Raw genomic sequence first — 69,991 nt, 5'->3', positions numbered from 1 at the left:
TACATTGCTGGACTCCTGATTTGAGACCCTTTCTCTAAAATGCGTGTTATGCTTCCGCACCTTTGTAAGCAGTGTTCACTAGGGTGGTTACACAATCTTGATAACTGTGAATCATTGTTAAGCAGGCTTACTGTTAATGATGCTGGTGCCCCTGCTCTGCTTGGTCCCAGATTGAGAAACAGTGATTTCTGGTATCTCTTGTTCACGATTATTCCATCTCCTTCTTGGCTGTCAGCTGACATTTCTTAGGCCTGCCCGTGTGCCCACCTCCAGGGTGCTTCCTTCTGATTTGCTGGTTTAATTTGAAGAGGTCTGATGAGCCAAATCCCTGGACTAGATAAGAATGTGTGGAAGTGGAAATCACTGCGTTAGTATTGGTTCAGCCCATACCACACCGGTTTCTCTGTCTGCAGCTGGGACCTGGACAGGCAGGAGGCCCTCAGGTCTGTGGGCCAGTGCCAGCCCCCCAACTTAGGGAGAGGCCAGGTGTTCCCTGCTCTGGGTGCCCAGGGTCTCCCCATCACGGCAGCCCAGCCTGTGGGCCAGACCCCAGGCCCTCTCCCCACCCCTCCTCTTCTTTTTTTTTTTTAAATTAATTAATTAATTTGTTTTTGGTTGCGTCGGGTCTTAGTTGCAGCATGTGGGATCTCTGTTGCGGCGCACAGGCTTCTCTCTAGCTGTGGCACGCGGGTTTTCTCTTCTCTAGTTGCGACGTGCAGGTTTTCTCTCTCTAGCTGTAGCGCATGGGCTCCAGGTTGTGTGGGCTCTATAGTTTGCGGACGCAGGCTCTCTTGTTGAGGCGTGTGAGCTCAGTCGTTGTGGCGCGTGGGGCTTAGTTACCCCATGACATGTGGGATCTGAGTTCCCTGACCAGGGATCGAACCCGCGTCCTCTGCCTTGGAAGGCAGATTCTTTACCACTGGACCACCAGGGAAGTCCTCCACCCCTTCTGTTCTTGATCCTCAACCATTTGGGGCTTTCTGCTGGACTCTCATCTTTTCTCCAGGTTTCTTTCCCTTTTCACTAGCTTTGTCACCTGTATTCTAAGCCTGATTCTGTCACTGATTTCCTGGACCTCAGTTTTCTCATCTGGAAAATAGGGGTGAGGGTTGAATGTGGCGGGTCCTAAGGCGCCTCCAGGCTCTGCCCTCTCCTCCCCCCGTCTCTGGCACACTCCCTTTTATTTGCAACCTCTCTTTGCTCCTTTTCTATTTATCATACACTATTTCCCTGTCTGCCTCTGATTCTCTTGGAGTTTCTCTCTTTCCTCTTACTATGATTTTATTTCCCTCTCTGAACATCTACTTCCTATCTTAATTTTTCTTCCTTGCATCTCTTTCTCCCTCTCTCCCTTCCTCTGTTTCTATTGCTTCTGATTCTATGGACTCTTTTCCCTCTCTGCCCTTCTCCCTGGCTTTCTACCTCTTCCCCATCTGTGACAACTGTGAACTGTTTCTCCTACCTACCCCATCACTACCTGATCACTGCTCCATTTAACTCCCTGACCAACATTGCTTTCTCAACCTATTCCTGGACCAGTGTTTCTGGGTCCACACCCCCTCTCTATCCCTGCCCAGAGTCCCCTTTCTCAGTCATGCCCTGGCCTTGGGCAGGGATCTGGGAGCTGATGCCACGCGGCCCCTACCAGAGCCAGGTTCCTCCCTGTGATGGAGACAGCAGCTGTGAGGCTGGCTCCAGCAGGCACATTGGGTCCAGTTGGCTGCCTCTGTCTTAAAGAAGGCTCCAAAAGTCAGACACAGCACTCAGATGGAGTGTCACGTCCTGCCACAGCCCAAACCTGGAGAGCAGGCGTCAGCTGTACAAGCAATCGCATTCCATGTTTGCATGTGTGTGTGTACGTGTGCGTGCACACACACACACACACACACACAGCTGGGGCACGAGCATTGACAGTCATCTCTCATTGAGCCGGCATTCAGGTTTGCTTAAAGAGTGTTCCTCTCATTGGAATCTACTATGGCCTTAATTGCAAGCTTTCAGCCCTTGCAATGTTCCCCATGTAGACACAGATCAAGGCTCAGTAAGGAGAGAGAATTCTGACCCATCCATGGGTTAGGATCTGATTTCCATCCTATAAAACCCACAGGTTCTGCACTTTGCTGTCTGGCCCCATGCTTTCCAGAACCCCATTTGCTGCGCACCTCCCAACCCGTGTCAGGCGCACGTGTCACCCCACACAAACCTCACAGCAACCCCAGGAGGCAGACACAATTGTCCCCCATTAGACAGGTGAGGAGACAGGCTCCCAAGATCACAGGCCAGTTCAGAGGCATTTTCAGCCCAGCACAAGTGTGACCTGCCTCTGGTGTCCTCTACCCACTGTGACAATCCAACGATGAAAATTTGACAGTGGGAGGAGAAGCTGAGAGAGCCTTCCCAAGCAGACCATTGGCAGCTGGTTCTAGTCTTAGAAAAGGCACAACAGCAAAAAAAGCTGTCAGATCTGATATCCCAGTAGCTGCCATGTTATAGCCAGATATCTGACCAGAGGCTCTGCATTTTGGAGGTGAGGGAACACGGCAGTGAGCTTGGGGGGCACATCACAAGTAGCACAATCTTTTTCTTTTTTTGGGGGGTGGGCACACTACCGTGAAGCACGCGGGATCTTAGTTCCCCAACCAGGGATCAAACCCACAGCCCCTGCAGTGGAAGCTCGGAGTCTTAGCCACCAGACCTCCAGGGAAGTCCCGCAAGTAGTGTAATCTTAAAGGAAACAAGATGGCCCCAAAGGGTGGCCTCAGATGTCAGAGTGGGAAGTGGCAGGCTGCCTGTTTGGAGGTGCCAGCCGGTGGTCTGGCAGCACAGGGAGCAGCTGCCTCCCGCCCCGACTCACTGCCAGGGCCCTCGACATGGAGGCAGCATGGGTGCCCCAGGTCTCCACGCCCCGGTGTCACCTCACGCATTCAGCCCTGCTCCCAGAACGTGGCTAGCTCTGCAGAACCGTGCTGGGCCAGAGCTGTCTGGGGTCCTGGGGCCACGGAGAAGAATTGGACAGCACTTGAGGCTGCAAACTCTCAGCCTCACGCCCTCCAGGGCGCTGCCACGGGCCCCCCTGACAAGTGCGGCTCCCTTTCTCGTCAGGCTGCTTCTCACAGTTTTCTGGATTCTCCCATCTACTTCTTACTATTTGCCGCTGGCTCCTTGTCAGTTGACATGCCTCTGTCGCCTCTGTCCTGCTCAATCATTTTGCTGGAGATTGGGGTCCAGCACACGCATGAGGAGGGGAGGGGCTGAGATTCACCAGACCACAGGATCCACGCCAGAGAGGGTTGCTTCCACCTCCTTTTGTGCCTCCACTTGTTACTGAACAAACGCAAGTTTATGTACCCGAAGCGTGGCGAGGCCAAACGAACCTAAACGTCAGAGTTTGGAGCAGGGAAAGGTTTATTGCAGGGCATGCAAGGAGAACGGGTCAGTCATGCCCCCCAAATCCTGAACTCCCTGAAGGGTTTCAGCAAAGCATTTTTAAAGGCAAGGTGAGGGAGGGGCGTGGTTGGTTCTCAAAAACTTCTTGATGTCAGAATCCTTTGTTCTTGCAGCTGTCCATGCAGGTCAGGTCACGATGTTCCTGTAAACCTCCAACAAGACAAATGTTATTTTTAATCTCTGTATGAATGGGAACGAGTTATACCTTTAAAGGTCAGAGCCTTGAGAATGGGTTATCCTGTACATTTCAGGCTGTTGGCAACACTCTTAACTTGAAGCAAAAGCAGTAGAATACAAAGGTTACAGTAAAAGAAACAGATCTAATATGGAGTCAGATTTGCTCTTCCCTATAACACACCCTCCACTAGGTGGCAATCCTCTGCCTCTCCCACTAGGTTACAGCAGGGGCCTTGGGTTAGTCATCCAGTCTCCTTGGTACCAAGGACAGAGCTGGCGTAGAGTAAGGGCTCAGAAAAGGTTGAAGTCACAGACTTGTGAATCTCAACAAGCTGGACTCATGGATGGGAGGAGCTTTATGAAGAATGAAGGCAAAGATCCTGCTTAAGCCAGGACGGGGGTGGGGTCACGTGCTGCAGGTGGCAGAGCCTGTCACTCACCGTGGTGAGCAGCTCTGGGGGCTGCAGAAGCAGGTTTAGACCGGGGTGGGTACGGTCCCACTCAAGTCTACACTGGCCTGCAGCACCTTGGCAGGTTTTAGACGCTGACTTATGAGGAGGAAAAGGGCAAATAGAGCACCGCCACTTTTCCTCTGGGTCCTCTCCCAGTCTCAGGGGAGGCCTGCTTTCTACAAGCCACTTGCTAAGACAGGAGCGCTACAGTGTGGACCATATTCCTCCTCAGGGCCAGGGGACCAGCTCATGATCAAAGCCGGCTCGCTCTGCTGCGTTCCAGGCAGGACTCTCCACTTGCTCCAGGGAGACACGACGTGGGTTTTCTGTTCATTTTTTGCAAGTCTTGGCTTTCTGCAGGTTGCTGCGAGCTGACAAGCTCATTCCAAGGCGATTCAAGCCAGGCCTGGTCCTTGCGATAAATCCCTGGCAGGGATCACGAGTGACAACAACACATGAAATAAATGCCTAGGGGAAAACTCAGCCTTCTGAAACAGATGGCAAATTTACACCCAGCCGCCCGAGGAGACGCAAGTCGAGTTCCACATTAAAATGTTAATTTCCCACATTACAGAAGTGTACCTGGAGCTCCTGTGCGGGCTGTTAAGTGGTTATTTGGTATCCACCCCAGGTGGCAGGATGAGTTCACTGAACTCAGCCCTTGTCTCCAACAACCTTCCTTAGCCTCAGAGCAGTTTCCACCCCTAAAATTTCCACATTCACCTGGAACTGTCTCCATTGCCCCAAACCACTTAGAAATCTCATCAGGACCCTTGGAGACCATCTTTACTTCCCATCTTGTATTTGCTCTGTGGCCTCTGGTAAGTCAAACAACCACTCTGAACCGTGAATACCTCACTTGTGAGTGTTGAGGGCGTCCAGCATACTGAGTGCTCTCTAGTGTATCTCATTTAATCCTCACGACAAACCTAAAAGGTACACTTATTTCCCCATTTTACAAAGGGAAGCAGGGCTCTGGTGTGTGAAGTGTTCTCCCTGAAGCCCCTGTTACTGGAGGCAGGCGAGAGGGTCTGTCTCTAAGCTTGTGCTCTTTACGCCTGACCCTGTGCCCCGTGGTCTCTGACCCGGTTTTCTGTGTATCTATCCTTTCACCTGCCAGAGTTGCCAACAAGCTACAGACCGGGACCAGGACTTGGCTACAGTGCCCTCCTGCAGGAGGCTTTTTCCTGCCAGGAAACTCTAGTCTAGGCTAATTATTGGAGCCTTGGTGCCCTCTGCTGGACAAAGGCTAAAAGACCAGCCAGCGTCCACCCTGGTACAGTAACATCTTTTTCAAAAGGGCATTATTTTTGGTCCATCCATCCACCCGTCTTCCATCCATCTCAGTTTCACCGTTGTCTGGAGGCATCACCCTCATTCTCTGGGGCTCCTGTTCTGCACCAGGGCTCAGCGACACAGAGAGGGAAAGAAGGTAGCACTGCCTCTGTGTCCCCCTTTCCTGTTTGCAGAGTGCCTCCACCTCATTGTACCCTTTGTCCCCACAGCAACCCGAAGGGCCGTTAAAATCCCCATTTAACTGGAGAGGAAAGTGAGACCCAGAGAGGCCAGGCAGCACAGTGCAGTAGAAACAGTCTTGGGGACAAAGACAGGTTACAAATCAGGGCTCTGTCATTTACTAATTCTGCCACCTCGGGAAAGTTTATTAAGCTTTATGAACCTCAATCCCTCATCTGTAAAGTTAACTCACCCAATTGATATTTAATGTGCATATGCTCTGTGCCAGGCTTGGCTTTGGGGCTACAGCAATGAATAGGACTGAACAGGTCCTTGCCCCTTCAAGCCTTGCACGGTGAAGGTTATAATGAGGCTTAAATGAGGTGAGAATATACCACAGTGCCACCTGAGTGCCCTTTATGTCATGTCATGTTATTAAATATGTGAGAAACGTGAAAGGATTTGGAGATGCTTTTCTGGGAAAAGAAAAGATGAGGGAAAGCTGGGCATTATGTTAAAATGATGAAAGCAGCACATATTGGGATTGAGGTCATGGGCTCTGGAGCTCGACCGCCTGGTTCTAAATCCCAGCTCTGCCCCTCAAGAGCTTTGTGATCTGCAGTAGCAAAATGGAGACAGTAAATTCAACACAGACTTATTGTATATCTAATAAGGGCCAGAAATGAACAAGACAGGGAAGGCCTGTCCTGTCTCATAGGAGTGTGACGATGAAATGAATCATTACATGGGAAACACCTATAATGGTCCTAAACATAACGTGTTTGCTCTTATGACTATCTTGGCTGTTGCAAAGGCTCTGTGGATGGTATTTACTGGTATTCTGTGTTTGATGATGCCTCTTGACCGTCTGGGGCTGATGACAGCCAGAAGGTACAGGCTTGCCCTGCTGGCAGAGAGTATAGAACAAGGACCAGGATGTGGAGGTCAGAGGACACAGGTTTCTCAACGCAACAGGACAGAAGCATTAACAGCTGACTGGCTCACAGCAGGGCAGTGGCCCAAGGAATAGTGAGTGGCCAGTAACCAGTGGATATGTGCAAGTGTGGGTGGAGATACACAGAGTTCTTGTCCTGTCTGAGTGGTGTCTCAGAGACCACTTAAGGCTCCTTCATCAGCTAAGGACTTCCATTTTTCTGGGGGACAGATGAAGTGGACTCTAGAAGCCCTGGAGAGATCCTGGATTCTGGTTAGTTTTGGCCAATGAGAAGCCTAGCAGCAAGGGTAAGAGACATGGGATTGGGTTTCTACTTCCCTTGATTCTTCCCTGTGGGGACATCATAGTCTGGGTGTGTCCTTTCCCCTTTCGAGGCAGCCAACTGTCTTCCGGGCTCCAGAAAACTCCTTCCCCTTGTCCCTTTGGACCTGGAGAGGCAATAGTTCTGCTACCATTAGTCTCAAGTTACTGCAATATTCTTTAGAAACCCCTGCTCCCACCTTTATAATAGGCCTTTGTAAACAAGCCCTTCTAGAATTACCCTAATTTGAGTCTGCCCTCAGTTTCCTGCTAGGACTCTGTCTAGCGGCAAGAGTGGCCTTAGGAACTAGATTCTCCAAATAGGATTCTGGAAGTGGGTTTGTCCTGTATTTGAGCACCATGGGGATAATCTCCTGCTGGGGGAAACAGGATGCAAGTAATTCATGACACCTGGTAGTAACACAGTTACTCAAATGATCATGGGTAGTAGCATGGGATGCAGTGCAGGTGGGAAGGCCAGACTTTGGCATATCAAGTGGCTGTGGCACTTTGCCCTGTGGCAACAATACTGGTTATAAAGACAGTGGAGGGACTTCCCTGGTGGCTCAGTGGTTAAGAATCCACCTGCCAATGCAGGGGACACGGGTTCGAGCCCAGGTCCGGGAAGATTCCCACATGCTGCAGAGCAACTAAGCCCACACGCCGCAACTACTGAGCCCACGCTCTAGAGCCCAAGAGCCACAACGACTGAGCCCGCATGCCACAACTACAGAAGCCCATGCACCTAGAGCCCGTGCTCCGCAACAAGAGAAGCCACCGCAATGAGAAGCCTGTGCACCGCAAGGAAGAGTCGCCCCTGCTCTTCTCCGCAACTAGAGAAAGCCCATGTGCAGCAATGAAGACCCAACACAGCCAAAAATAAATTTATTAAAAATAAAACCATCTTCCAAGATCATGGGCATTTATGAAATTAAAAAAAAAACAGACAGTAGAGGCACATGGCTTCTTCCTACAGCCCAAGAGATCATATATATATATATATATATATATATATATAGAGAGAGAGAGAGAGAGAGAGAGAGAGAGAGAGAGAGAGAGAGAGAGAGAGAGAGAAAATAAATAGAAAATTATGACCATAAAATTGAGAACGTGTGTGAACAACAGAAGGTTTCCATGAGAGCTTGAAGGAGTCCCTCATGTCTGTGGGTGCAAGGAGGGTATAACCGAGGACCAAACCCAGGGTCTGATAGTAAAGGTTGCAGAGTTGCAACACCTCCACCCCAGGTCTCTTGTATTGAAGGAGGAGTGCTAATAGGAAAGGACTGGGACCCCAGGACATGGGGTGGAGACATCTGGGGAGAAATGGATGGGACTGAGAATTCTGATCTGCAAATTCCCCTAAATCCCCTTCACCAGCAGAAACAGCCGCTCCCTACCTAAGTGCACTTCCTTACCTGCATAAAAGCCTCTCAGTTGTCGCCCGGGAAGCAGTAATTCTATAAGCTGATACCTGTGCTCCTCAGAACACCCTCATCATTCCTCATCGCCTCCAAGCCCATGACCAGCACTCAGCCCCAGCATAGCCTGGAGGAGAAGTGCAAACTAGTAACCTCAGATACTCAGAAGTTGACCAAGGAACTGATATTGTAATCGAAAAGGTAAACTTGGCAGTTTAGTAAGTTTATTACTCCCATGTGGTCTTGCTACAGCTAATAAATCTTAAATTTGCTGAAAACAAAAACAAAGACAAAAACAAAAAAAACCCTGCACTCTGAGAAGATAGTCTAGACGGTCTAGTGTAATACTTATAAGACTCTGTCAATCTATATAAGCAGGAGCCTGTGGGAGTGGATTCTGAGGGTGTTAGACCAAGGGGAAGAATTATACGAATTGATTGGCCAAATTCACTGACATGGGTGCCCTAGCCTAGGATGTGGAATTTAATATTTTGACTTGATCACCCAGGAGTGGTTTTTTTTAATTTATTTTTTACTGGAGTATAATTGCTTTACAATGTTGTGTTAGTTTCTGCCGTACAATGAAGTGAATCAGCTATATGTATACCTATATCCACTCCCTCTTGGACCTCCCTCCCACTCCCCCCCCATCCCCTCATCTAGGTCGTCACAGAGCACGGAGCTGAGCTCCCTGTGCTTTATAGCATGTTCCCGCTAGCTATCTATTTTATGCATGGTAGTGTATATATGTCAATCCTAATCTCCCAGTTCGTCCCACCCTCCTCTTCCCCCACTGTGTCCACATGCCCATTCTCTACTTCTGCGTCCTATTCCTGCCCTGGAAATAGGTTCACCTGTACCATTTTTCTAGATTCCACATATATGTGTTAATATATGCTATTTGTTTTTCTCTTTCTGGCTTACTTCACTCTGTATGACAGACTCTAGGTCCATCCACATCTCTCCAAATGACCCAATTTCATTCCTTTTTATGGTTGAGTAATATTCCATTGTATATATGTACCACATCTTCTTTATCCATTCATCTGTCATTGGACATTTAGGTTGTTAGCATGTCTTGGCTATAATAATCTGATTAATTGAAGCTTGGACACAGTGATGGCCTTACTGAACAATGTTGAAATTCCAGAACTTCCTTGGAACACTGTGTAGGAAGGTCTGAAGCCTCAGGAGAGTGGGCACGTTGGAGTGGATCTATAATAGGCAACCTGCTCACAACCCTAGGAGAAGCTGGAGGACACTCCCTTCACCCAAGCATTAAGGAATGCATTCATGGGGGTGGGAGACCTCCCTATCCTTGAAGAACTCTATGGTAGTTGTCCTTTGTAGGCCAGAGATGGCCATGGGGGGTGTTGTAATGGAAGCTCCTTGATCTCAGTGTGAATAACGGGAAGCCAGGTAGATGGCAGCACTTAACCATCAGAAACAGTGGTTTCTGGGACTCCGGGAGGAAAAAAGAATGGGCAAGTACTAAAGAAACCAGCATTATTGAGCATTCACTGTGTACAGCCCAGAGAGGTTGTATAGGGTATGTACAATCCCTAGCACATAGTAGAAATTTCGTGCACTTAGTAAAGGTTAATTTCACCTTAGTAGGAGAGAGCAGGTGGCAGAGGAAGGGCTGAAAATCCACTGGATTCTGGCATCTGTCTCCACATAAGGGTTCACATCAAAAGAGAAGATAGAAAAACCGCTGTTCTAATTCCCAAAGAATCAATGTGGTGTGATGAGCAGAAGCCTGGACCTATAGTCAGCCCCACCACTTTACTAGCTCTGTGCCCTTTGTCAAATTACCTAACCTCTTTGAGCTGTACTTTCCTCATATATAAAGTGGAAATAATAAGGACAGTACCTGTCTCAGTGGGTTGTATAAGTAGTGCCCAGCACAGGGCTTGGCACGTAGTGGAAGCTCAGTAATGCTGGTTTCTTCAGTGCTCGCCCATCCCTGTTTCCTCCTGGGAGTCCCAGCCAGGTGTGGAGCTGTCCGTAGTGCTGAAGACATCCTCCTTCCCTCCCTGCCTCCTTCCCTCCTTTCCTCTCTCCTTCATTCCCTCCTTGTCTTCTGTGCTTGACTCCCCGGAGCTCTAGGGTCTGAAAAGATGGAATTTTCCAAACGGTTTCTTCAGGCCCCTATGGAAGACAGGAGGGAATGAGCCATATATGAGTCCCTCCCTCAGCAGGAGTCTCTGGAAGCTGGCAGGCAGCTGGAGTGGTGACTGTGGGACTGTGCGGGCTGTGGTGGGAACGGGGGCTCCCCGGGACAGAGCCCACTTGGAGAGTCTGACATCCGAGGACGCTCATGCAGGAACCTCAGGATCTTCCGAGAGGTGGTCAATCAGTTCCAACAGCACAGCGTGGCAGGTGGGTCTTTGGGGAGCTTGCCCTGAAGGAGGCAAGAAGGACAATGTTGGGGCGCAGGAGAGTGACCCTTGGATACAGGGCTTGAAGAGCCCCTGGCTCTGACTGGAATCCCCCATCCTCCTTCCCTGGAATATTTTGGTCAGTTGTGTGTTAGTGTAACTAAAGGCATCTTCATCTTTTTGCGTTATGTAGCATGCAATTGACTAGCTTCATGAACTTGGCTCCATGAGCCAATATCTGTGGCTAATTCTCAGTGTTTCTCCCCTTGAGTCTAAAACTACAAACGGTACCTCCCTAGGAGGGTGGCGCCTGAACCCCTTGTGCCAGAGGTGGGAGCACTTGCAGCTCACACACTCCTGGGGGAAGGGTTAGGAGAGGGGACGTGGCCAGCTGCAGAGACAAAAATCACCTGTTTCCTAATTTTTGTTGACAGCTAGAATATTGGAGATGAAGGATCTTTGGAGACCCTAAACATATAAACGAAGCCCTCCCTGTACAGGTGGCACTGAAAAGGGTGTGAGCACTGTCTCACGAGTCAGAGGTGGAGGTGGGGCTAAAGGTGGCTCCTCCTCTAGCCTGGCCAGAGGCTGCCCTCGCTAAGGGCCTGAGCCTTCTGTGACCCCTTGCAGGCCATCAGCTGCAGAATTCCTGGGACACTGAGCATGGCCAGCAGGACTGAGGGACCAGGGGAGCCTCCTGCTGCTTTGTGGGATGGAGGGAAGTCCACACCACTTTCTGTACCCGTTTCCCCATCGGTACACAGAGGAGTTGGTTCAGATGCTTAGATCTCCAGGATCCTTCAGCTCTGATGTTCTAGGTGTTCAATAAAAGAGGTGATTTTTGTCTTTGGCTGGGAGGTGGGAAGCCAGGCTCATGACCAACTCAGCCCTAACTTTTGGTGAGACCCTGGACAAGTCACTGCCCTGCCCAGAGTCAGTTTCTTCCTCTGGAAAAGAGGATAAGAGGTCTCTCATCAGGTTCTCTAGGAGCACCAGGCAAAGGAGTGGATCACGGGTGCTTTGGGAAGTACAGATTGAGGGGAGAGGTGTCTGTCATTAATATCAGCCGTATATGCCTATGTTCCCAACAAGAAATGATTAGCTCTTTGTGAGCCCAGAACAAACCCAGCTGCTCTGAGGGGTTCATCCCTTGGAGTGGGATGTTAGGAGACCACTTAGAGCATCACAGTGGAAGAGGAGGGAGTGTACAGAGGGCCCCTCAGAGACTGGTAGAAAAGCAGTACTCCCCAAGACCCTGGCCTCTGAGCTGGGAGAAACATAGCACCACAGGCCAGGAGGGCTCAGGTCTGGCCAGCCCTGCAAACCGGCTTCTTCTACAGATGGGGAGGCTGAGGCCTTTTTTTTTTTTTTTTTTTCCCGGTACACGGGCCTCTCACTGTTGTGGCCTCTCCGATTGCGGAGCACAGGCTCGGACGTGCAGGCTCAGCGGCCATGGCTCACGGGCTCAGCCGCTCCGCGGCATGTGGGATCTTCCCGGACCGGGGCACGAACCCGTGTCCCCTGCATCGGCAGGCAGACTCTCAACCACTGCGCCACCAGGGAAGCCCGAGGCTGAGGCCTTGAATGGGGCAGGGGCAGGACTGGGGCTGAAGCTCAGGCCTCCACCTCCTGGTCCAGCTTTCTTTACACCCCAGTACACCTGCCTCTCCTCAAAGATCCAAAGATGGTGCTGATGGTGATGGTGATGATGGCTATTCTGTTTAATAAGCGCCTAGCTAATTACCTACTCACCACAATGACTATCCTCATTGTAAATACGCTACACGTTTTAGTCTTCACCACAGCTCTGCCAGGTATAGCTATTGTCATCTCCATTTTACAGATGAGGAAACTGAGGTTCAGAGAAGTTAAATGTCTTGCCCAAGGTCAGGGGCTAGTAAATGATAAAATCAGGATTTATTCCTCTGTGTGATGCCAAGGCCCTTCTGACTCCTCTGCACTGAACATAATTTCTAGGAGCTACTCTGCACAGACCATTGCAGTTGGCATTGGGAGGGCATCCTCTTACCCTCCTGATCTACACTCCAAGTGTAGGTGGTTCAGCGGCCTCTCTTACTTGGATGACTAATTGGCATCTCCAACTTGACTTTGAAATTGAACTCCCGATCTGCCCCCTGGCCTCCTCCCATCGTCTTCCCCACTGCAGGTAATGGCAACCCCATCCTCCCCCAGGCTCAGGCACCCTCGTCTCCTCACACCCCACACCCAGCCTGTCAGCAGCACCCTGGGGTTCCATCTTTAGAATTCGCCCAGAAGCAGAGCCCTGCTCACCACTCCCTTGTCTCCTCCCTGTTCCAGGCCCCCGTCGTCTCTCGCTAGGTTACTGCAGCGGCCTCCCTGCAGGCCTCCCTGCTTCTGCTCTTGTCCTGGACCTCACCGTGGCAGGTAGGAGGATCCTCGGAAAACAGTCAGATCTGGCTGTCCCCTGCTCAGAGCCTGCAGAAGCTTCCCTTGCCCGGAGTCCAGCCAGAGCCCTCTCTGCCCTCAGCTCCCTGCCCTCCGTCTTCCTCACATGTGGTTCTGCCCTCCCGTTGAATACACCAGGTACACGGCTGCTTCAGAACCCTTGTGCTTACGGCTCCCTAGGCCTGGACCGCTTTCCTGTCTATGCTTCTTCCCTCACCTCCTCCAGATGGCAAGTCAAGCTTCCTTTCTAGGAGCCTGGGTGAGGGGCAGCGTGGGCGGTGGTTGGGAGCCCAGATGCCTGAGCAAGGCTGCTTGGGTTTGAACCGAGGCTCTGCCACTCACAGACAGTTGCCTATCTCTCTGCTTTCTCTTCCACAAAATCATGGTCATGACTGTACCTACTTCTAGAGGTCGTTGTGCAGAATAACTGAATTGAAATACGTGACATCCTTAGAATAGGTGTTCATTGCAATACAATGTGCGATAGTATAGTGAGTACTACAAGCTATTCAGTGCTGTTATTATCATCTGGACTTAACTCAAATTGGAGGAGATTCATCGGCGGGCAGACAGACAGTGCTTATCCTTCAGCAAAAGACAGGAAGGGAGGGAGGCAAAGGAAGAAGGTGTGCCTCCCCCCAACTTCTGTGGCAGTGGAGGTCAATGTCCTCTCTCCAGAATAGGGCCTGGCATTTCACCACCTTGCCAGCCCAGGCGGAAGCTGGGGTTGCCTAAGCGAAGTAGCCCTCTCCACCTTGCCCAGCAGTCCTGAGCAGCCTTTTCACACCCAATCCTGATATGAGGGCTGGAGAGGTTTAGATTCAGTGTAAGGAGGGCCCTTCTAACAGTCAAAGTGAATGACACTGAAATTGGCTGCCAAAAGAGGTAGTGAGTGGCCCATCGTGGGGAGTGTGCAAGAAGTAGGATAATCATTGACAGGGATCCACAGTACTTATTCAGCATCTTGCCTGTCCAGTCCCTCTGTAAGGTGCCTGGGGACCCCGAGATGAATAAGAAACAGGCTCTGCTGTCCAGCTGCTCTCAGTCTAGTGCAAAGAGCCTGACATGCTGGCAGACAAGGACCAGAGTGTGGTCAGGACAGTCATGGGGTCTGAGCAGGGTCTGTGGGGCCCCTGGAGGCCAGGAGCCTGAGGTGAGAACCCTAATAGCTGTGCTGGGAATCAACATCTGTGCGTGATGACCAGTCCACAGGTAGGACTTTCCCGGTCTGGGGCCATCCTGAGCCTTGCCCTGGAGAGGTTGCTGGGCAGGGGTTTGTGTCCTCACATCCCGGAGGAGGACCCAGGAGTAGGTAGCAGGAGCTGAGAGAAGGGGCTGAGCTCCATGTGCAGTTGTTACTGTTGGGACTCATGTCCAACCCTGCTTTCCCCACAGGTAAGCAGCCCCCAGGCGGCCTCCTCGCTCTGGCCCTGACCTGTGTCTTGGTGCTGGCCGGCAGGCCCTCACTTGCCTCATCAGGTGAGATCCTGTGCACCTGAGCCTCGTTCTGTCCCTCTGTGCCCCCCACCCCACAGGCCCTTTCCTCTGTACACAGCCCTGGCATCTGCAGGGAGCTTTCCCATCCTCTGTCCCAGACCTCAGGACTTCCCCACCCTCCTGTCCATCCTAGAGCTTCAGTCAGGACCCTATCAAGGCTGGCAGAGGACCTCCTGGGAGGTCCTTTGAGACTTGGGGAAGAAGCCTGGGCCCTCAGACAAGACTCCATCCTTCCTGAGCTTCAGGCTACACATCTGTACAGTGAGGGCTTGGTCAGGATGACCCCCAGGGCTCTTCAGCTTGGAAAACAATTCTTCCTGGGTTTGAAGTCCTCTGTGCTCTGAGCCTCGGCCCCATCCAGGAGGGGGCAGTCTTCTGTCCCCAGCTCTCACCCCGAGACATCTCCAGGTGAGTTGGAAACACCGAGGCTAGGGACCCAAAGGCACATCAGGCCTAGGGTCCTGCCCTGAGCTGGGCCGAGGGGCTCTTGGGGGACAGTGCTCAGTGGTGCCCTTCAGCCCAGCTGGGACTGATGGGGAGACAGGAAGGGAAACAGGGAGAGGACGGGGGAGGGCTCTGGGTCAGAGGCAGATCCGAGGAGCCGGATGGGGGGAGTGATATTTGCACCATCCTCTCTGTCCTGCACTTTTCTCACCTCCAGATTGAACATCCAGCAGCTGCAGCTCGTGCGGGGCCCCTACTGGATCCTGCTGACAGCCCAGGAGCTCACCTTCATCCACCGGCCCCGAGCAGATGGGTGGGTGGGGCAGGCACCGGGCTGGGTGGGCAGCGGCAGACAGAGCCGGTCTAGGGTCTTGACCACGCCCTCTGGAGGCTGCGCGTGGACAGTGCAAGTGAATCAAGAAGTGTCGCAGATGGCGGGAGCCTGAGGTCAGCGGCCCAGGGGTCAGCAAGGAGCCTGCCAGCCCCTCAGGAGCCCACCAGTGTGGCTCTGTACCAGGTGAGGGCCTCTGCCACCTCCCTGCTCAGGTCTCAAGAGCTGTCATCAGTTTGGGAGAGCCCAAGGGAATCCACGAGCCTCGGGGCTCTGTATGCCCCACTCCCGCTATAGCATGGGAAACTGAGGCGGGGAGAGGGACAGCGACTCTCCTGGGTCCCACAGCAAGTCGGTGGTGGGGCTAGAAGTGGGAAGCAGGACTCCCAGCTCCCAGTCACACGTGTTTTGTGACCTGACCTTGGGAAACAACCGGTCCCTGGCCACTTGGGCCTGGGCACTGCCTGTGTGTCTACCCCGGGGCTTCTCTCAGCAATGGGCCAACCTAGGTCACCCTCCTGCTTGCTTCGGCAAGGGACAGTGAGCTCCTGGGTCCCTGAGGCCCTGAGTGTGGGGCAGCGCCCAGCCCAGGATAGCCTCCGGACAGAGCCTGGGCCACCCGCTGATAGGGAAGCCGGAAGGTCAGAGGTGAGACCAGCAAGGTTTTAAAGTTGCTGAGGACACTGTGATTTCTCGGGGGCTGGGCTCTCAAATTCAACAACTGACTGCTGCTCTGACTCTCCTGTTCCGTGCCCCCCGGTCGATGAACCGGGCTAATTATTTCTAGGGGAAGCCACATGAGGCTCTTTCTTCTTCTGTTCCACCTTCTCCCTTGGGGAATCCCATCATTTTTCTCTTCTGCTGAAAGGAGGCTTTAATGATGTACAAAGCATGTTTTGTCTGCTCCTCCGAATGAGCTGCAGGCGAGGCTGAGGCAGAAATCCATCAGTGACGGGGGCGGGTGGGGAGAGAAAGCTAAGGTTACAGAAAGCCCTGGGTGAGGACAGAGCCCCTGCCCAAGGCCCCTGCCTCTCTCACCCTCCCCTAGGGTTCCTGGGTCACAGAGAGCCCCTCACTTCGCTGGGTTTGGGGTGTCCTAGGTGCCCGAGGCCTGCGGAGTAAAGCCAACCTCGGCGCTGGGAGCTAACACACTTTCTATCCGCTGTCTCGTTCGCTCTCTCAACGTGGGTGTGGGTGTCATCCTGGCTTTACAGAATTGGGACACGAAGTTCAGAAAACGGAAGTCCCTTGTCTGAGGCCGCAGAGCTAGAAAGTGGTGGAGTGAGGACTAGAACTGAGGTCTGTCAACCAAAGGAGACAAAGTCTGACTAGTTTCCGCTGGCCGGGCCCTTCCTGGCTTGAAGCGCACAGAAAGAGCACATTTATGGGGAAGAAGCTGAGGCTGAGAGAGGCGGAGGGTTTGCCCAAGTTGGGGACCAGCAGGGGGTGAACTCTTGTTGTCTCTTCTTGAACAGGGAGAGTGGGTGTGGCTGAAGACGTCTGAAGCTGGTGCAGCCTCCTGAGAAAGGTAGAGCTGCAGAGGGCGTGGAGGGTGGGCTGCGGACGGGGTGCTGTCAGGAGACCCTTACCGGTCTGGATTGGTCTTTACTCAATGCAGAAGATTCTAGCCTCGAAAAAGGAAGTGCTTCCTATCATCATGATCACTGCCCCATTGTCATCGCAGATATACACCATCCCTGTCACCATCCCACACCAGCTCCCCAACGGCACATCACCACCCCAATATGATCATCCCCATGGCTACCAGGGGCAAACTCCTCTTCATCACTATCCTCACATGGTACCGTCAGCACCACTGAAGGACCTCAACTGTATCCTCCATCCCTCTACACATGCATTCATTTGTCCACTATTTTTTGAGCACTGCCTATGCTCTGGGCTTTGGGGACAGAGCTGTGGAGAAAAGAGACAGGATTCCTTTCTTCGGGGAGCTTCCAGTCACCTATCGTCACTACTCACATAAGTCCCTTCACCCCCGAGTTGGTCACCATCCCGAGAAGCACTGGCGCTGTGGGATGGAGGACAGAGCATAAGATTTGAGTCAGGAAGACCTGAGATGGAATCCTGCCTCCATAGGACACTTAGCTTTCCTGTAAAATGGAGCTAATGAAATCTACCCCAGGGGAATTATGAGGATTGGAGAGAATTGATGAAATAACCTAGAACTGTCTCTGGCAAGTAGAGTGCCTTTGGAAAATTGCGGATTTTATTATTATTTCCAACATCACCACCATCTGGAATCAGCTTCGGAGAGATTCAGTGTCTGGAGGTTAGGTGAGGCATTTCCCAGTGGGAATCTTGCAATCAACACGTGCAGATGTTTCTTAAAAGAAAAGGTTCTATCTGTGGGCAGATGAGTTTGGAAGTTTCTTGGCTCAGACACAGGACTTATCAGAACCTTTAATATGCTGTTCCGGTTATCAATGACTGTGTAACAACTTATCCCAAAATGTAGTGGCTTTAAGCATCGGCCATTTTATGATATCTTACAATTTTGTGGGTAGGAAATTTGAGCAGGGCTCGGCCAAGCAGCTCTTCGGTTCCACTTGACCTGTATTGGGGGTCACTCAGTGGCTTTTCGGCTTGTAAATGGGCTGTCAGTGCTTGGCTCTCAGGTCAAATCAAGTCTACTGCCTGTTTCTGTAGGAAAAAATGTGATTGGAACACAGCCATGCTCATTCGTTTATGGAACTCTCTGTGGCTGCTTTCACACTGCAATGGCAGAAGTATTTGTGACAGAGATTGCAAGGTCTGCAAAACCGAAAATATTTACCATCTGGACTTTAACAGGAAAGTTTGCTGACCCCCTGTCTAGAAGGCCTCAGATGTCTTCACTTGCATGCGTGGGGCCTTGGCTGGGTGCTTGGAAGAGAGGACTCATCAGGACATGCCTTCCCACTGTGGATGGTCTCAGGGCCTCTCCCGGTGATCTCGCCAGTGTGGTGACTCAGGGTAGAGGGACTTCTTACGAGCATTCAGGCCTCCAGGAAATGGAAGCTGTCGGTCTCCTAAGACCTGGACCCAAAACACACAAGATCATTTCCACCGTGTTCTATTGGTCACAGTGTCACAGAGCCTGCTCAGGTTCAAGGGGAGGGGACAGAGGCCCAAGCTCTTGACAGCAGGGGTGTCTAAGGATTTGAGGCCATTCTTACCTCACTGCGTATGCTAATAAGCGTGCAGATCTCTAAGGAGGGGGAAGAGTATTCAGGTTTCCTCCACTTAGTTGACCCCGGAACTGTTTTTGTGAGGAAGGCCATGCTAGACGATGGTTTCATCTTTCCTGCTTGGGCGAATGCTAGCCTTGCTGGCTGGATTCGAGCTTTCTGACCTGCTGGACTGCTTTCATCTTGTGCCTGATCTCTTCTGCTCTTCTGCTCATCAGTCTCTGACTCTTGGGGAGAGAATTTGCACAGTTTCTAGGTCCATGATGTCACTTAGGTTGAGAAAAGGCCGAGATCCCTATTCTGTGGAGTTGGCTTACTCATCCATGACGCTTCCACACACTCATTTCGCTGGCTCATTCATTCAACCAGCCACCCATCTACTTACCCAACCACCCATTTCATCTACCCACCCATTCATCATTCATCCATCCATCATCCACTCCTCCTTTATCCATCCATCCATCCATCCATCCACCCATCACATCCATCCAACATTTCTGATGCCTCTCTGCGTTCAGCTGTATGTTGGGTGCTAAGTACTGGGGGTCAGATGTCCACACTCTGAGAGTCCCCTGCGGGCTGCTAAGGTGACCATTGCCCTGGCAGATGCGGGAGCTGCGGCATGAGAACATTGCCACCTTCCTGGGCTTCTTTGTGGCCCCTGGGGTCAGTGCTCTTTTGTTGGAGCACTGTGCCCGGGGCAGCCTGGAGGACCTGCTGCGGAATGAGGCTCTGCGGCTGGACTGGACTTTCAAGGCCTCCCTGGTGCTGGATATGATCCGTGTGAGAACCCTTCTCAAACCTGGAGCTGTGGAGGCAATGGGGAGGGAAGGGAGACAAGAGATGCTCAGATTTCCTAGGCCTGGGCTCTTTCTACTTTGTCTAACTGAGAAAAATCTGACAGTGTGGCAAAGGGTGAGGGGGAGGCAGGAAGGTTTCCTGGGGTCCGTGGGAATTCTGAGAGAAGCAGGGGTCCTTTCATTCACCACAGGCCTAAGGGACCCCCATTATTCCACTCCAGGGTGTGTGGTATCTGCACCATCGGCATTTCCCTCATGGCTGCCTCAAGTCCCGAAACTGTGTGGTGGCTGGATGCTTTGTGCTGAAGGTCACTGACCACGGTTATGCAGAGCTCCTGGACGCTCAGTGGGCTCCCCGCCCCCGGCCAGCCCCGGAAGGTCAGCTCAGGGGTGGGCAGGAGGCTGCCAGTAGGTTCTGATGCCTCTGTTTAAACTGGGTGCTTGTGAGGCAAGGGGAGGGGGGAGATGTCCGTGCTCCGGTACTTCCTGTGGTGTGACCTTGAGTAGATGGCTTTTCCTCTCTGAGCCTCGGGGCCCTTACCTGTGAATGGGGGAGGACAGAAGCAACTCCCTCCTCCGGGGCTGTAGGGAGAGAACGATGACACCACATGTGTGAAGTACCGCCCAGCTTGGGTGGTCAGTGGGTGACGGCTGTGTGGCCTCATCCTGTGATTGCAGAGCTGCTGTGGACAGCTCCGGAGCTGCTGCGGGGGCCCGGGGAACCCGGGTGGGGCCCCCTCAAAGGAGACACCTTCAGCGTCGGCATCATCCCGCAGGAGGTGCTGACTTGGGGCCCGCACTATGGTTCCCCAGGGCTCTCAGCGGAAGGTACAGCATCGTCCTCCTCCTTCCTTGGCCTGTCTCTGGCGGAGACCCCATGTAGTTGAGGAGCTCTGTGAGCATCAGGAAATTGGGGCCTGAAAATAACCACACAGACACACATGCCTGGTTTGACAGCAAGAATTGCGTTTCTTTGACTTAAACCAGGCAGCCTTCAGCAGCTCTGCCAAAATGGCAGCTGACCAGCTCCAGGGCTAAAGACCTTGGTTCCTGGGTGTAAGCCCAACCCCTTCCTTCCTCTCCCAGTGTCATTGCCGTGTCCGGAGGTGCTCATGCCCTTACCACCGGGCTGCCCAGCACAGACTTTGAGTCTGCGTAGACCTCAGTACTCCCCCTGGATCATTTACTTACTACATGACCTTACACAAATCACTTACCCTCTCTGAGCCTCAGTTTTCCCATCTTTATAGTGGGGATCAGATTTTAAAATGTGTCAGACATCCGGTCCATGCCTGATGTCACCAGTCTGCTCAGTATTTGGGGGCTTGGTCCTCTGCCTGAGTGGGGCTCCTTGAAGAGCATCTTTGGCCCCCTGCTTTTGGGTGTAATCACTCACACCTTCCTCATCATCACCTGATCTTAGGCATTTTCTCTTCTGACCCCAGTGCCAGGGCCCAACTTCAGAAATATTTCCTCCCCTTCTGTGTTCTCTGTCGGGGCTCCCTGGACTCTAGGCTGCTCTTCTTATTGTCCCCCTGCTGCCTCTGTCCAGTTCCAGGGACCTGTCTCACAGATACCCTGCATCTCGGCCTGCAGTACAGGCAGGGATGGAGCAGAACCCACCACCCCTCCCACCCCAGATGGACAATCTTGAACTCACGGGGAGGCCTGGCCTCGCTTCTTTTCTGCACAAAGCATTGCTCCATGAATAATGAGCATTCCAGGCCCCAGATTTATGGGGTGGAAGAGTGGGAAGGGAAGGGGCTCGGTCGTGCCATTTGTTCAACTCTCCTCAACTGCTCCGCCGCCCCTGGCAACATCTGCCTGCTGAGAGAGGGGGGACCAGCCGGATGGGTCTGTCAGCCATGCCACCGTGCAGGGCTTCTCATGCTTTAGGGACGAGGTCTGGAACCCCAGGGTCACCCCTGGATTGGGCTGTCAGTCCCGGACCTGCTACTCCCTGGCTGTAGTTTTCCTGGTCTCAGGAGGTAAAATGTCAAGAGCATAGTCTTTGGGGGACACGGACTTGAGACCAGCTCCACACCAGTTCACCTTGTGACTCTGAATAAATCTCTTTCAGGCTCTGAGCCTCAGTTTTCTCATCTGTAAAATGGGGACCATGATGCCTGCCTCTCAGAGTATTTGTGAGGATCCGGTGAAATGCCTTAGACAAAGTGCCTGGCATACTGGGTGGTTTTAGGGGTGTGCTAGTGGGGAATCCCATGTTCTCTCCTGACTCTCCCAGTTGGAAGCAGACCTCCTTGCTCTTAGAAATAGCATCTTTTTAAGATCCTGTGGTGGCTGGGGGGGGATACTTGTGGTTTCCAAAGCACTTTCATATGCGTTATTCCATTGGACAACCCTGTGAGGTGGGCTAGTGCACTCTTTTCAGAGATGGATGAAGTGAGGCTCAGAGAGGGGAAGGGACTCCCTAGCGGGAAGCCATGGGTCTAGGATTTGGGTGAGCTCAGTGCTCTTGCCCTAAAATGTCCTGGAGTCATCCACGGAGCAAGCTGGTCCATCACAGTGATGCATTGGGTGTGGACAGCAGGCTCGGCATGGGGAGGGAACCCGAGACCCGGCCTGGCCTGGGCCAGGGTTTCCCAACATGCTTGCCTGTGAGGACTCCACTTTAATGACAAAAAAGTTTTGAGCTTCACACGCTACTATTTGACTTTTAATATCCGCCAACTGAGGAAATGCCCAAAGACAAAAATCTGCTCTGAAATCAGCAACACTTTGAAATGGATCTGTATTTTACTCATCACAACACCATCCAAATGCTTTTGAAAAAGAGCTGGACATGTGTGTGTGTGTGATCTATTATTGGTTCCATCTGCACACACTCCTTTGCAAGCACATACAGCTTCCCAGACCCTTTACTCAGAGGCCCTCAGGGTCTGATGCCTGCAGACTGGGAACCTCTGAGCAGAGAAAATCGTGCAGGCTGGGAGGCGATCAGGCTCAGTTCCAGCATCTGCTTGTTACTGACCCTGTGGCTGTGGGTGACCTAGTTCACCACCCCAGAACCTCAGTTTCCCTGTCTGTAAAATGGGACAGTGAATCATGGGCTGCCCCCAACAAGGAGGCCAGCCAAGGGAAATCCAGAAAGAACCTTCTCCTCCCTGGTTCCAAGGGACCCACCTCCTCACCGTCTCTGAGGAGGATCTCAGCCCTCCTCAGAGATTAACCTGCTATACCTCTAACAGCCCTGTGCGGTCTGTACTATTATTATGCCCTTCTGATAGGTGAGGAAACTGAGGCTCAGAGAGATGGCATAACGTGTACAGAATATAAGTGGATCATCTCGAAGTCCTCTCCTGTGCCGCTGAGAGCCTGAGCCTGGTACCCAGCCTCACCTCCTCCCGGTGCTCCTGTGAATCTCTCAGCTCCCCCAGGCCCCACTCCAGCTTCTCGAGGTGGGGTTACTTCCATTGGTTGTTAGGTGGGGAAGCCGAGGCACAGAGTGATGGCGAGTGGCAGAGACGGAGCTGGATCGTCGATCTGTCTGATCTGGACTTAGTCTGTGGTCTTCATCACGTGGAGCGGGGACAAGAAGGTCCACAGCAGGGTTGGTCCTGGGAGAAGAGTCATTGTGATGGTGATAATGATAAGCAGAGTCTTGCTTCACACTTGTGGAGAGTTGGTACCAGACAGCCTCCGGGTGGCAGGGCTGGTAGAAAGAGCTGCACTGCGCAGGTCTCGAGCACATTCGTGGCCATTGCTGGTAACAGAGCAGTAACAAGTTGTGCAGGGTTCAGGGGGTGGAGTGAATCTAGTACCCCGAGATCTAGCTTCTGTCATCTCCTCCCTCAGTACCCCTCTTAAGAAGGCAGTTTATTAAGCTCATTTCACAGATGGGGAGACTGAGGCTCAGGGAGATTGCTGTCTTGTTCACCATCTCATAGAGAGGTGGTGGCGGATCCAGAATTCAAACCCTGTTCACCTGTCTCCCAGGCTGAGACCCCTTCCCCAGCCACACTGGGGCAGACCCAGGAAAACAGCGATCCTGGCCCACTGGCCAGCACGTCCCGGGGCACAGATCAAGGGGCTGAGGAATACCCTCGGGGCCTGATGTCTGCACCCCACAGGCCCACCCTGCCCTCCGTCTCAGGATCCCAGGCCCACCCCTTCCCACCAGCCCTCCTGAGGACCTCAGCCCCACTGCCCGGCCCGTGCTTGTTGCAGAAATCATCAGGAAGGTGGTGTCTCCCCCTCGCCTGTGCCGGCCACTGGTGTCTCCTGACCATGGGCCACCTGAGTGCATCCAGCTGATGGAGCAGTGCTGGGAGGAGGCTCCGGAGGACAGACCCAACCTGGACCAGATCTATACCCAGGTCAGCGTCCCCAGAGGAGCTGGCTGCTCGCAAGAAACGGCTGATCGGTTCACCTCACTTTCCCCAGCGGGGGCCCCACACTCTCCCCGGGGCCTGGAACCATTGTGCAGAAAGGGGGCAATGGGCCAGCATCGTCATCGCTGAGGGTGAAGCCTGAGGTCCACCATCTGAGGAAAGCTTTCTCAGAACTCTGGGTTCAGGGACATTTGCCTTCCTGAGCACCAAGACCCGTGCTAAGTGCTGTGTCTCAAGGTCAGCAGCTGTCACACTCATGGCAAATGACCTCTAAAGCTTATGCCTCTGCTTTTGATGAGCAACACAAAATAGGTGCTCTTCAGGGGCTGCTGCTACTACCTGCCTTACAGACGTTTGTCCGAGAGAAGCAGTATTAATGAAGGTCGGATATGCACACCTATACACACACAAAGGTCGAGATGCTGGATTTAGACAGGAATGAACCCCGTCACTTTGATCATCATTAATTTGCTTCTCCTACTGACTGCACTTTGGGAAGGTGCAAACCATACTGGGGAAGGTTCTAGGAAGTCTCCCTAGGAGACTGGGTGCCATATTTCCTATAAGGTTGTTGAAGGTACAATTTATAACAACATGTGAATGTCCTCTTATGAAGACCTGAGAGGTACTTCTCTCTGCTCAGCACCAGCAGTAGTTGTGTTCCTTTTGAGCAACTAGTTTAATACTCCATTGTCTTATGGACTCCATAGATTATGTAATCTCTATTTCCCTCTTTGCTTTGTTGCTAGGAAGCTCATATCCAAAATCGTGACCAAATTCTAGCATGCATTTTGCATATAGACCTCACTCCTGGATTAACAATTTTTTTTTTAACCTTTACTCTCCTTTGGTCCCAGCGCCCTTACATATTTATTATTTTATTTTGTAAACAATTTTTTGAAAAGGGAGAGAAATAAAGAGGTAGAAATAGATTATAAACGTAAATAATCTACATACATTGCTTTTATCTATTTACCCATCTCTTCATCCATCCAGCCACTTATCTTTGAGAACAAAGAATGCCTATTCCACAGTGTTTTTGTGAGAACCAATGTGTTTGTTAATGGTGATGCAATGCTGGGCAAACTTTCCTTTGCAAAGTCCTCTCCCCGCCTGTTCACCTCATAGAGAACCAACCCATTTTTCCTCCCAGCCATCTGTGCTTTCACTTGTCAGAGTTGCCATCCCTTGTCTATTACATATCTGCTCCCCACCATCTGGCTCTTCCAGGCAGGGACTATGTCTGGTTCATTCCTGTGGTCCAGATTCTCAACCTGAGGGCCAAGTGTGCTGACCTTCATGGACAAATTGGGATTTTCATTCCATTTTCAGTTCAAAAGCATCAACCAAGGCAAGAAGACCAGTATTGCTGACTCTATGCTGCAGATGCTGGAGAAGTATTCCCAGAACCTGGAGGACCTGATCCAGGAATGGACTGAGGAGCTGGGGTTGGAGAGACAGAAGATGGAAAGGTTGCTCTCTCAGATGCTCCTGCCGTGAGTGGACTTGGTTGTGGCTCTAGCCTCAGTGGCTCTGAGCATGGGACCTGGGACATAGTAGGTGCTCAGTAAATCTGGGTTCCATTAATTCATTCATTGTTTATTTATCCAACATATTTTAATAGAATGCTTACATGTATTAGGCACTGTTGGGGCACATGAGTGTTGAATTTCTACTGCCTCTTTCCCTAGGGAACAAGGACAAGGCACAGGGTCCCCCATCTGACCTCAGAGGAAATAATGTCCAGAGAGGGGCAGGTATTTGCTGGAGGGGAGCCAGCACACCAACAGAGCTATCCCAGATCCCCTGACACTCAACCCAGGATTTTCCCCCAAATATCCCTCTCTCACTTCCAACTGTGGAAAGATGGTCCTCCCACCTTGCGACTCTGGCCCTTCCCATCCCTTCAGGTCTGTGGCTGAAGCTCTGAAAATGGGGGCGACTGTGGAGCCAGAGTACTTTGACCAGGTTACCATATACTTCAGTGACACTGTAGGCTTTACCACCATCTCAGCCCTGAGTGAGCCCATTGAGGTGGTGGGCTTGCTCAATGACCTCTACACACTGTTTGATGCTGTTCTGGGCAACCATGACATGTATACGGTGAGAGGACCAAGAGGCAGGCATTCCATCTCTCCGTCCTCTATGTTGTGTTTGCATCATACATTTACTTCTTGTCATTTATTTATGCATTTTTTATTAGTAAGCTATTGCTGTGTAACAAATAGCTCCCCAAACCCAGTGTTGTAAAATGATAAGCATTTATTATTGCTCACAAGCCTATAGTCCAGCTGGAAATGTCTCTGGACTCAGCTGGTCTCACTCATACATCTGTGGTCAGTTGTGGGTGAGAGGAAACTGCTGATCTTGGCTGGACTCTGGAGCCTTTGTTGAGATAACTCATTTCTGGTCCACGTGGCATCTCACCCTCTAGCAGGTGCATTGGTATTATTTACATGGTGTGGCAAAGTTCTGAGAGAGAAGGCAGAAGCCCAGAAGCCTCTTGAGATCTAAGCTGGGATCAGGCACATTGCCGTTTCTGACATATTCTATTGGTCAAAGCAAGTCAAAAGGCCAGCCCAGATTTAAGAGGTGGGGAAAAGAAATTCAACCTGTGCCAGGCAAGGGCTGACAGGTGAGTCAGCTTCTGTGCCTGCCCTTGGCGAGCTCTCAGTCCTGGAGGCTGAGAGGGCCCCAAATCCAGCTAGGAGTAAATGCGTAAAGAGCAAGGAAGGCTTCCTGGAGGAGGTGTCTTCCTAGCATTGTCCAGCCTGGGTGTGATTGCTCCAGGCAAGCAATGGGGAAATAAAGTGCTAAAGCTTGAGGCTTGAGAGGGTGGACCTAGTAATTGGGAGGGATGCTGAATGGGTTGTGATGGCTAGACATGAAGTGGGCCAGTGGTGGGAGTGGGTGGTGGGTGGGACACGATGGAGTGGGCAGCAGGGGCCTTGGCAGAGCTGTCAAGATCCCCCACAATCTAGTCCCTGTGCACCTCTCGATTCTGGGTTTGAGTCCCACCCTGAACACCAGCTTGTGTGTCATTTTGTCTTCCCCTCTCTGGACCTTATCTATAAAACAGGAATAATGACTCCAGTCCCAGGGGTTCACAGATGATGGGCAGATCCTCTCCCCCTGGTAGAAGTGCTGTGTAAACTGTGAGCCTGTGAAAGTGAATAGCTTTCTAGCCTCTACGCCTGCTTTGGGGGCCTTCCCACCCTGCCCCTATTCTGATCCAATTGTTGGGGGGTCCTAGGTCAGCCTCAGACACAGTGGATGAGGTGGGGAGGAAGCTCCAGGAAACAGCCATACTCTGGCTCCCCTGGCCTTAGCCTTCGTTTGTGACATGCCAGCCCCCTTCCTGCCACCACCCTCCAGGAGAGCCGGGACTGGGGAGGGCCAGGCCCTGGGCTGAAGCCAGGATGGAAAGGATGCATAGGCAGGAAGTTTCAGAGGAGAGAACTAACTCTTTGAGGTGCGAGGAAGTCTGCTGGTAGCATTACGCACAGTGTCCCGACAACAGGAATCTCCAGTACTTATTGAGTGCTTACTGTATACCAGACACTGGTACACAGTCTAGATGCCTTATATGTACTAACCCATTTGATCGTCATAACAATGTATGAGGTAGATAATAGCACCCCTAATTTACAGATGAAGAAACAGGTGGTTAAGCAGCTTGTCTAATTACATAGTCCCAGCAGAATGTGAAGCTGAGACTTGAACTTGGGCATTCTGGTCCTGTAACCCCACTTCATCAGGGCTCACCATCCCGGGACACGGACAGCCTCAGGATAAAGTCACAGGTTCGTAGCGGCCCCTAAGGCCCTCCAGGAGCTGGCCCCCCCTCCCTCCCCACTGCATCTCCGCACTCTGCCCCTGCAGTCCTCTGTATTCCTCACGCAAGCTTTGCTCTCTCTAACCACGAGGCCTTTGCACACGCTGTTCCTCCTGGAACCCTGCTCTCTCTCCCCTTCTGCTCCCGCCTGGTCTCAAGTTAGCTTCCCTGCCCTCCCAGACATGGTTAGGAGCTCCTGTGTGATGCTCTCATAACTACCCTTGGACCTGTCGGTTCCAACCTAAACCGCTCTGTCCCCAGTGCTTGGCAATGTCCAGTACACGGTAGGTCCTCAGGAAACACGTGCTGACTAAATGAGGAGCTCACTGAGGCCCAGAGAGGGAAGTGCCTTGCCTGAGGTCACAGAGCTGGTAGGTGACAGAGCCAGGACAGGAAAGTGCCCTGTCCACTACCACCGCCCAGCTCTGTCCACTGCCCCACACTGACCCGCGGAAACCTGAGCCACTGGAATTCCTAGCACACATCTTCCTTCCCATTCCCCGTTCCTGCCCCAGCCCATGGTCTGAGGCATTCTCTGTCATGCTGGCTGAGTTTCCCTCTTGCCTCCAGAGCTACCGTGGGCCCCAGGAAAAGATTCCTCATCTCGTCTTGCTGAGCCCTGCAGCTTTGATGTGCCCTGAGTCACCCCTGACCTTGTCTCTTCCTCCCCTGCTAATCTTTTCTCACACATGTGTCCCTCCCAGCTCTGAATCACGCTTTCTGATCTGCTCTGAACTCTGGCCAAGAGGTCTGCATCTTTCTGGCAGAGTGAAATGAAATAAAACAAGGCCTGCACACCCATCCAGATGTGGGGAAACAGGAGGCCGGGTCCTCCCCATGTGCAAGCGCGTCTCTCATCGCTCATGCGGCAGCCTTGGTTTCCCCTCCGTCCCAGCAGGATCTGGTTACTGCTCTTCAATCCGGTCTGGGCTGGGAGGCAGCCAGGCGATCATTTCCTGGTTCCACAGGGGTCTGTGGTTCCCTCCCAGCACGCGCTGAGTGAGCACTTTCATGGACGTAACTCTGGAGCAGGGCGCGAGTGGGCTGCGGGGGAGGAGAGGGTTCACCTCAGCCACTCCGCCCGGCGGATGGGCATGGCCCCGGCCGTACTGCTGAGCCACCCTGGGCACATCACTTCACCTCTCTGAGCCTCAAGTTCCCATTTGTAAAACAGAGGTGAACGTGCCTATGGCTCAGGGTGGTTCTGTAGATTAAGCAGTGTGAGAGGAAGTGCTGTCGTTGATACCAACACGACGATGAACACCAGCACGTGCAGGCGCTGAGCCCTCCCCCTGAAAGCCCAGAATTGCAGGGGGTATAGATGTACCACTTAAATGTCTACAGAGGACTGGCCTGGCCTATGGATTGTCACAGGATATCTCATTTAACCCTCGAAATGCCCCTCAGAGGGATGCATTACTATCCCTACTGTACAGATGAGGATACAGGCTCAGAGAGGTGGGTGACTCGCCCAAGGTCACACAGCAAGCCAGTGGTGGAGTTAGAACAGAGAGAGAGAAAGAGCCCAAGCCATGTGCATCAGGAGGCAGCATAGCATATGGGCTCTGGAGCTAGACCGAACCAGTTCAAGTCTGTGCTGTGTGACGTTGGTGAGTGACTTAACCTCTCTGGCCCAGTTTCTGTCTGCAAAATGGCAAGAGTAATAGTACCTACCTCACAGAATTCTTGTGAAGACCTAATTCTTGTAAAGGGTTTGGAATAGTGTCTGGTTATATGAGTAATAAGGGAGCACTTACTTAGTCCTTCTTCCAATCTTGCCAATCAGATAATGCGTTCGTCCTCCTGCGGGGAAGAAGGGTGTGGGCAGAGGGAAAGCCAGGGCTTGCTCATATTTCTCCCAGGGGCGTGGGGTGGGAGGTCTCTCTCCTCTGTGGAAATGTACACAGTGGGGGGCAGCCCTTCCCCTGACCCAGCCGCATTCAGGCCAGCCCACAGTAAGTGCAGATGATGGGGAGGGAGGGAGATGGAGGTCACAGCACTGAGGAAGGAAACATCTTTTCCCCAGCTGGTGACCGGGGAGATTTAATGGACTCGATGCAGTGAAAACTGGGCTGATGGACGGCTTGGATCTCAACAGATAGGGACTGGGGGAGACCATCTTAGGCAGAGGGACTAGACCATCAGGGCCTGGAGGTGAGCAAGCGCTGAGTGTCTCTGCGGGAAGCAGGAGGTTTCCCGTTTGGCTGAAACGTGGGGAACCAGGAGCAAGTGTTAGGAATAAGTCAGGAAATTCTGCAAATCATGGGAGTCCCTGATTGCTAGCTCCATGGGGAGTAAATTTTAAGCCTTTTGCTGTAGGGAGCAAATTTAAGTATATGAGCAGAATGTGGCATGATTAGGGCAGATCACTTCCCGGTATCGGGGCAGGGATATTCTGGGTGAGGGAAAGAGCTGGGGGACATAGGTAGTAGGGCACAGTCCACAGATAATGGTGTGTGAAAGAAATTTATTGAATTATAGCACCCCCTGTGGGCACGAGAAGCGTCGTCATTATTATTACTGTCTACCAGGTGCTGAGGGAGAGCGGCTATGCCTGGCCAGAGGGAAAGCTCTGACCCACAGCTCTGAGGGATGCCGGCATGTGCCCGCTGTAGGAGTGGCAGTGCGGGGCTCTTTAACCTGCAGATGGGAAGACTTGGGGTGTAGAGTTGCCATCTTCAACCTTGGCTGGCCTGGCCTGTGGCAGGGGAGAAGGCCACAGTATACATCTGTGTTCCCAGCACCTGGAACAGGGCCTTCAGAATAGATAATGAGCTTCAGAATAGGAAAGAACTGTGGCTTGAGTTCAGGGGGTAGAGCTGGAACCAGCAGGTGAAAGGCAGGTTACCATTCAACTCAACTTTTGTAAATCAGAGTTGCCCCGAGGGAGAAGAAGCCACCTGAGGAAGGAGACGTGAGCAGGACCGACAGCCACGGGGAGGCAAGTGGGTGGCTTTAAAGTCCCTCCTAATTCTGAGACTCTGGGATTCTATCGTCTCCAAAAGCATTAGCCCAGGAGAAGATGATGATGATGATGGTGATGGTGATGATGGTGATGGTGATGGTGATGGTGATGGTGATGATGGTGATGGTGATGGTGATGGTGATGATGGTAACGAGAGAAGTCTGTTTATTGAGCATCTGTGACAAAACCGGCTCTTACCTCTTCATCTTTAATATGCATTTCATATAAGAGGAACTGAGGCTTGCACAGGCGAAGTGGCCTGACCAAGGTAAATGGCAGAGCCGGGGTTTGTATCCACATCTCTTGGATTTCAAACGCTCCCTTCCTTTTAGTACACCCTGGAAGGCCAAGCGTTTGGGAAATAGGTTATATATCCAACATACATGTACTCCTCTCCAGAGGAAGCCCTGACCTGCTGCTGCGGTGCTGTGCAGATGGGGCGCCCAGGGCTGCTGCCAAGGAGCTCATGGTCTGGGGTCAGAGGTAAGACCTGCAATTCAGACAAAGGTGATCTGAAATGTGCAGGTCCAATCATTGCCAGAGCGGCTGGGATGGGAGTCCTGGGAAAGATGGCACTGTTCGCCAGAGACTCGAGGGCTGGGTCAGGGGCTCCAGAGAGGTGGCCTTGTGTGGGATGTGGGTCAGTCGAAGGAGGGGGGTTCTTATCCTGGAGCATGAAGGCTGTGACTTCTAGGTGGAGACCATCGGGGATGCCTAAATGGTGGCAACAGGGCTGCCCCAGCGCAACAGGAGCCAGCATGCAGCTGAGATCACCAACATGGCCTTGGACATCCTCAGCTCTGTGGGCGACTTCCGGATGAGGCATGTGCCCACTGTGCCCATTCGCATCAGGGCTGGACTGCACTTAGCTATGGACTTGGGGCTGCGGGAGTCTCCCAACCCTGCCTGGGACGCTGGCTGGGGCAACCCCAATGGCGTGCTTCTGGAATCCTGAGATTCTAAAAATCCGTAATAGAAAATTTTTACAATTCTTTTTTTCTTCTATTATTTTAAGGTTCTAAGATGTCATAAATCAAAGAATCTGTGATGCTCAGATTCACACATATATATTTTTTTATCTCAGCATCTGTCAAGGTCATCTAAGTCCATGCTGAGGAGCTGACAGTCTGATGGAAGAGGCAGAACAGAGACCTGTGGTCATGCAGACAACTCAATATTTGCTGGGAGGGGACTAGGAGAGACCTCAGGGTCTCTACTATAGAATAGCCTTCTCGTGCCCTCATCCCTTCCTCCCTCCATAACTTCACCTGTGGGATAAAGTCCAAACTCCCCACCCACCTCATAGCCTCCAAGGCCCTTGCTATTCTCTCCAGCCACATCTCCCACCACTTTCCACTTTGTATTCTGTCTATACCCAGCCACTTGCAGTTTCCCACAGGCATGTGGGCTCTGTGCCTCTGGGCCTTTGCACCTGCTGTTCCCTGCCGACTCATTCTCTCATCCTTCAAGACACAGTTTAGGTACTGCCTCCTCCAGGAAGTCCTCTGGGCTGGGTCAGAGTCTTCTTTCTGGGCTGGCACAGCCCTGGTGCTTCCCTCTTCACAACACTGATCAGTGTTTATACATATCTCCCCACCAGGCTGGGAGCACCTTAAGAGCAGAGCCTGGTTCCAATTTATCTGTGCCCCCCTACCCCCAGCCCAGAGCCTGGCATAGATGTCATCTCCTCTCTGGGTGTTCTTGGAGATTCCATACAGCTTCATCCTCACCCCCCAGCTGGAGCCCAAGATGTGGGGTGGGGACAGCAGTTTGGGGAGAACTGGGGGGACAAGAGTGTTGTAGAGACTTCTCTTCGGTCCAGGACCTGCTGGAGCTCACTGGGCACATCTGAGTTTCAGAGCCCTGCATGGCGGGGGTTGTGGGTCTCACCATGTCTCAGTACTGCCTCTCTGGGGACACAGTTAACACCGCATCCCGGATGGAGTCTACAGGGATACATGAGTGTCTCATATTTCTATCCTAGGGAAGCCCAGGGAAGGACTCTCTCAATGACCCCTGCAGCCTGGCTGTTTGAAACAGTGCTTAGTAACCAAATCACCGCCTGGTGGCAGCGTACCCTAGTTATCAGTAAAACAACCAGAAGGAGATGATGTATGTCACTGGTTCTTTTAACTTTGCACAGGGCTTTTGTGATGATGTCATGAGAGAATTTGCAGGGAAAACAACGACTCCAGAGGCAGGAAACCTGGGTCCTCACCCTGACTGGGTCCAGTGTGCTTAGTGTCCTTGAGCAAAATGCTCTTCCTCTAGGTCTTGGTTTCCCCATCTTTCCAATGAGGACACCCCTTTCAATTAAAAAAAGTATGCCATTTTAGACCCTTGCTGGCAGCAGGAGCCTCTCTGATGGTCTGGCTAGAGCAGCTGAAAAAACTGAGCCTTTGCTCCTGGCTGCACAGATCGTGTGCTCCCTAATGTCGCTCAGTACGTATCCTGCTTAATCAGATGTATGGCCCTAGAGGGGAGCCCTGCCCTTAAAAGAAAAATAACTGCTTATCTGCACTGGCTCAGCCTTCAAAGACTTCCCTACAAGTAGAGATTATGTTCCTAGAGTTCTGACTTCATCTTGAGTTCTCCTTAACAATCAATCCATGTAGTTTCCTTTCCCTTGAGACCTCCACTTTAGTGCCCAGCAATCTACTAGGGGGACAAGAGGGCCAGGCAAAAGGCATTGCATGAATCAGAGTTGTGTGTATGACTGGCTGGAACTGGGGCTGTTACAGGCTCTTAATGATTTTACCGAACACTGGGTATGCTGTCACCAGGTGGTAACTTGACTACCACCTTTCTTCTCAGCATACAGAATTCATGTCTGCATAAGCACCGCCCAGACACTGCTCAGCCTGGATGAAGGCTACAAAATTGATATCAGAGGCCAGACGGAGCTAAAGGTGAGAGACTTTCTTTCCTGGGATTGATGGGAAATGTCTCCAGAGGTCCAGTTTCTGCGGGCAGCAGGAGAGATTCTCGTCTGACTGACATAGCTAAAGGAAATGCCGGCCTGGGAGCTGATCACCTTTAATATCCTCCTCGCTCCCCAAATTCTAAGGAAACATTTCTTCCGGGGAGCCCCTCCCTCATTTGGCTCCTCATAAGGAGAAGGGCCGGGGCAGAGAAGTTACTTCCCTTGATGACCTGCCTGGGCAACACGCTGGTGCACCACAGATAGTAACATATTTATTACCACAGAAATTACCACAGAAATAATGAAAGGAGGATCCATGTCCCCATTTTACATTTGAGGAAATTAACTTAGAGAGGCAAAGAGACTTACCCAAGGTCACACAGCTGAATCCTAGGTCTGGTGGCTCCAAAGCCTGTGCCTTCTCCATAGCACTGTTGGGCTCCTACTCATCCTTCAGAACCCTAGCACAGAACTTAGCTCTCACTGAAGCCTGCCCTGACCCAGGAATCTCTACTTTTCTTCTTTCTTTCCCCCAGAAATAACTGTCATGCCTTCTCTGTGCACCCACCAGTCCCACAGCTGGCCCTCTGATGTTGTCAGTGTGATGTTGGGTTTTACCTGCCCATCTGCCCTCAAAGACAGAAATTGGTCTGTCACGTCTGCATTCTTTTTTTTTTAATGTTAACGTTCAGTAAGGTAATGGTACCATCCTATGAATGACTTTTCTTCCTACCCCACCCCCTTTCATTTCCCCAATTCCTCAGCTAGAGCCAGGCCTACTGGAGTGACTGGAGCAGCTGGGGCATTTAAAGGCCCAGGGTTGCGACTGGGCCCCAGAAATTGGGGGACTCCCGTGGGGGGCTCCACGGGTCTCACTTCATTAAACGGTGAAATGTCAGAGCAGCAGCTCAGAGAGGAGCAGTAACTTGTCCAAAGTCACACAGCCTGTGAGGGCCAGTGTAAGCGGAATCCTTTGCTTTGGAGGCTGAAGTTATGGGCGAGTGGAGTAAGGGCAGGCGTGTCTTGTTTGGGGGAGTAGGCACTAGATGTCCTAAGCAACAGAGGATTCTGATGACAGAAGGGGATGCAGAGTGGGAGTCGGGAGGGCAGTATGCCAACCTCAGGTTCTTTGGGCTGACCTGAGGGATCCAAGGGGCAATACCCATCCCTGGTCCAGGTGGCATGTGAAACTTCTAGGGCAGCCCATCCTGACCCCCCAGGTAGCTGCACCCCCATCCCAGGGGAGACCACTGTATCCTTCAACAGTTTGGGAAAATCACAAATCACAGAACCTGGGATCTTAGCATTCCATGACTGCTGGTTATAGAACTCATGATTCATTATTTATTTATTTCTCTAACGGATAAATATTAATTCATTTAATCCTCACAACTCTATGAGGTATTCAGGAAACTGAGGCACAGAGAGGTGAAGTATGTTGACCAAAGTCACACAGCTAGAAGTGACAGAGCCAGGATTTGGACCCAGACAATCTGCCTCCAGGCTCTAGGCTGCCTTCCTCCCAGTTGTGGGAATCGTGTCTCTGCCCTGGCTCTCTGCTTGAGAAGGTACGTTCAACTCTTTTCCTCTCTCTTCCAGGGGAGGGGCTTCAAGGAGACCTACTGGCTGGTGGGGAAGGCGGGCTTCCCCAGACGCCTCCCCACACCTCTGGACATCAAACCCCGGGTGAGTAAGTGGAATTTCCCCCAAAGCTTGGCCTCTGTTGTTTGAAAGTTGATACTTGTTATTTTTCTGATTATAAAGGTATTACCTGCCTCGCGGGGATAACTTGGAAAATACAGAATTCTTTAATGATTAAATAATCTCCACCTTTCCACTCCTGAGAGACAGCCACTGTTAGCACTTCAGCATGGTTCCTGCCAGCCTGTTTCTGATGTCCAGGTCATGGATGAGATCGTGCTGCTCCATAACTTCTCATTCTGGTCTGTGCTCTCCGCTCAACGTCCTGAGCGCCCTGGGTATCATTTACTCACTTGTAGTTACAGCATCAGGATTGCAACATGTGGCGGCCGTGATTAGCTCAACCTCCCTCTTGTCACTCAGCATGTAGGGTCTTCCCATTCTGAGCCCGTTACAGGTGATATGTTGATAAATATCACTGGGCGTTTGTCACCATTCAGACTATTTCCGCGGGGGGGTATAGCTCAGGGGTAGAGCATTTGACTGCAGACAATTTCCGAAGACGAGGAATTTACAGATCAAAGGCCCTCATGTTTTAGGGGCCAAAAGAAGCAGATTCTCAGAGCTGGTGCCTGCCCTGCAGTTGGGCTCTTTCCTTTGTCCTCTGTCCTTTGTGACCCCATGTCCCTCGCTGAGGGCAACCCAGGTGAGATGGGGGAGCGGGGGAAGTAAGAACATTTTACTGCAACGTGCTGTTCCTCACTCTCTTCCGCTCGAGCACCGGGCGGTCCACAGGGGGCCACAGGGCGCAGGTGCTGCCCATAGCTGAGAATTAGTTTCCTAGAAATGAGGCAGCCCAGGGGCCCACAAGGCCCCACGGGCTCATTCCACCAGTGGGTGGCTGGCCTGGGGATGGACAGAGCCCCATCAGGGGCCCACAGCATGACCACATCAGAGCTTCCTGCCCAGGGTCTTTCCTTCATTAGAACTTCCAACTGACTCCTCGCAGCAATTCCAGGATGGGCCCCTCCCATATCTCAAAGACCAGAAACGTGTGGGGCACACATGGGCTTCCTGGGAAAAGACCATTACTAAAGCAGCCTAGGCTGCGCGTCCTCCAAGTGGAAGGATCGATACGGACAGGAGCTGAAGGCCGTCAGAGCATCCCTGCCCCCCAGCTATCAGGCTGCCCCCAGGCCTCAGGACCCCAGGGAACCCGGGCAGAGCAGTGCCTGGGGGCAGGCAGTGCCCTGTTCACCTTCACCCCTGAGTGCCCTCCCTGACACACACTGGGGTCCAGCGAGCTGGGGAGGAGGAGGGGGATGGATGGGCATATGGAGAAACGCTCGGGGTGCAGCACACACACAGATGCACCCTTTTTATAAGGACACTCCAGATTCCTGGGTGCAGAACCAGCTTGTGTTCACAGAAAGGCCCCCAGACAGCCCTGGGTCCTTCAACTTTGCAGACGATTTGCCGGGAGAGGACCGGGCTCGGGACCAGCTGTGTGCCGTGGGGCAGGTCCCTGACCTCCCTGGCCTTCCCGTGGGCCACAGCAGCGCCAGCTTACCCACCCCCAGGAGAGCATCTGCGGCCCCCTCACCCCATTCAGTCCCTCTGGGTCCTCTACTCCAGCTGCCGTCCTCTGACCTCACAGCCGTCGGGCCTCCACCCCACTTCTGCCTCCGTGGGCAGCCAGCCTTCTCAGAAGGCCCGTCTGCCGACGCTGACTGCACTTCCTCATCTTCCTCTCCTGCCGGCCCTCGCAGCCTGACTTCCACCACCACTCACCCAGAAGGCTCTGTGAGGTCACCGGTGCCCTCTACCCATGTCACCAGCTCCGTGGGCAGTTTTAGTTACCGGCCTCTTCCTAGAAAGGTTCTCCAAGGCCTCCTCGGCGCCCTGGCTGTGCTTCCCCACCTCCAACTCCTCCCCCCAGGGCTCCCCGGCCGCTCTTCTCCTCTCCCCAGCTCTTCCTTGCTGGGGCTGCACAGGGCTCCTCCCCCGGGCATCCCTTCCTATCCTGACGCCTCAGCCCCAGACCCCCTCAATAGTTCTTTGGCAGCCGGGCCTCCACCAGAGTTCTCTTCTTGTGGGTGGCCTCGCCACCCTCAGTCAGGAAGCTGGACACGGTCCTGGAGTCAGCAAGTCCTGGAGCTCTGCTCCCATCACAGCCCGAAGCTGACGACTTCTCCATCACGCCCGCTCGCCCGGTCACCGTGGGGCTCTCGCCATTTCCCCTCACCCACCTCTGCCCGGCACCCTTTCACTAAAGCACAAACACGTTTCACATGGAAGCTCCGTGTTTCACACCCTCGGGGTCTTCCTACCTGAACCCTTTCAGGCTGCCTGTGAGGTCCCGCTCTGTCCGGCCTGGGCCTGCCCCTCAGGCTCAGCTTTCCAGCACCTTCTGCCGTGAGTCACCTCCTCGGGGCCTCCCTGCTGCTCCTCAAGACACACCGAGCTTCCCACCTCAGGACCTTCGCTCTAGCTGCCCCCTGGCCTGGTCCCTCCCTATCCTGCAGGTCTCAGCTCTGCCGCTGCTTCCTTCACGGGGCGACTCATCACACACTCTGATTGGAGCCCTGCTGCAGCCGCCAGCCCATCTCCCAGCACTGTGTCACTGTAGCACTTGGTTCTCCCTGCTATTTCTTGCTGATGCATTTATGGAACTTTCCCCAGGAGAGTCTGGCTGGCCGATATGCCTGCGGGTCTGCCAGGTGAGCTCCCAGCCCTGCTCCAACCCACCCCGTCCTGGCAGTGGGAACCGGCAGGTCTGGCAGCCGTTCGTCATCCTGAGCTCTCTCAGCTGATGACGTTTCCACTCCAGGCCAGAAACTTTAGAAAGCGCCAGCAACATTTTCATCTTCTTGACTCAGGGAGGGAAGAGAGCGGAGATTAGCCCCAGTGAGCTCCACCTGACCTGGGAGCCTCCCAGGCCTCTAGGCAGCAGGGAAGAATCCCACACCCACCTAGGCCCACGGGCTCAGATCCAGCAGGTGGGCACACAGGGGCCCGAGCACCCAAGTGCACCTGCATACGCATACACACACTCCGCCTGGCATGGGCATCAGATACATACAAACGTGGAAACACTACCACATGCCCCTCCGTTTGCTTGGAGATGAGGTCACAGATAGACCCACAGAAACACAGACAGATATGCAGGCAGACACACAGAATCTCTGCAGGAAGGGCCAGCTGGATGGGAACTTGTCTTGGACTTGGGTTTATGAGGCAGTTACCAAATTTTTACTGGAACTGTGTGCTATAGCTTTTTTTTTTTTTTTTGCGGTACGCGGGCCTCTCACTGTTGTGGCCTCTCCCGTTGCGGAGCACAGGCTCCAGACGCGCAGGCTCAGCGGCCATGGCTCACGGGCCCAGCCGCTCCGCGGCATGTGGGATCTTCCCGGAGCGGGGCACGAACCCGTGTCCCCTGCATCGGCAGGTGGACTCTCAACCACTGCGCCACCAGGGAAGCCCAGGTTTATTATTCTTGATTGTCCTTTTCCCCTAGGGACACCTGGCAGGACCTCATAAACCAAGAGATCAAGGTGGCCTTTGCCAAAGCCCACCGGAGCAGAGCCGGGACTTGGAGCTCGGGTGGGGCCTTGGCCAGGCCCTGAGGAGAGGGACGGAGCAATGTCGAGCCCAGAGGCTCCTGTGCCTGGACGCCCCCAAGACCTCTCCCTGCACCACTCCCCACAAAGCACTCCCTTGGGAGCGCCCTGGCGGCCAACTCGTTAACATGTGCCCTAGAGTGATAGTAATTGATGCGCTCCTGTGTGAATCCTACAGGTAAACTTGCCTCGGGACACAGAAACAATAAAAATAGAAATATTCGCTCCTTTCCCAGAGCGCTTTGTTCTGGACAAATGGTTCTCACTCTGAGAGCTCGTTATAGAGCTCACTGTTCCTTCCATTGAGAACACCATCCCCATCGTACAGCCAAGGTGCCCAGGCCCCAAGGGAGGAGGTCATTTGTCCTGAGTGGCACAGCTGCCCTGGGCAGAAGCAAGACGGGGACCGGGAGCTGGAGCCAGGCAGTCGAGGGCTCCAGGAGCCACTGGACCACCTGCTCACGTTACACCACTTCTCAGAGCCTCTGTTTCGTCATCTCTAAGATGGGTGTGGAGCGGGCCCACGTGAGGCTTGTTCCTGACAGAGGGCTTCCGCGCACGGCAAACGTTCAGCACAAGCTAACTCCTTCCCCGCCTCTCCTCCCTGAGCTGGCCTAACCTCTTGGGCATCTGTGAGCACTGTGTTGGGAGTCCGGGTCTTAAGCTCCCAGAATCTAAGGGGAGGGGTTGGGAGGGGAGTCATAATTCCTGGGTTCTTAGGAAAATGAGACTTCTGTCTTACAGGAAAAAAAAAAAAAAACCCACATCCAACTCATTAAACTAGCTTCCAACATCAAAGTGTACTTTCCAAACCCCCGAGGCTGATTTCGGAGCAGACAGACCAGGCACACGTGGAATTCATTTCCTTGACTGAGGGGAGAGGGCGGGGGCCAGGGGGTAGGTTAAGCCCTAAACAAACTCGTCCTTCTTCAAAAGACCCCTTGGGAGGGGGGAGCTGGCACTAAAACTGAACTGGGTGTCGTGGGGAGAATGTTCTGCTGGGGGCTGTGCTGTGTGTGCGTGTGTGTGTGTGTCTGTGTGTGTAGATGTGAGAAGGGTGTGGGCGATGTGTGTGGAGCCATGAGCCGCTGTGTGGTGGAAAGTGTTACACTCTACTTTGGAAGATGCCCCGGCCGTCCCGACCTGCACAACTTTGGCCTTAATCTTTTTATTCCTCAATTTCCTCAAATGCAAAATGTGACCGGTCACCCTTACCTCCCAGGTCGTTGTGAAAATTAATGGAAAGGACTGGAAACACCTCAACTGGCCCCAAGCAGGCCTGCAGGAGGGCTAAGAAGGCAGGGTGCATCTGTGGGATGTGCCGACGGTTCTGTGCGTGATGGTGTCTGCACGTGCGGTGCCCCTGTGGCGTGGAGGCCAGAAGCGTGGCCCTGGTTCCTCCAGTGAACTCTGTGTGGCCCACATGAGGCCTGTGGATTTTCTCTCTGGGCCTCAGTCTCTTCATCTGTAAAAGGAGCTTTTGGTCTAATGGCCATGAAGTCCCCCTGGGCGTGAGGCTCTGTACGTATCCATGGGCACACAGGTGGTAACTGGAGGCCCAGCGGCAGGCAGACACAAGACCAGAATTCAAAGCAGGATTCCATTCTGCTTTCCTCCCAGGAACTGGTCTGTGGGCCCCTCTAAGCCCTCAGCTCCTCACTGCACAATGGGGACCAGCGCCCTGCCCCACCTGCCTTATGCGGATGCTGTCAGGTCAAAGGAGGCAACACTTTGAAAGCACGCTGTCCCCCAGGAGAGTGTGCAGCAGCCGTGACTGAGGGTGCACGTGTGTAAACAGACCTGGGTGGCTTCGCGTACGTTGCGTGGATGTCAGCGTTCAAAGGACCCTGAGCAGACAGGTGACTGTGTTCCCTTGCACGTGACTCCATCTGCATGTGTGTGCTTGTCTGTGGATGTCTGTGCGTGTGCTGTGCCTCTGTGTATATGTGCATTGATGTGTGTGTGTGCATTGGTATGTCTGCATGTCTGCTGCCTTAACTGTGTATGTTATGTGTCCAGGTGTGTCTGTCTGGGCACCAAAGTCTGGGAGCAGCGGCAGATCTTCTGATATTCGTGTCTGTGCCCATAATGTGGGTCTGTGTGTGTGTCGCAGTGCATACCTTGTGCACATGTGGGTATATGTCAGGCTGTGCCTGGATCTGACCTGGCTCCTTGCTCGAGCCCTCCAGAATGGTAGTGAGGGGAGAGTAGCCCCTGGCACCGAGCTGCCCATGCTGAGAAGGGCTGAGGCAGCTCTGTTCTCAGAGGCCTCGGCTCTGACCCCCCTGGGCAGAAGCTGGGGGCTCCAGGGAGAAACTCTATTGCCAAAGCCAACACACTGCATATGAACAGACCCCACACACTGGGGTCTTCACCTCTCCCCAACCTTCTCCCATCAGTTGAGGGTGAGGTCACCCAGGAGGACAGCCAGTGCCTGTCTGGCTCTTGTGTTGTGTCCCCTCCTGGGGCTGGGCCGGTTTCCTCTTCCCCCAGAGGCTTTGGGGCTCGTTTATTTTACATTTGCCTGCTGCCTGCTATGGGCCAGGCCCTGTGCCTGGAGCTCCCACGACACTATCTCAACCACAGCCACCCGCTGGGACAGGAGGGCTTTGCCCACTTTCTAGAAGAGAAAACAGAGGCTCAGAGGGGTGAAGTGACCTGTCCATGCCGGTCTCTGTCTATCTCCTGATCCGAGGTGGCTGCACAGAGCTATAGCAGCACCCCAGAGGGGGTGGCCTCAGGGACACACAAGTTTTGTTTTTCTGTGAAGGAGGTGAGGACAGAACCTTCCTCATGAGGCTGAGGAGACTCTCGGGGCTGGCCCCTCCCTCGTGAGCAGCGGCCTAGCATTTGCGTGGGGCTTCCGTGCATATGCTCGTGTGGAACCCCAGAGACGGGGCCCCAAGTCATGAGTTTCATGATGAATCAGTGCCAGCTGGTCCCCATGAAGTCCCCTACCCTCCCCCACCCACCCGGGGCTATCCTCCTGTCCCTTGAGGTCGGTTCCCAGCAATGGGACACTCCTGGCATCTCTGGGGGCTCGGGTTCTCGATATGGCAGATGGGGCCATGGGGCCCTGGAAGGTCCTCGCAGGCCCTGGTGATCTGGAGTTGTTTGGTTTGGGTCCTTCAGGTAGGCACAATTTGGGATGGTCTCCTTGGAAACAATGAACATTTTAGCCTGGCATTCAAGGCTCTGCTCATGCTGTCTTCACCTCATCTGTTCCCTGTACTCCCAACTCTCCGGCCTTGTCAGACTGCTTACTCTTCCCCATACCCTTCATGATGCCACAACTTATTCTTGTTGTTTTCTCTACCTACATGACCTTTTCAACTTTTTCAACATTCGGTGAACTCCTACACATCCTTCAATGTCCATCTAAAAAGCCACCTCCTTGCAGTGGTTAAGAATCCGCCTGCCGATGCAGGGGACATGGTTTCCAGTCCTGGTCCAGGAAGATCCCACATGCCACAGAGCCACTGAGCCCGTGTGCCACAACTACTGAGCCTGCATGCCACAACTGCTGAAGCCCATGTGCCTAGAGCCTGTGCTCCACAACAAGACAAGCCACCACAATGAGAACCCTGCGTACCGCAACAAAGAGTAGCCCCCACTTGCTGCAACTAGAGAAAGCCCGTGTGCAGCAACGAAGACCCAACACAGCCAAAAAAATAAATAAATAAAAATTTAAACATAAATAAATAAAAAGCCACCTCCTCCTAAAACCCTTTCCCAACCTCCCTCTGTATGTAATTAGTAGTTGCCTTGCCTGACCCGCACGTGTCAGTAGGAAACTTATCTAGTTCATTCCTTTCGTCCAATGCCCAGGAAGAGGCGTGCACTGGGAGGTTGAATTGATGAATGAATAAGCTAATGAACTAGTTAACCCAGAGGTTTCGATGAACCATCTCCCCTCCTGCAATGCCAGCTCCTGAGTGTCCTGCCTAGTTTCTCCGCTGCTGTATCTGCATCTAGGCTTGCTTAGTCTAATGCTTAGCTGGGATGCTGCATGCCAGGGAGGTGTGGGCAGTGTGTCAGTCCGTGGCTCCCATGGCTGCCCTGTCTCTCCTCCCCACCACCCATCCTGCTGCTGTGGATGCTCTCACCTCCAACCCCTGCACTAGACTGGGTGCTCTTCCCCAGCCCCTCTGCTTCCCACTCCTTCTGGCCAACTCCTCCTCACCCTCCATGCCTCTGCTCCTTTGTCACTTCCTCCAGGAAGCCTTCCCTGAAACCCTCCCTTCCACCCCTGTGTATTGCAGGAGGGGCACCTCCTCTGCCCTCTCAGACCCCTGGGCACTGAGCCCTGTCCCTGCAGACTGGGGGCTTCCTGAGGGCAGGGCTGAGTCGAAGCCCTCTTTCTGTGACTTCGATGGGAGAAGAAATATAACAGGGCAGGGGAGGTGGGGAAGGCCACCGTGGTGGCAGGTGAATCTCGCTTTAAGGAAATGCACCTGCGTGAAAATCCAGATTTGCTCAAAGACTTTAGAGCTAAGTCTACACTCTTACAAGGAGAGGTGAAGTGACTAGAGCAGGAGGGAAGGGCCTCACCCGTACTCAGCATGTTGTGTGTGCACTGTCTCAGGGAGTGGTCCTCTCAGCCCTAGGAAACGGGTGCCTTCACCACTACTGCCGCTGAGTTCACCTGGGGCTGTGGGATGAAAATCCCGGTGCTTTCCAGAGGGCCAGCCATGCTGTCTCTTGTCCCGGCTCTGCCCCTGGACTTGCTTGTAGAAACCGCTCCTGCTTGGGGCTCCAGCCTCCCCATCAGGACATGGACCGGGGGTGGAGGGTGGGGGTGGGCATGGTGACTAAATAAATCTCCGAGGTTCCTTTCCCAGAGGCTTCCCAGAGTCCTCGAGACTCTTCAGAAGTCCACCAGGGGGCAGGCAAGCTGTTCTCGAAAGATCCAGAGCCCCTCCAGGAACCCCAAGATTCCTGGCCCCTCCCCAGGCTGTCAGGCTCCCTGGGCTCAGCCATCCAGCCAGGGAGGGAGGATGGGGCTGGGCAGAGCGATAGGCGGGGGCCCCACCCCACAGGGGAGCCTTGCCTGGGGAATCTCCCTGACGACCGATGGGCAGTGAGCGGACGACAGATCTCAGCGTCTGTCACCATCAGAAAGGCCTGGCCCGAGTCAGCATGTGTCAGAGGTCTGTCCAGTCTCCAGCCATCTGCATTTCCTATTAAATAACACCTAGGTGATGCTAACCTTATCCAGGGCTCTCCTGGACGCTGGCTCAGGCAGCCTACCACACCCTCTCTGGGGAGGCAGGGGCAATGGTCCCCACACACAGATGAGAGTGAGGTTGGAGTTCTCGTGCACTGTAGACTTAGACCTTCCTTCTGGGCTCCAGCTCAGCACCTGGCTGCCTGCCAAGCATCTCCCCAATGAGCCACGGGTCACCCTGACTGTACTCTGCTCTGTCCCTGCCCAGAACCGGGGGTGACCACCCTCTTTTTCCTGTCCTTCCATGACCCTTTCCCTCACCCCCATAATTAATCCCCGAGTCTGTCCCACCCACCATGATAGTTTCTGCCTTGGTCTAGGCCCCATCATCTGCGTCCTCAACAACAGCCTGGCCTCTGTGCCACTCTCCGGCCTCTATTCCCTCTGGCCCGTGCCAGCCCGAGTCTGCCTGCAGCACAGCCCTTGCCGTGTTGCTTTCCTCCTTAGCACTCCCCCACTGCTGATGGCCAGGGCCCATCATGGAGCTCCTGCCAACAGACCCTCCCACCATCTCCCCTGACACCCAGCCTTTCCCACCCCCATGCCCAGCCCTGTCTTGTCCTCTCAAATTGCTCAGACCCCTAGTTTCAACCTAGACGATTTTTATTGTAAAAGACTTCCTATTAGTAGTTATAATAACCCCCCAAGACCTGGGACCAGTGGTCTGGAGACTAGGTAACCTTGGCCTGTCACCACTGTGTCCAGATGCAGAACACTTCCAGCCTGAGGAACACCAGAATATCCAGTGAGCTGTCATTAGGCGCATGGCCTGGGGGAAGCTAGGTCGTGGGTGCAGGCTTTGTTCTCCCCGTGTGTCTGCCTTGAGCCTACACTCAGTACTTGATACCGCCCTAAAACCAGGTCCAACCTCCCAGCGCAGCAATAAGAAATTTGGAGTTTGCTGGAGATTTGCTGGGAGCCACAGAAGAGAGTACGTCCTCACCCATCATGCAGCCAAGCTTCGTGAACCTCAGTTCTCCCCCCCCAGGTCCCTCCCTGGCAGTTACCCACTCTTCCCCCTCCTCTTCCCCATCACCCCCTGCTGCCCCCAGTCAACCAGCACCCAGCCTCAGCTTCCTGCTTCATTGGTAGATACCCAAAGAGCAACTACAGGATTGATCAAAGGCCCAGGAGCCTTTTAGAGGGCTGATTCAGGCCTTCCAGGCGCTGGGCAGGAGGTCTTCAAGGCTCGCTCTGCAGGCAGCCCATGGGAAGGTCTTTATTTCACTGAAAAGGAGGACCTGAGGTGGGTGGAGTACCTGCCTTTTAGTCCTCACTACCATCAGGCAAGGTAGACACATTCTCCCTGTATTTTCAAGGAAGCTACTGTGACTCAGTCCAAGGTCACCCAGTAAACCAGTGGTGGAACTGGACCTTGACTCCAAAGACCCCACCACGCACGCCATCCTGGCTGCCTTGCCAGCCACAGCCGCGTGGAAAAAAGTGACGCAGGCACAGTGACAGCCTCGGTCACCAGCCGCAGGGTGAGATCAGCTAAAGGAAATGCGGTGAGTTCTGGGGTGAGGTCCGGAGGGGCAGGCAGGTGCGGCTGGGGCCCGGGGTGAAGCCAAGGCCAACAGCCAGGTGTCCGGTTGGTGGATGGAAGAGCCGAACGGGGCAGACGTCCGAGTGTGCTGTGGACAGAGGTCAAGGTCGGAACTTGCAGTGTGAGTGAGACACTGGGAGAGTGAATTCACTTTGACCATCCAGGAGCCTTTTAAAGGGCTGGTTAAGGCACTGGGCAGGATGTCTTCACGGCTCCCCTTGTGGGCAGCCCAAAGGAGGGTGGGTTTCTCACTTCTGCGGCCACCATCTCCCCTCTCTTGGCCTCTGGACTTCTGTAGCATGGACATGAAGAGCCTTTTCAGTCAGAGGGCTTAGCTTTTATTTCTTTTCTTTTTGTATCGAGCCCCACAAGCTAGTTGCTACAGCCCTCCCCTCTGGCAACTCTAAACGGAGACAGAGACAGAGCTAGAGCAGAGAGATGGGAAGGGAGAGGCAGAGGGAAGAGGAGAGAGGTGAGGAGAGGGAGTCTGACAGATGACTGTGCACAGTTGGGACAGATCCGGAAGGGAGAGAGGAGACGATGGAGGATGCATGTGGCGCTTGATAGGGACTCTGGCCCCTGTGAGAGTGAAAGAGACAGGAAAATGGGAAATGGGACATGTGCTTGGACCCCCAAGGCCATCAAAGAGTTTTAAGCAGGGGAGTGACCTGGTCAAATCTGTGTTTTAGAGAGACTCCATCTGGCCGCCACGTGGAAGATGAATGGCTGGATAGATGAACAGGAAAGGGAGATCCCGGGGCAGGAAGCTCTCCTGAGAGGAAGGTGAAGAGAGAAATGAGCAAGGCCAAGGGGGAGGGAGACCCATTTAAAGATCAGGAGGATGAAGAGGAAGATGAGGGGCCAGAAGAGGATGCAGGAGGAGGTGATGGAGAGGGGGGAAGAGGACCAGGAGAGGGTGCCACAAGGAGCCACGGGAGCAGGCAGCTGTGAAGAAAGCCGTCAAGTGACCAAGCGAGCTGGAGATGGAAGTGTCTGTCCATAGCAGTTCTGGACGTGGAGGCCGGGGGTGAGCTGGGTGGAATGATGGGGCTGGGAAATGGAGGTCACAAGAGCAGGCAACAGCCTTGACAGGCCTGGCCAGGAGGAGACAAGAGGGTGGGTGGGCAGTGGCTGGCAGGGCACCTGGGAGGTCTGGAAGGGAGTTGTGAAATAGGGGCATGTCTATGCTGATGGGAGAACCTACAGGGAGAGGGGCTGCCCTGAAGCCTTCCCAAGAGGTGGCCACCGCCAGCAGAAAGCACAGCCTGTCCCCTGGGAGGCCAGGTGGGCCCTGATGCAGGCAGAGGTGAGGTTGGCTTTTGGGTCTGGTTCAGGCCTCAAACCCAGGTCTCCTACTCCCTGGGTAGGGAAGGCAAGCAGGAAGAAATCACACAGCCCAGAAGAGGCCAGAGGGCAGGAGTCTGTAAGGCTGAATACCATCTCCAAGCTTCCAGACCTAGAGAGAGGGGCTGGCTTTGGGGACAGGGCAGGGCGTACACTCCCTGGGGGACAGGATCCAGCCCTCTGCATTCCGGACCCCCAGCCCAGCCTCCAAGTTCCTGGGGTTCTGAGCCCACAGCACCCATAGGGATGGATCACTGAATCCCCGGGACGCCACGACAGTCTGACTGAGCCCTTTCCCCTTCTTCCCTTTCACACCCCAGGGAATTAGCTCTAGTGGGAGCCACTCGACTTGTGTGTGGTCTGCTTCTGAGAAAATCAGCTTCATGAGCAATTCAAGATAGCCTTGCTCCCATGAGTGTGTCCACACACACAGATGGTGTGTTTCTCTGTGCGCTGTGTCCTGTGGGTGTGCGCTGCTTTTGGGAGCCTGGGTATTTTAAGTCTTCGCTGTATATTCGGGTTATGAAGTGTGTCTGTGGGCAATGCATATGGAGTGTTTGTGACTGGCGTTTGCATGGGAGATATATACACTGTGTACACATCATGTATGTGCACATCATGTGTGCACGCTTGTGGTGTGTGCATGCATAGTGGATATACGAGAGTTGAATTTGGGGGTGTGTGTCTGTGTGTGGTGGCTAGGTGACTTCTGAGGGTGTCTCTGAAATGACTGAAATGTGTGTGGACCACGTGTGTGCCTGTTTGACATGTGAGGTGGATGCACGCTTCCTGTTTTCCTGAGTTGTGGCCCTGTGTGTCCTGTGTTGTCTTTGACGGTGTATATGAAGGCTGTGTGTATGTGTGTGTGCTGCGTGTGCTGGCGGGAGAGTGTGCTTTTGCAGGTGACTGTGTCTGTGGGGGGAGCGTGTGTGTGAGGAGGGATGTCATGGAGGGAGGTGTGAGAGCCCAACACAGCAGAAGGGGCAGAGTTCCAGCCCCAACTTCACCATCTCCCAGCTGTGTGACCTGAGCTAGTTAGTGCCCCCCTCAAGCCTCAGATTTCCCCCAAGGGTCAGTACTTTATGAATTCTAGGAAGGCCCTATGGTCATGAGGAGGAAGGTAATGTGAGTAGAACAAGAAGGGACCACTGTGAACTGTACTGTGAACTGAAGAGGACCGTCCCAGTGAGAGCTGGGTGTGGCCAGGCCTCCGTCCAACCTCTGGGGGCTCCACCTGTCCCCTTGCAGGATGGGAATGCTGCCCCCTCTCACTGCTCCTGAAGGGCAGCCACAGCTACATTTTAGGCAGGTCCTCTCCCCACACCCCTTAAGCACCAACAAGGGAAGCTTCCTGAACCACTTCACTCCTGCCCTGAACTAAATGAGCATGAAGAAAATAGAGCTGCTGCCCCCAAAAGAAAACAACGCCTGGCCAGGAACCACAAGCACTGACACAGCCTGGGTGAGCGCCACGGACTGGGTAAGCACCACAAGCGGGCACTTGACACCAACGAGCTCACTCTCCTAACAGCCCCAGTTGTCCGTCCATCTTTGCTCCACTCTAGAGATGGAATGAGTTCAGAGAGGTGAGGCCACCAGCCCAAAGTCCCACAGCAGTGGGTAGCACAGTGAGGATGGGAACCCAGGTGAGTCCCTCTCTGAAACCTGGGCTGCTTCTCTTCCTCGGTTCTGTCCTCCTCAGGTCCCTCCTCACCCCACCCAAGAGGGGGGAAAATACAACTCTACACACAGGGGATGTCGTGATAAATTTAAAAAATCCTAGATTACTTGCTCTTTCAGCTAATTAATGCTCCATCATGTGACAATACAGTAGAGTATCAAGTGGGGAGGCATTGGAGCCCCACTGCCTGGACTCATCCATACTGGCTGTGCAAACTTGAGTTAATTACCTAACCTCTCTGGGTTTCCTCATATGTCATCTGTAAAATGGAGGTAATAATAATAATATCTACCTCACTGAGTGTTGTAGGATTAAATGGATTACAACATGAAAGTTGTATTAGAAAGCTGCCTGGGCCAGCCCATCCCCTTCTCAACTTAAAAGTACAGAGGCCTCACACTGGTCCCAGAATTTCACTCATGGTAAGAAAGATTCATAATCCCATTAACCATAACCTTCATATTTCATCCCTTCATTTCGGCAACTCAGTGGGGAGGGGCAGGTGTTACCTCCATTTCACCACGTAAGGACCACGGAGCCTGGCCGCCCCACGCCCTCGCAGGTGCAGCGCTTTTCAAAGGGCGCCTGCGGACTGGCAGCATCAGTACCACTGCGAGGTCCTGGGCCCTGCCTCAGACCTACTGAACCAGACTCTCGGGGGTAGGGCCCAGCAGTATGTCTTCACAAGCCCTCAGGGATTCTGATACCCTCTAAAGTTTGAGAGGAACTGGGCCTCCGAAAAGATTGCTCTGTGAACCGGGAGTCCCTCACGTGAGGCAAGTGAAGGAAAGCAGGGTGGCGGCTGGGGAAATCTCCCACGTGTGACCTCGTGCTCTCGGGGCCTAGAATCTGCTGTCCTTCTGGGAGTGGAAGTAAAGGAGGCAAGAAGGAGTGTCTGAAACTTCAGCAGGTGACCATTATCTGTGGGAATCGGCTGGGTACAGGCGAGCCAGTTTCTGGACGTTCTGCCAGGCCTTGGGGCTTTGACCAGCTGGAGGGAGACAGGAGCCTATAGCCTGCGGGAGCCCAGCACAGTGGGGATCCCAAAGTCTGGAAGGGTTGGGAATTTGGCAAGGGACCTCCAGGGAACCCTTAGAGGCAGGGGCCCCCCACCATGGGTTGTCCTATCTGGGTCACAGCCCTTCCCCCGAAGGGCCTGGGACCCACCTCTGCCCTGGGTCCTGAGCCCACAGCGCTATGGTCCCTCTGACTCAGCCCCCGCCGAGTCATTGTCTCCCATCACTGGGCGCTCCCTCTGCCCACAGGTCCCTTCAGTCTACCACTGAGTCACAGGCTTTCGTGTGAGGAAGGCCATGTCAGTCATTTTGACCCAGTCCCCATTCCATTCAGCTTTCTACAATGTCATCCTCTCAACACCCCCCTGAAGTCGACAGAATGACTGTCCCCATCTGACAGATGAGAAATCAAGGCCGCCAAGGGAGAATGACTTGCCCAAGGGTGCCCAGCTCCCCTGCAGGGGGTGGGGGGAAGCCGCCCCACAGCAGCCTCGCCTCTAATTAACGCTGCCTTCAGGGGCACTCGTGTGTGTGCAGCTCTCTCACCCCGGCTCGGTTCTGTTGCTGATGTGTTCATTTGGACGTGACATTGATGACATCACAGACCCTAACCAAGGCCCATCCTGATAACCCCGGATCATCGAGAAAAGGATTCATGGGGTTTAAGCTTCAAATGGTTAAAACAGATGAAAAAGTTGTGTGGCTCAAAGGGACAAACCCTCAGGTTCCCAGCAGCCTGAGGCCCGCAGAGGGCTGTGGTTTCACGGTCCGTGGAGCAGCACAGTCAAGCTGTGGAGATGCTTCTGATCCTGCCCTGCCTCTTCACCCAGTCTCGAAGTTTCTCACCTAACATCCCCCCTCTCCCTTGGGGCCTCCGGGAGCCTCCAGACTCCTCAGCCCCAGGTCTCACTAACCGGACTCAGAGCCAAGCGCCTCCCGTGTGGCGGCCAAGGGGTACACAGCACCCGCTCCCCCCGCATTGATGGCTTCGAGCGCCCAGGGAGGGGGTGTCTCGTGCCCCAGCTGAGAGCAGAAACCAGCCAAGCCAGTCGCTGGCCACATGCATGAGGGCCTTGGAGTCTAAGGACTCGGTGGGAAGGGCTGCCGAGCCCCGCTCTATCAGCTGTGTGACTGTGGGCAAGTCACAGGATCCCTGAGCCTCGGTCCCTCTTCTGTAAAAGGGGGGGGAACAATAGTCCCCTTTTGCCAGGTGGCTGTGAGAAGACAGTGCAAGTAAACTACCTGGCACCATGCCCGGTCCTGCAGCCCTCATTATACCCATTAAACACGTAAGCTAGTCCTCAGAAGAAAGGAAACACCACCTGTCTCTTTATCAGCGTTTGTTTCCCAAGCACCCTAGGTGGCTTTTTGGCTCACAAACTCCCTACAGCTGACACCAAGCATTTTCCCTCCTATCGTACTGTCCCTCTGGGAGGTGGCCCATAGCTGGTTTGGTCTAAACCTAGCTGCCCTAGGGAGCATGGGAGGGTGGGCAGGAGAAGAACTGGGGAACCCAGGGTTTTGCCACAGAAGGCAGGGCCCCCAAAGGGGCTGATGAGGAAACTCCCTGACTCCCTGGGGGCCCACAGTGGTGCTGGGCAGGGGCAGGGAGTGAGGAGAGCCACATCCCTGCACTGAGATCTGGTCCGAGAGTCTGCGAGTCTGGAGACCCAGGTTCAATTCCTGGCTCCCAAGCTGTGTGATTTGGGCCAGTTACTTAACCTCGCTGAGCCTCAGTTTCTTAGTCAGTAATTGAGACTAAAGACACCTGAGGCTGTCTGTGGCTATCTTTATCCTGATTTGCCACATGAGATAAAGGATTGGCCCACAGTGGGCGTTCAGTAAAAAGAGCAACAGAAACTAAGTTGGGGGTCCAGGGTGCCATGGTCCTTCCCACCCCATTTCTACAGTTAGATGAGGCCAGCAAGGCTCAGAGAGGTTTAGCGACTTGTCCGAGGTCAGATGGGATGTGCACATCATTGCCTTCCTGGGCACTCACTCCTACTTGGGAGCCTTGGTTATCAGCCTGGCCTAAGAAACCGCCCCCCCCGCCCAGGGAGCCTTGAGCCTGTCTTCATGCCTGGGAGGGTTTTCTCATCTCAGAATGGTAGTCCTGAAGACACAGGAAAAGATGTGTCTCCTATCTTCACTGACAGATGCATGAGGGTACAGAAGCGTTTCCGCAAAAATACCAACACAGTGAAGATGAACCCCCCATTGATGAGCTGTCCAGGAGAACGCCCCATTGCTGGAGGGGTGCGAGCAGGCGCTAAGCAACATTGGATGGAAAGTTGGCCTTGGTGGCCTTTAAAAGAAAGCCACCCTCCACATGGCTACCAGGCAAATCCAACCCTGCTCAGTTCTCACCTCTCCTCCCTCTTCATATCCAGCTCCGGCTCCCAGACTCGGCCTTTGAGTTTTCTGGACTCCATCATCCTATGTTCTCATCTGCCTCCCATCTGGTCTGGGAGCTCCACAAGGGTAGGTCCTGTATGTTTTGATTCCGGGACCTGCCAGGGAAGGGAGGTCATGTTTCCTGGGCAAGGACCACAGGCCAGGCCCCCGACCAGGGATTTACACACGTTGCTGCAATTTGGGCTTCACGACAAGCCAGAACATCAGGTGTTATTATTAGTCTCACTTTGCAGATCAGCAAACTGAGGTCAGAAAGATCAAGCAAACTGCCAAAAGTCCCACAGCAACACGAACGCTGAAGAAGTGAAAAGGTGAAGGAAGGGGCGTTGAGCACGTGGGGTTCCCGGTTTCAGCCCCCAGTCCCAAGAGGCATCTGCAGCGGGTAGGCACGCTTGGTTGCCCATCTGTCTCCAACTCTTGGGGAGCCCCATCCAGGCACTGAGTGAAGTGGACCCCTGTGAACTGACTAACCACAACCGCAGCGTTTGGGGGTGTGTGGGAGGCAGGTCGCTCTCCCCCGAGCCCGCCATAGCCCCAGCCCCACCCTACCCCAGCCCCAGCCAGAGCTCTGCGCCAGCCCAGCGGTTTCTGCCCGCAGCACCTCAGAGAAGGGTGAGGTGGCGCTGGATGTGGGGGGAGCAGGTCAGGTGGGAGAGCCCAGGAATTGTCTGAGTCCAACTCAGCCATGTTCTGCCCATGCTGCAGGGCTGCTGCGAAGCACTTCCTGGACATTTGGCCCCTTTGACAAGGATCTGGAAAAGGAAGCCCACAGGGTGTGGCAGAGGCATCATTAATCGCCACAATAAAGACAGCCAGAAGTTGCCTAACACCCACTGGGTACAGGCCCCAGGCTAAGTCCGTCATTCTTAGTTTTGGCACCAACCCGAGAAGAAGCTACTATCTTTCCCATTTTACAGATGGGGAAACTGAGGTTCCATTTGACCAGATGAGGACTAAAGCCGGCGAGGTGGGGAGAGGGCGTTGCGATGACCAGCTGGGCCTTCCCTCAGCATAGATCTGAGGTTCCCGGTGGCTGGGAGGGAGAGGAAGGTGTGGACACCCTTCCCAGGTCCTGTGACCTTTCCTACCTATGCCCTCATAGCAGCTCAGGTCCCTCCTTAGGAAAGCTTTCCCTGATCTCCTCCCCTGAGTTTAGGTTAGGCCCTGCCCCACCCCCACCCTGCCCTCCTAGCTGTCACAGATTGTCTTCTCTGAGCTGTCCCCATCTCCCCAGGCCTGTCCCCACAGTAAGCCAGATGGGAGGAAGGAAATGCAGCTGCCATCTATATAGAATTCAGGGAACTCAGCTTCTAAGTCTGGCTTCACCTTGATTTACCACAAAGCTGTGGGCGGTCGCTTTCCCACCGGTAAAATGGGACATGCTGTACTACTCTCAGGGCTGGTGACCATCACGGAAGAGAAACATTTTGGAGGAGGAATTCTCTCCTACCCTTGGAACCAGGGCCTGAAGGACAGCTGTGACCCTCCTCTCCTAGGCTCCCCTTCCTCAGGTCCACACCCAGCAGGGCAGGGCAGGGTAGCTGTGACCTGGCAGGGCCAAGGCATCTAGAAGAGGACGTGGTTTTGGGGAAGATGCGCCTCAACCTTCCACGTAAAAGACAATAATACCACCGTGCTACTTTTTGCACAGCACTCAAAGACAACCTGACTAACACAGTGCTGGAAAAGTGTACCCAGTTTGGGCAGGGCTTAGCTTTGTGGACAGACTTGGGGGAAATCCCTGTCTCTTATATTCTGTGTGACTTTGGATAGGCTATTTAACCTCTCTGAGACTCGGTTTCCCTAAATATAAATGGGGACCTTACTAGTCCCAGACAAGTGATTTTTATTTATACTCGATGACCCCATCCACAGCTTGTTTCTCCACCTGAATTCTGGGGGGTTTGATGGGACCTTTTCACAGGGCTGCTTAAGGGCCCAGGAGATGATGAAGGAGGAAGAGTCTGGACACTAGAGCACAGTCTAGAGAGGAGAAGTGACCTGCCTGGACTCACCAGATGGGACGGCTTCGGTGTGGGGAACCCCCTCTGTGGCCACCCCAGGGCCAGCGAAGGGTCATTTCCTTCCGCGTTCAGCCCCGCCGTGTCACCTCTCCTGTTTCCCCGGCTAAGTGCGGCGGCGCCGACCGCGGGGGAAATCGGGGCCAGGCCGGATTTCCTCTGCGGACCCGCGGCTGCTAGAGCCACCCGCCGCCCTGGACCCCGCGGGGCCACGAACTGCACGTGCGGCGGCCCGGGGCGGCCTGGCTGGCACAGCGCTTCCTTAGCGACCCCTCTCCATCCCGCCCTTTCATCCCGCCCACTTCGACCCGCCCCTTCCCAGTCCGGGTTTCAGCGTCAAGAAAAAGCTTCACCCCCTCGCGGGTTCCGGATAAACCGAGTCACACGGGGGCGTGCCGGCCCGGCGCTAGGACCCCGCGGCTGGGCCGAGGGGGGGGGGCGTGGTGGGGCGGGTCGGCGGGAGAGGTATTTAAATTGGAGCCCGAGCTGCCCTCTCGCGGGTCCGGTTCCCGTGGGGCGGTGGAGCGGCCGTGCGCCTCCTCGGGCCGTGACCCCGGGGTCTGGCGCGGGGTGGGACGGGGAGGGCAGGTTTGCGCAAAATGTGCCGGGGCTGCCCGGGAGAGGAGCGGCGGCCGCGCTGAGCCAGGTAGGAGCCGCCCAGCGGGCGAGGCTGGCCGGCCCCCTCGGGGAACCGGCGGTCCCGCGCCCCTCTCGAGCACCCGGCGCGGAGCTGGGCTGGGACTAGTCCATCGAGACGCGGAACTTCAACAGTCCCCTCCCGCCACCGCCCCCTGCTTTGCGCGTGGAGCCAGGGTTGACTCCAGAAGTCTCCAAGGCTCCTAGCTCAGCGGATCTTTCCCGCGAAGGGCGAGGCAGGCGTTCCCATTTGACAGATGGGAAAACAAGCGCTAAAAGGCCAGCACTTGAGCAGGGAACACACAGCTAGTCAAGGGCAATCCGGAATTTGAATCTGGTCTGCTACTGCCCTCTGACCCTGGCCGGGCGTGAGTCTTCCCATCCCACCGCACCAGATAGCCTGCCCATCTCTAGGGGCGGGGATGGGGGGGGTGGCACCCACCTCCCTCCAAGGAGCTCCGCAGCCAGCCTTCTTCATGGGTGGTAAGACGTGAGGGACCCCCACCCCCACCCTCAGCTGCCTGAAATTCCGCCATCACAGCCACATTCCTTTGGGTTAAGGTCTAATTCCCCCGTGGGATGCACATGTCTCCAGAATGGGGCTTGCCCTTAGTGATTCACTGCTGGCTGGGAACGTCCACAGCAGCTCTCCCAGGACCCCACTCTGCCAGTGATCCAGGCTGAGAGGAGGGAGAGGAGCACCCTAGAGCCCAGCACTGTGAGCCTGTCTGCTGGGGTTGGGGGTTGGTTGGCGGGGGTTAGAGAGGGAGGTCTTGGCCTGGTGTTGTGGAAACATTTGCTTTGGAGGCAGACAGGCTGGATTCTGATCCTGATTCTGCCATTTACTGCCTGTGTGACTTTGAGTAAGTCACCTCTCTGAGCCTTATTTTCCTCATGGACAAACTCTATAGGGGGCCGGCGGCTCAGCACGTGCTGGAGAAAACACAGCATTTGGGTCATACAGACCTGGGGCTAAATCCCAAAACACTTATGAGCTGGGTAACTATGGGGTAAGTCACTTCACCTTTCTGAGCCTCAGTGTTCTCATCTGTACAATGGAAATTATAGTAACTGCTTCACTGGCTTGTTGTGAGAATGAAATGAAATGATATAGGTCAAGTGCTTAGAAGAGTATCTAACATCCTTAAACACTAGGGGTGGGCTTATTATGGTAGTAGGTGTTGCCCTCCGCCCCATTTCTCTCTCTCTCTCTCTCTCTCTCTCTCTCTCTCTCTCTCCCCCCACATTGTGCGCGTGCACACACGCACACACACGCATATTCTTTGGCACTTCTCCCCCCAGTCAGTGTCCTAAGATGTCTCCTGTGTCCTCTTGCCTAGGCCACTTGTCTGCTGGCCTGGGGCCTCCCTCTTCAGCACTCCTTACCTCGCCTGGGCTGCTCAGCCCTGTGGGTTTGTCCCAGCTGGGAAAGACAATATGTGTCTAGGGTGCCTTCACAGCCATTCTCAGCTTGGTCATCACAACCATTGGGGTCAAACAGTGGCAAAACAGGAACCAGGCTGCTTGCCCTACAGATGGGACACTGAGACCCTGAAAGCTTAAGGGACTTGCCCCAGGGAGCAGGGCTGGTGGGCAGTAGAGTCTGGATGGGAGCCTGGGTCTCAATTATCCCAATCCTCCCTCTTGAGAGCAAGTAACCCTCAAATTCTCCACACTGTGTCTAGGGCACTGCTCAAGGGTGTCCACTGCCGAGGGGCCCCTTTCTGTTAGATGGCAGGGTGGAGTTCCACGTGCTGCAGGGAGGGGCCCTCCTGGAGGCTCAGATGCTCACCTCAGGGATAGAGTGGAATTTGGCAGGCAGGGGAGGGGGAAACGAGTGCCCCTTTGGGCAGCAGTGCCCTCAGGTTCAGAACTAATCCAGGTCCTTCCTTATCCTCACCTCGCACTCACCGCTCAGCCCTTTGCTGTGGACTGCTACCCCTCACTTTGCTGTTTGTTCAGTAGACTTTTAGTGAGCACCAGTTAATAGATCCCTGTTCTCATAGAATAAGAAATAAACGATCGGGAAATGATCAATGAGAGGAAAACAATAAAACACGTGCAGATCTGGGCAAGAGCATTCCAGGTGGAGGGAGCAGCAAGGGCAAAGGCCCTGAGGCAAGAATGCACTTGCTGTGTTTGAGGGATGGTGAGAAAGCTAGAATTTGGTGAGGGAAGAGCACATGGTAGATGGAGTCAGAGAGGAGATTGTATAAGCTTCGATTTTATGGGAGGTTTTCAAGCAGTGAGATTCATGATCTGATACATGATTTAAAGACATCACTCATGCTGCCATGCTTAGGACAGACTAAAAGAGGTCAGGTTGTTGCTGGGGTCGAGGCCCAGGGTCGTGGTGGTGCCTCAGTCTGTGGCAGTGATGGAGGAGGGAGGTAGGCAGATCCAGAGTCTGTGTTTTAGGGAAAGCAGACAGAACCCGCTGATGGGGGGAAGGAGTGTGGCAGGGAGGTGAAGGGAGAGTCCAGGAGAAAAACTGCTCTCACCAGCGTCACCATGTCACCGAGGCGCCTCATGTCAATTCTCAGCACCTTCCCCAGCCTGCACAGTGTAAGATGGTTCCCAGAGGAGAGTGAGGCCCCTCTGCCCTGGGGGCACTTCCCATGGTGGTGGTGGTGTGGCGGCGGGGGGGGGGGGGGGGAAAAGGGGAGGGAACCACGGAGTGATGAAGTGCTCGGTGCCAATATATAGCCCAGACTTGGGAAACCAGAGAAGGCTTCTTGGAGGAGGTGACATCTAGGCTGAGACCCAAAGGATGAAGAGGTATTCAGCACAAGAGAGGGGAGGAAGTGAGGGTTTGGGGCAGTGAAAAGATGCTCAGAGAACTGAAGGAAGTATGAGGCTTCCAGAACACAGAGTGGGAGAAGGGACAGTGAGAAATGAAGCTGGAGAGAAGAGCTGGCTGGGCAGGGAGCACTCCCCAAGGGCCTCGAAGCCCCGCTGAGGGGTTTCCACTCAGTTCTGAGTACCCTAGCATTCAAAAGGATGGTGATGTTCTGCTTTTTAAACAGCAGAACCAAATTTCCTGTGAAAACCCAACCTGTAATGCAGGTGAGAGGAGGACATCTGTGGGGCAGGGGGTCCATGGCCCCGGGAGAACCCAGGGAACAGGGCTTAAAAGACACGGCTCGGCTCGGGCCTTTGCCTGTTGGAACCAGAAAGGACCTCAGAGCACCCACCTTCATTTAAAATTCATAGCAAGGATGTTTATAGGTTCTAACAGTAAAGACTCAGCCATAAAGGTTCTATAAATGCCTCTTCCAAAACACCCCTCAGAGTCACAATTCAGCACTTATTTATTGATTACCTGCAGGAGACCTTATAGTGTAGAGGTTAAGGGCACAGACCCAGGAGCCCGACTTCCTGGGCCTGCCCCTTGTTAGCTGTGTGACCTTGGGCATGTTGCTTAATTTCTCTGAGCCTCAGTTTTCCTGTATGCACAGTAGGAATGGTGATCATGGAACCAAGTCGTTGAATTATTGGAAAGATTAAATGAGTTCATACATGTAAAGTGTCAAGAAGAGTGCCTGGTGCATAATGAGGGCTCTGTAAGTGGCATAGAATATGTCTCATTTGATCTTTAACAAAACTTCAAGGTTGGCATTAGCCTCAGAAGAGGAAACTGAGGCTCAGAGAGGTGAAGTGACTTGTACAAAGTCACAGAGCAGGTCAGTGGAGGAGACAGAGGGAGCAGTCTGGTGTGGGTGACTGGGTCCAGTGCTCTTGGAGGGCATTATGTGTCTCTCCTTGTTAATGTTTTGTATGTATTATGGTCTCTTCTGTGCCTTTATTTGTGTCCCCAGTTCCCAGGACAGAACCAGACAAGAGGAGGCATTCAGTAAAGGTGTGAGTGAATGAATGAATGAATGAATGAATGAAATTGATGGATTGAGCTGTGTATTCCTGGCACTTGGCCCAGGTTCTCAGTGAATGAGCCCCTAGCAGCACTGGGATGTGACCCTCCTGAGGGCTTTGTGGTCCCCCTCAACCCCAGCCCCGCTGCTCATAGAGAGAAGGGCTGGCCCAGCATGCCTGGGTGTCCCACTGCGTGGGCGGTGGCTTCAGTGAAAGTTAAGGTCCTGGCAGCCTGTTCCTGGGGAAGTCCACAGCCCGCAGTGCTGGGGGCAGGGCAGGCCTCCTGGCGGGGCTTCCTGTCAAGGCTCCAGGCCCAACCTTCAAACAATGGCAGGGACTCGACAACCAGAAAATCAAAAGAGAAAGGGCAAAATAAAGGTCTGCGGGTGGGGGGATTGAGGAATTCCGTTTGGGGCTTGAAGAGCTAGGATGGGGGGACCTGCCTGTGGCCTGGGTGGAACTGGAGTCAGAGGCCTAGCTCCCCACCTCACCCCACCCCAGCCCTGAGCTTGGCCAGGGCAGCCCTTAGGGTCCCTCTCCTTCCTGCTCACCTCCTCCAGGCTGTCTTCCAGGTAGGGTCTTTTGAAACCCAAATCTGACCATGTCACCCACTGCTTAAAAACTCTTGTCCAGGGTAATGGCCTAGCTCCCTGGCCTGGCACTGAAGGCCCTTTGTGATGGGCTGCAGCCCTTTTTCCCATCTCCTTCACATGGTGCCCCATTCACAGCACCTTTGGTCCAGCTACAGCTGCGGTCTGGGGTTCCCTGAGGGCAGGTACAGACAGGAAGGAGCGGTGGGAAGGAGCCTGTGGTCTTACAGCCTTCCCCTTTCCTCCTGCCCTGTGCAGAGCCATGAGCCACCGGATCCTGCTGCTTCTGGCCGTGCTGACCCTGGGCCTGGCTACCTCCCAACACCGAGACAAGGTGCCCTGTAAGAAGGTAAGAAGCTCTGCCTTGGCAGGGAGAACTCCCTGTCTCCCCCTACCCCCTGCCCGGGGGTGTCCTACTGCCCCAGCCCCAGAAGCCAGAGGCTAGAGGGGTCAGAAAAGGAAGGGGAATGCATTTAATGACTTTAAACCTTGCATTTAATGAGTACCTACTAGAATGCTTAAATGCCTTGTTTACTGTTAATCCTGCTGGGTAAGTACCATTACTCCAATTTTATAGAGTTGGAAACTGAGGCTTGGAGAAGTTGGGTAACTTGTCCAAGGTCATTCAACTAGGGCCAATATTGGACTCTATCCCTTCAAGCTGCCCCCAAAGGGCAGTGGGTCTAGCTGGCTGACAAGGCATAGGTATATGTGTGGGGAATTTAGAGTGGGCATCTGGGAAAGGCTCTTCTGTACTAGGCCCCTTCGGGGGACGAATCCCCTTTCCTAACTGGGCTCCTTAACTCGAGCCCATCTGCCACATCTCTGCCGTGATGCCTCTCACTTATTAGTGCCGGAGTCAAATGCTGCCTTCTCCAGGAAGCTTCCCCTGACCCCTTCCAGGCCGACCTGGTTCTGTTTGATCCCTTTTGGGGCCCCCACAGCCCTAAGCTTCCTTCCATCTCAATATTGAGTGCATAGGGTAAGTTGCTGAATGGTCCACACCTGTCTCAGCTACCAGACCAAGAGCTTCTCAAGGGCAGCGACCAGGTTTGATTCACTTTGTTCCATTTTCCTGCCAGGAGTCAGGGAGACTAGCCCTGAGGTTACTGTGACCCTGTGGGGTACAGAGAAAAGGAACCCTCTAGGTCCACTCGTAAGGCTGGGCAATCATTGAAGTCAAGACCAGAGCTTGTGCTGGGGAAGGGACTGGCCCTCCAGGGGCCCCACCTGGCCCTGAGACTGGAAGCTTACGGCACAAGATGGACAGCTGCTCTTGGAGGCTGGATGAGATGGCAGCCAGGGCCCTGCACCCCTTCCCTGGGGTTTGCAGTGTCCTGCTGTTGCCACCTCACTTCTTACTCCTTGGAGCCCGTCTGGGATTCCCAGCACCCAGAATAACAGGCAGAGAAGGCCTCAGACGTCACCAAATGCAGCCCCACATCCACCTGGGGCAGTAGACTCAGAGAGATAAAGGGTCTGGGCCACCCAACAGGCAGAGGGGAACTGGGTGGGCTTTGGATTTGGGGCAAATGAGGTAACAGGCAGGAAAGCAATTTCTGAACTCCCGTGGAAGCGGTTTTGATGCTTTTTAAAATAGTAAAAACGAATTACCACGTGCCGAGGGCTAACAAGGGGCCTGCTCCACGCTAAGGGCTTTCCCTCATTTTATGAGAGAAAACTCTTCTTTTCAGCCGAGGAAGCCAAGGCTGGGAGAAGAGATGTGACCCACAAGGTCATACTGATAGGAGGTAACAGAGCCAAGATTCGAACCCATCTCTCCCGAGCTCATGCTGCCCACTGCCGGGTAACTCTCCCTACCCTGCTTCCCTTCTATGTGCAGGTGGTAAAATGGTGATGAGTGACACCCTCTTCCCTCTAAAAAAAAAAAAAGAGCTGGACAGCGGAGTCCTGGCATACCAGAGAGTAGACAGGGGGTCATTGGGGAAGCTCTGAACTTGATTAAGGGCTGATGCCCCCAAGACCCCTCTCCAAATAAGTCACTCAGCTTGGAGCTCAGGGAGCGGTGGGTACCCGACAAATGGAGTTCTGAGAGCTGCCCACGCCTTCAAGCTCCTTCCTAGACTGGACTGGAGAGCTGGGCAGCCCTGCCTTGTGCCTTGTAGCAGTCCCTCTGGGCCTCTGTGACAGGGGTCCTGGGCACTGGGCAGAAAGCAGGATTAGGTGCTGGACTTGGCTAGCTTTGAGTCCCGCCTCAGCTCTCAGGAGCTGGTACCCCAAGGAGCCTTTGAGTATTGCCTCTGGGGTGAAACGGGGTGTGGGCTTGCAGGTGGGTTAAGCCCCATCCCCCAACACACACTGTGTTTGTGTTCATTTTGCTGTTTCTTCTTTAATCAGGATGGTTTGCGGAGCTGAGGATACGGATAGGGAGGCTGTGCCCAGTGGCCCCAGCTGGCAGAGGCGGTTGTGAGGGAGGATGGGGCACGGAGCCAAGCAGGTCTGGCAGGGTGGCCGGGGTGGGATTCCAGTTTGCATGGGTGCCCAACTGCAGGGGTGTCCTCGGGCCTCTGAGTAGGGCAGTACCGTGGAGCTGGAAGCCGCATGGAGCTGGAAGAGTCACACTGCCTGATGGAGGGCAGTCCGTTCCTCTCCCCCCACCCGCCCCCCGCTTCACCTTGGAGCTCTTGGGAGGAAGCTGAGAGCTGGGCCAGCTGGGGAACACCCAGGCTGGTGTTCCTGCCCTGTCGGCTCAGCCACTGACTCGCTGTGACCTCGTGCAGGTCACTGCCATCTTTAGGCTCAGTCTCCCCATCTGGGAAGTGGGTGGGCTGGACCCTTTTTGCTCTGACGGTCTTTGACTCTAGTCTGAATATATTCATCATCTCTTTTCTTTTCCTTTCAGAAAGGTGATTCAGTCAATCCCTCAGACTTTTACTAAGCTGATGATGTCTGTGACTCTTTCATTCACTGAAAGATATACTGAGCACTTTCTATGGCCCAGGTCCACAGTAGTCACTCAGTCAAACCCTGTTTGCCCTGAACTTACTGTCTAGCAGGTCTGCACACAAACAGTCACAATTCAGGGGGCCAAAGCTATGAGAGAGGAAGCACAGGGGCTGTGAGAGCCCAGAGGAGGCCCCAACCTGCCCGGCAGTCAGGGAAGGCTTCCAGGTGGAGGAGACCTTGGAGCTCAGCACACAGAGTTCACCATGCTGATCTGGTTGGGAAGAACATAACCAGCACAGGGAACAGCAAGGAGGAGGCCCAGAGGTGGGTGTGGGAGGGCACAGTGGGCAGTGGGCAGGTATGGGCTGGGCTGGAGTGGGTTGGGAGGAGAGGGGACAGGTCAGCAGGGGCCACAGGCAGCCTTGAACTCTGCTGAGGGTGCTGGACTTTGCCCGGAAGGGGTTTAAGCCGAGGGCAGCACGGTCAGAGTGGAGTTTTTGAACAGTTGCCATGCATTTGGCTGGCGGAAAGGGGTCAGTGGAGACAGAGAGGCCAGGGCGGAGTGGGCCTGAGCTTGGTGGTTATGGAAGCCAGAGCCTTCGCTGGGAAAGGCTGGGGTTCCTGGTGTGTGTGAAAAGACAGAGGGACATTGCATTTCCATGGAAAGATTTCTGACCCCTGAAAGCACATGTGATGGAGGGACAAAAGTGGGGTCTTTGGTTGTTAAGAGACTGGGGTTCAAAAGCCAGCTCTGTTCCTCACCAGCCGGATGATTCTGGGGCCTCCCTTCCCCTCTCTAACTTTGGGTTTCTTAAAGAGGGGTGATCAGATTTGATGGGCAGGCTATTGTGAAGATCCAGTGAGACCGGGGTCTGAAAATGCGAAATAAAATATGAAATGCTGAATGGGTGCTGGGGAAGGATGAGTTACATTCTGGATAAGAAACCAGAGTGGTAATGTGACACAGCAAAATCAGTCTTGTCATCAAAGAATGTGGGTTGAGACTCTGGTCATCTTTTCCTGCCCCCTACCCCATCTCCAGGGGCCCATCTGGACTGGACCATGCAAAGTGAAGCCACTGGTGGGGGTGGGGGCAGCAGCAGAACGAGGTCATCTGGTGAGTGTCAGCAAGGAAGGCTGGCTCTGGGACCCGAGCTCTGCCCCGTGGAGTGAGGGCTTGAATGAGATCTGAGGGTGAGAGACCAAAATTAACACCGATGACAGGAGTGCAAATAGCATTTTCCCCTTTTGGAAACATTTCTCCCAAAGTGGTTTCTAGTAGAACATCAGCTGGGTAAGTTTAACTCTCTGGGTCCATGGAAAGAAACTGGGATGTGGAACCAGGAGGCCTGGGTCCCAGCTGGCCCCGCTCCTCACTGGCTCTGGGGCACTCTCGGTGATACATGGCTTAGTGTCCTCTAAAATGGGATAATAATCAGTATAGAGTATTTTGTTAGTGCATTTGTCCTTCTATCTGTCTATCATCTCTCTGTCTGTCTACCAATCAAAGTTTCCTTGAGTCCCTCCCTGATGCCAGCACCACCGTACTGGGTACCGGAGACAGGGAGCAGAGTAGGGGTAATGCAGACATGGGGTGATTAGGCTGGGGGGGAGGACGGCGAGCACGCTGGGAGGACAGAGGAGAGGCCTGGCCAGGCCTGGTGGCGGCTCCAGTCATACTTCCTAGAGGCACGTGTCTGGTTGCCCCTCCTACAGCACCCACTAATGCCCGCTGCTCTCCCTGCCCTCCGCCTCCCCAGGTGGACAAGGAAGTCTTGTGCCGGGGCCTTGGCCTACTCCAGGTCCCCTCGGTGCTCCCACGGGACATTGAGGTCCTCGACCTGTCTGGGAACCAGCTGCGGAGCATCCTGGCCTCGCCCCTGGGCTTCTACACAGCGCTTCTTCACCTGGACCTGAGCGCCAACGAGATTAGCTTCCTCCAGCCAGGGGTCTTCCAGGCCCTGCCCCACCTGGAGCACCTCAACCTGGCCCACAACCGCCTGGCGGTGGGCACGGCGCTGAGCACTGGGGGTCTGGGTCCCCTGCCACACCTGACGTCCCTGGACCTGTCTGGCAACAGCCTGTACAGTGGCCTGGCGGAGCGGCTGCTGGCGGAGGCGCCCGCCCTGCGCAGCCTCTCGCTGGCGGAGAACAGCCTGACACGCCTGGGCCGCCACACCTTCTGGGGCACGCCCGCGCTCGAGCGGCTGGACCTTCACAGCAACGTGCTGATGGACATCGAGGACGGAGCCTTCGAGGCCCTGCCCCACCTGGCACACCTCAACCTCTCCAGGAACTCCCTCACCTGCATCTCCGACTTCAGCCTCCAGCAGCTGCGCGTCCTAGACCTGAGCTGCAACAGTATTGAGGCCTTTCAGACGGCCCCGGAGCCCCGGGCCCAGTATCAGCTCGCCTGGCTTGACCTGCGGGAGAACAAACTGCTCCACTTCCCCGACCTGGCCGCGCTTCCGAGACTCATTTACCTGAACGTGTCTAACAACCTCATCCGCCTCCCTGCAGGGCCGCCCCAGGGCGGCGAGGGCCTTCACGCGCCTTCCGAGGGCTGGTCCGCCTTGCCCTTCTCTAACCCCGGCCGCAACGCCAGCACCCAGCCCCTCTCTCAGCTCTTGAATCTGGATCTGAGCTACAATGAGATTGAGCTCGTCCCCGAGGGCTTTCTTGAGCACCTGACTTCCCTGCGCTTCCTGAACCTCAGCCGGAACTGCTTGCAGGCCTTTGAGGCCCGGCGCGTGGGCTCCTTGCCTTGCCTCGCACTCCTGGACATGAGCCACAATGCGCTGGAGACGCTGGAGCTGGGTGCCAGGGCCCTGGGGTCTCTGCAGACGCTGCTCCTACAGGACAACGCCCTGCGGGACCTGCCCCCGTACACCTTCGCTGGCCTGGCCAGCCTGCAGAGGCTCAACCTGCAGGGGAACCGGGTCAGCCCCTGCGGGGGCCCAGGTGAGCCTGGACCCGCGGGCTGTGTGGCCTTCTCTGGCGTCTCCTCCCTCCGCGTCCTGAACCTGGCGGACAATGAGATGGAGACGCTCCGGGCAGGTGCCTTCCTCCACACTCCGCTGACCGAGCTGGACCTCTCCGCCAACCCTGGGCTGGATGTGGCCACAGGGGCCTTGGCGGGCCTGGAGGGCTCCCTGGAGGTGCTGGCCTTGCAGGGCAACGGGCTGGCCGTCCTGCAGGTGGACCTGCCCTGCTTCAGCTGCCTCAAGCGGCTCAATCTGGCAGAGAACCGCCTGAGCCGCCTGCCTACCTGGACGCAGGCCGTGTCCTTGGAGGTGCTGGACCTAAGGAACAACAGCTTCAGCCTCCTGCCGGGCAGCGCCATGGGCGGCCTGGAGACCAGCCTGCGGCGCCTCTACCTGCAGGGGAACCCCCTCAGCTGCTGCGGCAACGGCTGGCTGGCGGCCCAGCTGCACCAGGGCCGTGTGGACGTGGACGCCACCCAGGACCTGATCTGCCGCTTCGGCTCCCAGGAAGAGGTGTCCCTGAGTCACGTGCGTCCTGAGGACTGTGAGAAGGGGGGGCTCAAGAACGTCAACCTCATCATCATCCTCACCTTCGCCCTGGTGTGTGCCATCCTTCTCACCACGCTGGCCGCCTGCTGCTGTGTCCGCCGGCAGAAGTTCAACCAGCAGTACAAAGCCTAGAGAGGCTGCGGGCTACAGACCAGCTCTGTCGGGGGACCCTGCCAGGTCAGTGGGGGAGCCAGAGGCACGGAGAAGGGTGGGGACTGACCCAAGATTACCCAGTGAGCCAGGATCCAAGAACCCTGGTCTCTCAGTCCCAGCCCAGGGCTCCTGTCCCTGTATCCTGCTGCATCAGTAGGTGACTCACTTCACAGGGCGCACGTGTGGTCCAGCTGTGGAAGCTGGAAGATGGGCAGCTTGCAGGAGTGACAGAGTGTAAGGTTAACCCATCGGATCAACACATCTTCACCAGGCGTCTGTTTTGTGCCACACCCTGCCCTGGGCACGGGGGACGCCAGGGAATGAGACACATCCCTGCCCTCAGCATCGCCCAGTCTGGGTGGGGAGGTGGTTGCGGTGACCACACAGAGCGTGGAAGCCAGGGCCCCAAAGCTCTGCAGCCCCAGCTGGCTGAGTGTGGATGGCCCTGCTGGGCCAGGGTAAGAGAGAGGCAATGCCGACCAGGAGGATTTGTCTGAGAGGTGTCCAAGCAGACCGTTCGTCACATCTTCTGATAATGACTTCCAGCTTCTCTGGAACATAAAAAGCTTGTGACCGGAAGAGAGCTGGAGCCCCCTAAGGCTTGGATCCAGTGCTATTCGGCGGGCTGCGGCAGCTCCAGCAGGGCCTGGTTAAGAGGCGCTCTCCCTGGGCTCCAGCCCAGTGCTGGACCATTCCGTTTCCTGCTCCGGGCAGGCTCTTTCCCTACCTGGCACTCTCGTGTTGCACACACCGGCCAAGATACTGCCCTAGCCCCGCTACTCCCTGCCCAGGCCGCCCTGCTCCATCCCAGCCTCACCCTGGCTGCTGAGCCAGGAGTGAGAACCTTAGGTGTCTGGTTCCGTTCGGCACCACACTTGGCAGTGGTGACAAACCCAAGCCTGCATCTGCCTCTTTATGACAACCCTCTGAGGTTCATATTTTATCCCATTTTACAAGAGGCCCCAAAAGTCTCCCTCCAGGGACCTCCAGCTAAGAAATGCCGGAACTGAGCTCCAGACTCACATCCTCCTGAGTCCAGAGCCTGAGCTTGGCCACTGCAGGGGCTGCAGGCTGTTAGGCGGACAGGAACAAGGCCCGGGAGCGTCCTGTGCCGTGCACACCCACCCGCTCCTCTCCCTCCTCTCTCCCAGGCGGGCAGAGGGAAGATGGGCAGCCGCAGGCCCTCTCCTCCTTCTGTGCCTCATTTTCCCTTCTTCCCTCATTTGCAGACTAGGCAGGCTCTCCTTTTTCTCTTCTTGCTCTTGCATGCCCTCCTTCCCTCTCCCTCCTTTGAGCATAGCCTGGACTTTGAAACCATTGAGTCCAACCTCCCTGTTGCACAGGTACGGAGGCTAAGACTGAGGAAGAGAATGGGACTTGCTCAGAGCTGCACAGGTCAGTGGCAGCGCCTGTGAAACAAGGTGGATTCAGACCTCATTGAGGGGGTGGGGGGCGGGGCTTGGTGGTTAGACCTGAATGGTTTCCTTCTCTCTCAGCTGTCACATCACAAGGTGATGCTGGCTCCAAACTCGCTTACTAGTCCTCATCATGCAGGGACTTTTTTTTCCCCTAGAAAAATGGATAGAAAAATCCCATCCAGGGGCTTCCCTGGTGGCGCAGGGGTTGAGAGTCCGCCTGCCGATGCAGGGGACGCGGGTTCGTGCCCCGGTCTGGGAAGATCCCACATGCCGCGGAGCGGCTGGGCCCGTGGGCCATGGCCGCTGAGCCTGCGCGTCTGGAGCCTGCGCTCTGCAAAGGGAGAGGCCATAGCAGTGAGAGGTCCGCGTACCGCAAAAAAAAAAAAAAAAAAAAATCCCATCCAGATATAACCCCCTGTTTCTCATACCCATGAAATCGTGGGCCGTCTGGGAAGAAAGGAAGCCCTGGGATTAATCCCGGGACCCTGTGTCATTGTCTTCACCCTCTTACCTGTGCTTGGCCCGCACTCAGGCTCACGATGGTGCTCGGTAAAGTGTGAGATGATGAAAATGCCCCTCTCTCCACCCCATTTTACAGATGAGAAAACTGAGGCCCAGAGCAGGTCGAGGACTCAGGGAGTCAACGGCAGAGCCGGGGCTAGAGCCTGGTGGCTTGGCCCCACCCCGGGGCCCTGGTGGCAAGTGGGGCAGCCGGCGGGTCCATTTCTGTTTGGGATCATGACCACAGGTGCTCACTGCACACAAACACTCTTCCTCAGGCCTGGAGGGCAAGGTGTGGGCCCCTGCATGCCTGATCTTTGAGAACACTACACAATGCTGCTCTCACTCCCCAGGACCCAGGCCACAACCCAGGCCTCGGGGCCAGCTCTTTGTGTAACCCACGTGAATGTATTAAAAACGGATTTTGGAGAAACAGTGCAGCCTGCCGGCCTCCTCCTTGCTGCGGGTAATCATTGCGTCCACTTGAACCCTGCCCTCCTCTACTTCCCTTCCAGCCGTTGAAGCCTCATGGGAAACCCCTGGGGAGACAGGCTGAGGCCCGCTGGGTGGGAGACGGAGGCTCTGGGTCACCACCATCCTGGACCTGGGTGCCTCAGCCCCCATCGTGTCCCTGCCACACCTCTGTCCCCTCACACTCAGCAAACCCCACTCCCCACCCACCACTGAGAAAAGTGACCTCCGGCAGGAGCCGCTGAGCGCCTTTCCCTCCTCTGCAGCTCCATTTTCTCTCTTTCCTGTCCTTCAGCCTTTCCTCTCTGTTTGCTTCTTCCTCTCAGACTTCAGCTGTGCTCAAGTCTTGCCCATCTTACGAACAGTAAGGAGACCCTTAAGCCACTTTCCCCTTTCCTTCCCTACTTCATGGGTAAACTTCTAGGGAAAGTAGCTTCCTCTCCCTCCCCTCCATCCTAACCCATCCCAGGCTGCCTCCAGCTGTCCCCCTTCCCCCCCCAGCTGAGGTCACCAAGCTGCGGGGCCCCTCACCTCTATCCCCCCATCACCCACACCTCCCCCTCGGCACACTCTTCCGACATCTAGGACCCCAGGTGCCTTCCTCTCAGGCTCTGCTCCACGCTCATCATCAGAACGGCGATCAGCAGGACGCTTCTCTCAGGAATGCCATCACCCTCACTGACGTAGCCACCCCATCGCTCTGACAATGCCCACATCTCTGTCTCCAGCCCCAGCCTCTCCTGAGCGTCCAGCCCCGATACCCTGACACCAGAGGCCTCCCCTGCTAGAGAGTTAAAGGTCTCCCAGGGGCTGGAGGATTGAGAGTGAGCGGCCAGGCTGCAGTTCAAGGTTGAACTTGGAAGAACCAAGAGGGGCCAGAAGAAGAGCATGCGTGGTTCCCAGAAGGCGGTTGGAGGGTGAGGGTGTGGGCTGTGGGCTCTGGGGAAGGGGACAAGAGCCACCTCACCTGGGGTGGGGGTGGGAGTCAGGCAGTGGGCTGAGGTAGAGTCTAGAGGGCAGGGAGTGGTCCCCCTGGTCTCCCACTTTGCAGCCCCTTGTGCTTGTCTTCATGTGGCCCCACCTCCCGTTCTCAGCTGCCTGACACCCAGACATCACCCCCTTTGCAGGTGCCAACCTTCTCTTCTCCACCTCCTCTCCCACAGGCTCCAGCTCCGCCTCCCCCATCCGCAAGCGTCCTGGAGATTTCTCCAGCCCAGCTTCCTCCCTGGCTGTGACCTCTCGCTCCCAGTTGCTGCTCCCAGCTCCTACTCTCCAAAGGAAAAACTGAAATGCCTATTTCATGGATGGGGCTAGGCGGTGAGAGGGTATGTGACGCAATGCCCTGGCACACAGTAGGTGCTGCCCGAAGGCCTGCAGGAGGGCAGTAGCATGGGCTGAGCTCAACCCAGGACTCTGGGAACCTGGGAGCCCACCAGGCCCCTAACCCCTTTTCCTGGCAAACAGGGGACTTTGCTCACCTGACCAAGACCCCAGCAAGGCAGAAATTCCTGTTTTCAGCCGAACGTGGACACAGCTGCCAACTAGGTCATCGGAGCATCCGGCAAGTTCCAGGGCAAGAGGATGCCCTTGCACAGCCCCTGTCACAGACAGACTGTGGTGTCAGGTCACCTGGCTCACTCAATCCACGAGGACCCGGCCCAGCAAGAGCCGGGCTCGCAGGCCGGGTAGGAGGAGAGGAAGCCGGCATCCCTGGCCCACCAGATGCCTCCCCCGGTCAGTTCCCTGTGCTGGCACAACCCCCCAGGATCCAGGATCCACAGTCTGCTTTCTGTGCCCCTGTTGTTTAGCAGCTCAGAGGCCCTGCAAGTCCGGGTCCCTGCGGCCCTCCATCCTCATCTCTCTCTGGCCACCTCCCACCTCCTATTCAGAGCTGACAGAGCACTTCCGGGTGGGCCCTGCGCTGAATACTTGATGTACACGGTCGTATATAATTCTAACACTCTTTGGAGAGATTTCTATTATTATCATCCTCACTTTAGAGAAACTGAGACTCAAGATGCCACAGCTGTCAAGCGCTAGGGCTGAGACTTGAG

General features: G+C 54.4%; 2 protein-coding genes across 12 annotated transcripts in view; both read left to right on the top strand.

Annotated features, from left to right (window-relative positions):
• Positions 1 to 12,269: 12,269 nt before the first annotated feature.
• Positions 12,270 to 36,762, top strand: LOC113607714 (olfactory guanylyl cyclase GC-D-like). Its single transcript, XM_027083267.1, is given in 19 exon segments — positions 12,270 to 12,399; positions 12,905 to 12,991; positions 14,408 to 14,491; positions 14,839 to 14,917; positions 15,171 to 15,266; positions 15,344 to 15,470; positions 16,760 to 16,793; positions 18,431 to 18,460; positions 19,074 to 19,255; positions 19,494 to 19,650; positions 19,951 to 20,100; positions 23,461 to 23,609; positions 24,957 to 25,120; positions 25,535 to 25,727; positions 31,119 to 31,288; positions 32,279 to 32,382; positions 33,239 to 33,333; positions 34,947 to 35,033; positions 36,646 to 36,762. Coding segments are annotated over 19 exon segments (2,235 nt in total).
• Positions 36,763 to 54,267: 17,505 nt separating this feature from the next.
• LRRC32 (leucine rich repeat containing 32) overlaps positions 54,268 to 69,991 on the top strand; it is an 18,342-nt gene continuing 2,618 nt past the window's right edge. The window contains exons 1-6 of one of the 11 annotated variants that reach the window (XR_003428074.1): positions 54,269 to 54,504; positions 59,213 to 59,303; positions 63,622 to 65,571; positions 66,891 to 66,942; positions 67,564 to 67,932; positions 69,101 to 69,991. The exon at positions 69,101 to 69,991 is cut by the window's right edge and continues 2,618 nt beyond it. Coding sequence is in view for 7 of the 11 variants with exons in the window: in XM_027083462.1 (XP_026939263.1) it covers positions 59,217 to 59,303; positions 63,622 to 65,526 (1,992 nt within the window). In the remaining 4 variants the exon portion in view is untranslated. The other 10 variants (XR_003428073.1, XR_003428075.1, XR_003428072.1 and 7 more) reach the window with 10 other exon arrangements.

This window comes from Aethalodelphis obliquidens, unplaced genomic scaffold, assembly GCF_003676395.1.
Source record: "Aethalodelphis obliquidens isolate GAN/ISIS:26980383/991018 unplaced genomic scaffold, ASM367639v1 scaffold50, whole genome shotgun sequence".
NCBI classification, from domain to species: Eukaryota; Metazoa; Chordata; class Mammalia; order Artiodactyla; family Delphinidae; genus Aethalodelphis; species Aethalodelphis obliquidens.
The sequence above is the reverse complement of the archived record's forward strand: the minus strand, read 5'-3'. Positions and strand labels throughout refer to the sequence as shown.